The sequence below is a fragment of the Coenobita brevimanus genome, chromosome 32 (assembly GCF_032717465.1).
Source record: "Coenobita brevimanus isolate Jiangsu-jjx chromosome 32, ASM3271746v2, whole genome shotgun sequence".
Classification (NCBI taxonomy): domain Eukaryota; kingdom Metazoa; phylum Arthropoda; class Malacostraca; order Decapoda; family Coenobitidae; genus Coenobita; species Coenobita brevimanus.
In genome coordinates, this window is record NC_136985.1 from 6,842,712 (window position 1) to 6,914,800 (window position 72,089).

General features: G+C 41.0%; 1 protein-coding gene across 1 annotated transcript; it reads left to right on the forward strand.

Moving 5' to 3' along the window:
• The first annotated feature begins 4,257 nt into the window (after nucleotides 1-4,257).
• On the forward strand, nucleotides 4,258-49,192 carry LOC145395584 (ionotropic receptor 93a-like). Its single transcript, XM_080269155.1, has 8 exons — nucleotides 4,258-4,404; nucleotides 18,526-18,602; nucleotides 28,144-28,218; nucleotides 28,604-28,763; nucleotides 31,549-31,814; nucleotides 32,755-32,889; nucleotides 37,237-37,423; nucleotides 48,914-49,192. Exons 1-8 carry the CDS (start codon nucleotides 4,258-4,260, stop codon nucleotides 49,190-49,192), a joined length of 1,326 nt encoding a protein of 441 aa, XP_080125281.1.
• The last annotated feature ends 22,897 nt before the right edge of the window (nucleotides 49,193-72,089 follow it).

The following is a 72,089-nucleotide window of genomic DNA, read 5'->3' on the forward strand; positions in this document are numbered from 1 at the left end:
TGTGGGAAGAAGTGCATGATCGGGGATTTGGCACCCCTTTTTACCGTGGCAGGGTCCAGATTTACTCTATCGGATACGATTATGTGAAGCTACGGAAAGTGGTGAATGTTTTTGGTGTATCCGATAGAGCCAGGATTCCGGGGGCTTGAATGACGAGCGAATTGAAGTGTGGCCCATTGGATTGGGCAAATTTGGGATGTCTGGACATTGCTACTCCTCACCTTGCACTAGGGTGGGAAAGGAGGTCCGGATGATGATGATGATGACAAATTCTTATGTAGTAAGATTATACACTATTTACACTTTCCCACACACCAGTGACTGAAGAAATCTCCTTTAACTCATTGCACTGGTAGAGCATTTGCTTGTGAACCTGCTGCCATCACTAACAGTTCAGGTAGACATGGCACTACCTGTATAGTTTTTAGCCTGCAGGTGCCCAGGTTCACCATGCAGTGACACGTGAAGTAGCCTGCCTGGGTGACCCTGTCAGGCATTACTGCAGCACTGTGTCCTTGGTGCAGCAGTTATGCCAACAACCTATCTGAACAGAATGAATATATTCACAAGTGATAGCAGAAAGGTGTAGGAACACCTTCTTATACCACCTGCAGCACATCCCACTTGTCATGCCAGTGGATGACCTACATGTAACCCAAGTCTCGATGAGTAATGCATCATTCTCGGTCTTGGCAGGGATAACAGGGTAGTGCTTCCTATTTGGCTTGACAGTACTGCTGGTTCCTGTCCCATCTTCAAGGAGAAACTAGGCAGTTACATCATACAAGGAGAAACGCAGGCAGTTACATTATCGTCTCGCTAGATGGGCGATAACTACAAAGTCCAGCATATATCCAATCTTGCAGTCACAAGCAACAAAGACTGATGCATAAGTGATGACGTTGGACGATGTTTATTGGATAAATGCCAATCAACCCCAGAATAATACATGCAACTCAACCGCCACAGCTCTATGGAAAGGCGAAAAAAAACGGAAGAACCTTTTAGCATGGTCAGAATTGGGAGAATTTTCCACACCCTGTCTCTGGGTAAGGGTCACACGTTTGGGGAAAAGTGCAGGAACCATAATATGGCAAAGTACTCTGTAATGTGCCATGTACCTCCCAAAGACAGGTGTGGCTGTGAGGTCGTTGATGATCCAAGTCCTGTATGACATGCCCTTTTTATGTGTGCCATCAGTACGGTCAGACCTTGCCACACATATAATTAACCGACTTCAACAGGATACCATTCAGTCATGTTTACTCTCGTCACAGGAGGGGATAATCCAGTGTGGGGAGAGTTTCTGGCAATAATGATCCTGTGCCCAGGTATTTCTTCATGGACAATAATTTAAAAAAAAATACCGTGAAAAATCCATGATGCACGAATTGCCTGTCCCCAGAAAATGTGCCCAAATACTTGCCTGAGGATCATGAAAAGCAGCCTCCGCAGCTAAAACCCTTTCCCCTCCTTTCACACAGTAATTTTGATTGTCCCCACACTTGGTTGATGGGAACTAGGGCAATGGGCTCGTGCACCACGTACACCACGCCCAAAGACAATAGTAAATCTATGTTATTATCTAGGAGTCCATATTCCACTTTGTAATTTAAGCATACTGTCATTTGTAGCGAGTCTCCATTATCTTACAAGAGTAGATTCATTCTTTTTCTTTACTAATTTTGGGTGGGACACCCTCTTATGCACTTGTGTGTCATTTAAAAAGCTTTAAGAACAACGTATACGTAATCATAGACGAGATCTTAGCACCCTCAGAACCGTAACGTCTCATAAATTTTAATCGAGAGTAAAACCAAAGAATTTAAACTGAGTTTGGAAGAAGTTTTCATTGTGAATGATTTGATGGAGGCTATTTTTCACTTCTATATTTAAAAACTCTCCAGAGTTAAATATAATCATCTAGCAGTTGTAGGGAAAAAATGAATAAATTAAAGAAGCTGTAATATCTAGGTGGCTAATATACACGAACACTTTTGAGCAATAGTATCTGCCAACCCTCTAATTTCCCCAACTAATACAAGGAAATCGTAGCCAGAGTTCCACACTGAATAAAAGCCTGTTGTCCAGTGCTGAGTTGGTAGTTCAAAGCTTTGTTGGACTGAAGAGAGAACAATGTACAATGATGTTATTTCTTGTCCGTCTGCCTTCTCATTTTTTCCCTTTCATTATAACTTGTCCCAGATTTTTTTTTTTCCCTTTTGCACCTTATTTTACACAGCTAAGTGGCAGAATAACAAATTTGTGGTTATATATCCTTTCATTGACAATTTTCATGAGTAGCAACATATCATAGTCCTGATATCTAGTTACAACTTAGCCTTCAGGATGGAGAGGTGATAATATTAGGCCAAGTTCACCCTTTAACCGCGGGCACTGTTTTGACCCGACTGGCCCCCCCCCCCACGGGGGTTCCAGCCAAAATGTAAACAAACTTTAAACCTTTATAACTCTGCACAGAATAAATCTAGAGCGAAAAATAAGGTACCATTAGAAAGTACTAACCTTTGGCTTTGCAAAATGATGTAGGTTTCATGATTTCATTGACTATCACTGGATGGGCAGTGCCATTAGAAGTGAGTGATCTAAAATCACTATTTTTCGCTCACACACCATTACCACATGCCAACCTCATTCTGATAATAATACTATAAACATATATGAACACTGCACATACGATAAACACCCACTCTGTGTTCACTGAGGCAGGTAAAAGGCACTGTAATTCCCAACACTTCACTGCCACATCAGCGCTGTTGTCACTCACAAAGCTGGACAGATACTGATGCGTGTTTGGTCAGGGGTGGGGTGGGGGGCCCGGGGGGTGGGAGGTGGGGGCCTGGGGGGTGGGAGGAGGGAGGTGGGGGTCGGCTGGAGTGAAAGAACTTAATAGCTACTCTCCCTTGAAACAATTGGCACGCGGAAAAAACACACAGTATTCAAAATATTCACAAACATTCCGGAATGACACCTGCGGTTTGGTCCAGTTTTTGCAATGTCATTCTGGAATGACACCCGCGGTTAAAGGGTTAAAGAGAGAAGAGTAGAATAAGTGGTCTTTATCCTGTGAGAAACCCTGAATACGACTGTTCCGGCGAGAGAAAAACAGTGACGAGTATACAGAACCAATGGCTCACGTAGGAAGCAATTAACTGGACTAGATTTATTACTAGAAAACATCCAAGGCATCGAAAAGATGGCCCTATGTGATGAACAGACTATAAGTGGAATTAACTTTATATATATATATATATATATATATATATATATTCGTTCATTCCTGCTTTCATTCAGGAGATAATTTTCAGACTGAGGGGTTAATTATACTTCTCTTAACGAAGGGGTTACATTATAGACTGGAGTAGATATAACTTCCAAAAACTACATGAAACTGTCTCTCCATTAGCTAAAGGAAATGATAAATTACATCCTTGTAGTGTCGAGGAAATATATTTCATTCTGCCTGATAACTTCAAACGAATTTGCAGGTACAGCATGTTAGTTCACTTGCCGTACAGTCCTGACGGTGCCCAGGTGCTGCAAGTGGCTTCCTGGACCCCCACATCAGGTCTACGCTATCTCACACCTCCCACCCTTTTCCCAGCGAAATACACCAAGTAATGTGTACAGATTACTGGCCATTTCAGAACTGGAGTATCTTATGTATTCTGTCGAAATTAATGGGCATTACAAAACTCGAAAAATATAAGTAACGTATCCAAATTACTCACGAGTATAGACTGGGCTATACTCATTTCATTCTAACCTGGCTTAAAACTATCATCTCTTCATCTTGAATGGGTTTAACAAGAGATTAACAATAGAATATGGTGCTAGTCATGAGAAAGTGTTACGGAAATGAAGTAGAGCCACAGTTTTGTATTGTTCTGCATCTGAGGTATGTGAAATATGTTGTGAAAGATTAAAAATCTAGTGAAAATTAGTGTAAAACAGGTATAATTTGTAGCTGATAGTTATGGACAACATAATCAAAGAGAACAACGAGCTGAGAAACAATTACTTAAATGAAATTAATATTAATAGCCCAGTAATAATGATTAAAATTTGTCATGGAGTACATGTCCTTGCTTTGAATAATACGCAATAGCCTTTACTCCTACAGGATTATCATAGGCTGAAAAAAAATTCACTTCCACCTAATGCTGCACTGCAACTTCAGTCCGATCAGAATATTACATTATTTTTGGCAGTTTCTATGGCGCGACGATAAACGTGATGGCTTTTACATATGAACCCTACTGGAGAGAGTCCATCGAGGGCAACACCACCAGGTACTCAGGCACTGACTACAACCAGCTTGTTGTGGTTGCACAGGCCCTGAATTTTACTTTCCGTGTCCTTCCTTCACGCAGGTGGAACGAGGTGAGAATTATATACTAGTCTACATTCAAACTTTTCCTGTTACTATCTGTTTCTGTTGTAATTTATTTGAATATTACATCAGATTTAAATATCAGCATCGTTTTGTAATATTTAGTAGCCCAATCACTCTCTTATGTGATATCTTAGGGATTATTTAAAGTATGATCTCTACAGAATACATTCTGAATATTAATTTTGTTTTCCACAAAATTAATATTCAGAATGTATTCACTGCAAGGATTTGGATTTGCTCACAGTTTGGCTGCTACTACCAGAACCTAATTTCAAATAACATGTCATCTCTTTTAAGGTGATATTCAAACTCAGTTCAGCTCCAGCATATCAGCGTTTTACAGTATCATCCTAGATGAAATGTGTAATCATACTGAAACAGCACTTTAACCTTTCCACTGCCCTCAGTGATGATCGATGTCGATCAATGAAATATACAGTACAAACTGTCGCTGGCATCGGTCTCGTCAGTGCCACCTAAAACTGCATGATAAACCCAGGGATATGCTATTTGGTGTCTTTTATGAACCCTCCGTATGTACATATAATTTCAACCATAGTGCACCGCTGTTTGTGAGTGACGTCGTTTTTCTTGGTCTGATATGCATTGATGGGTTTCTTCCGACTCTACCTCTGTTTTGATGTATATCTCATTATTTACACGATGTTATTAAATTTATTATTTACAGGATCTTATTATATTTGTTTTCAAAAAGTTTGGTACCGAAAGCAATAATTTATGTTTCATTCTGACTATTTATTCCCTAACTGGTAAAACTAGAAAATATAAAAAATTGCCATAGCTGGTCCATTATCCCTGGACAGTTTGCTGGTTTTGTCCAAGGGATAAGTTTGACTGAGTAAGGAGTTCTCTCTCTCTCTCTCTCTCTCTCTCTCTCTCTCTCTCTCTCTCTCTCTCTCTCTCTCTCTCTCTCTCTCTCTCGTATTCAAAACACAGTGGAGGTAAAAGGAATAACTTCCTGTCATCCACCTGCTTCATTGTGGCATCATGCTTCTCGCACTTCACTGAAGCGTTGCATATCCTGCCATATTTTACTGACATTTCAAAGACCATTACTCCTCTGAAGTGAATACCTTTGTCCCTCCCCAATAACGGAAACCATATAACATCCGCCAAGCAGTGAACCCTAGTCCCCTCTCCTGTTTGCAAGGGTTATCATGGTTTTCTCAGTCCTCATGTATAGAAAAGATCAAATCAGAAACTGACATCATTCTGTATTTCCTCTAAACTTTTAAAGAATGTGTCCAGTCCAGACATCTCCAAATAAACGTGACGAATTTTTTTCGTTCTTCCTAGGAAGAACAATACATTACTATGCTTGGAGCCTATGGCTCGTACTTTATTATGCACTAAAATGATCAGTTTCTTTCAAATTAGGAAGGGCACCTTGTTGTTAAGATTTAAGGAATGCAACATCATAACTTTTAGTTCCAAACATTTCCGTGAAAGAGTTTATGGTAAAAATACCACACGAATATATATATATATATATATATATATATATATATATATATATATATATATATATATATCTATAGATATATATATATATATATATTGTTACAGAACAGAGAAAGATAATGTACACTTTAAGTGAGACTACTAAAAATAACTACTGTCCCGTAAAGTTCCAGGTTCAAAACAAAGAGTTAGGTAAAATTACAAGTTAAAGTTTAATGCTCAAACTAACAACAAAACATTCAGGACTCATAAGGATAATGTAATGGCAAAAAAAAAGGGTTAAATATATGGTTAACTGCAAAAGCCTCTATTAACACGAAATTAGCAAGAGGAAGAGATCAGTAGGTCGGAAGTAGTGGAAGCGATGAAGAAGATTAAGCTGGGAAAGGCCCCAGGAATTGATGGAGTGTGTGGTGAAATGCTTAGGTATGGGGGTGAGATTGTTGGGGAGTGGATATGGAAGTTGTGTAGATTGGCTTGGGAAGAGGGAAGGGTTCCAGAGGACTGGAAATCAGGTATAATTGATCCTCTGTACAAAGGAAAAGGGGAGAGAGAAGTATGTGGTAACCATAGGGGTATTTGCCTTCTTAGTGTGACTGGTAAAATATATGGTAGAATACTCATTGATAGGGTTAGGCATATGACAGAGGAGCTAGTTGGAGAAGAACAAGGGGGATTTAGGAAGGGAAAAGGGTGTGTAGACCAGATATTTGTTCTAAGATGTTTAGTGGAGAAGTATCTAGAGAAGGGAAGGAAAGTGTATGCTGCCTTCATGGACTTGGAGAAAGCTTATGACAGAATAGATAGGCAAGGTATGTGGAAGGTATTAAGAATATGTGGAGTGGAGGGGAAATTGTTGAGTGCTGTGAAGAGTATGTATGAGGGAGCTAGGGCTACGGTGCGAGTGGATGGTGAGCTGAGTGAGTTCTTTGATCTCAATGTGGGACTGAAACAGGGGTGTGTAATGTCTCCATGGCTGTTTAATATATATATGGATGGGGTTGTAAAGGAGGTTCAAGGTAGGGCAGTGGATGTGGGGGTGGCCCTAATGAACGAGGGTGAGATTTGGAAGCTTCCGGTGTTGCTGTTTGCTGATGATACAGTATTGTTGAGTGAAGATGAATGGGAGTTGCAAGGTTTGGTGAATGAATTTGGGACAGTGTGTAGGAGGAGGAAGCTGAAAGTTAATGTAAACAAAAGTAAAGTTATGGTGTTTGAGAGGAATGAAGTCACAGAGTGTGCAGTGAGGTTGGATGGTGAGGATATGGAGAATGTGAGTGCATTCAAGTACTTGGGTAGTGTGATGAGTAAGGATGGAACTTTGGGGGATGAAGTAAATGAAAGGGTACAGCAGGGAAGGAAGGTTGTTGGTACACTGAAAGCAGTGATGAGAAATAGGAGGCGAGTATGGAAGTTAAGAAGTCACTGCATGATGGTATTGTGATCCCTACCCTGACGTATGGAAGCGAGGCGTGGACCTTGCAAGAAGGGAACAAGTCAAGAGTGAGAGCAGTGGAAATGAGTTACTTGAGAGGAGCATGTGGAGTGACGTGGAGGGACAGGTTGACGAATGAAGAAGTGAAGGAACGTTGTGGGGTAGATGTGGATGTGGTTGAAAAGATTAGGAGAAATACACTGAGGTGGTTTGGACATGTGGAGAGGATGGAGAATGAAAGACTGACTAAGAGGGTGTATGTAGGTGAGGTGGAGGGAGGGAGAGGGAGGGGTAGACCAAGGATGAGGTGGAGGGATGGAGTTGAGAGGTATATGAGGGAGGGGGGGGGTGAGTTGGGGGGAGGGGAGTCAAATGGTGGGTGACAGAGTGACTTGGAGGCGTTTTGTCTGCGGCCACCCTTTGCGGGATTAGGGCGTCGGGCTATAGATAGATAGAAATTTACCTAAGTCAGCCCTGATAAAATGCAAATACACTGGGTAATGCTCAGTTAATGCAAGATAAATGATTACAGATACAAAATAATATTAATGATGGCTGACAATAAGAACTTTACATGAATTACAAAAACCTTACTAGGCCTAAGAATCAACCTTATGCTACACAGTACAAGAAAAAATGCAATAACACTTATACTCAAATTACACAGCTGCTAGATGGTTGGAGACTTCCTGAGCACTCACGATAATAACTGTACAGGGGAGGACAGAGATGTGAACATAATGAGGAGCAGATCTAAGTGGCAATAATGCAGAGACTGAGCTCATTATATAGGGGCCAGCAGAGCTTGATACAACTTGTAAGAAGGACGCGCAAATGAAGCCATGGGGACAAAGAGTTGACAATCCCGCTCTGAACAACAGAAAGGACGACTTACTCTACTATAACGGTAGAAGGGGGGACTGAGGCAGAACACGCTCGTGATCAAACATGCAGCATACTGTGCGTTAAAATTACACAAAGGATGATGAAATCATAGGCTATGTAACACCTCCCCACAAAGAAAAAGAAATTTACAAAGGAAATTTCTTATTACTCTAAAACAATCTGTCTAAAGTCTAGATAAGCAATCTGCAATAACATTTTCTTTCCCCTTGACATGTTGTATGTCTAATGAATACTCCTGAAGAAGTAGACTCCATCTTGTCAATCTCTGATTTTTATCTTTAAACTTACTAAGGAATTTCAGTGGGTTATGATTGGTATAAATGACTATGGGGTCAAAACCAGAACACAAATAAAATGAAAAATGCTGTAAACCCAAAATCAAGGCCAAAAGCTCTTTCTCAATAGTTGAGTAGTTCTTTTGAGGTGGAGTGAACTTCTTACTGTAATAAGATACAGGGTGTTCAATACCCTGATCATCCTCTTGCAGCAAAACAGCTCCAGCTCCTGTATCACTTGCATCAACAGCCATGTTAAAAGGCTTAGCAAAATTTGGAGTAGCGAGCACTGGCTGACTTAATAGGATAGCTTTAAGTTTGTTGAAAGAGGATTTACAGTTATCGGTCCAGACAAATTTAACTCCCATTTTCAGTAGGTCTGTGAGTGGTGATACAAGAATTGAAAAGTTAAGAACAAATCTCCGGTAATAACCTACCATTCCCAAAAATCTTTGTAGCTCTTTCCTACTTTTAGGTCTGGGAAGATCACTTATAACCTGAACCTTAGCTGCTGGTGGTGCAACATGTCCATCACCAATTACATACTCGAGGTACTGAACTTTAGCTTGACCAAACTCACACTTTGATAAATTAGCTACAAGATTAGCCTGAACCAAACGCCCAAGAAATTTACTGACATGGCATAGGTGATCTTTCCAGTTGTCACTGAAGATTAATACGTCATCAATATAAACAACACACCCTGCCAAACCCTCTGTTACAAAATTCATGAGCTTCTGAAATGCGGCTGGTGCATTCTTCATACCATATGGCATTACCGAACATGCAAAAGTCTTTCCTAGTGTTACAAAACATGAGATCTCCCTAGCACGTTCAGTCATAGGTACTTGCCAGTATCCCTTCAACAAATCAAACTTACTTATGTGCCTAGCCTTTTCGATCTTGTCTATGCAATCTTCCACGCGAGGGAGAGGGTAAGTGTCTGTTTTGGTTATCTGATTAACACGTCTGTAGTCAATGGAAAGCCGCTGTGACCCCCCTGGCTTAGGGACTAGAGTGACAGGAGAACTCCACTCGCTCTGACAGGGCTCAATCATCTTGTGGTCCAACAGGTAGCCAAGCTCCTTCTGGATGAGAGGAACTTTCACTCGGTTCACACGGTAAGGAGGCAATTTAATTGGCTTTGTGTCTCCAACGTCGATATCATGCATCAACACAGTGGTTCTTCCTGGAGTGGCACGGAACACTTGCGAGTACTCCTGCAGTAATGCCGAGAACTCCTGCCTTTCCTCGGGAGGTAGATGAGAAAGCTTAGTCTGGAGATCATTCATGATATCAGGATTCTTCCCCAAACTATCACTCAGGCTCATACTGCATGGGAGAGCTTCACTTGCAGACTCGGGTGGAACAGCTACAGTGCAGACTGGGTTATTTTCGTCCCGCCTGTGATATAACTTTAGCATGTTGATGTGACATAGTTGCTTGTTCTTTCTATGATCTGGTGTGGCGATGACATAGTTGAAATCACTGAGTTTCTTCTCCACGAAATAAGGACCACTAAACTTGGCTTGAAGAGGTTTCCCATGAACTGGTAGCAGAATCAAAACCTGATCTCCTGGCTGAAACTGGTGTAACCTGGACTTCTTATCATACCAAGTCTTCATCTTCTCCTGAGCAGCTACTAAATTCTCTCTCGCCAGCTGTAAAGCAGTGGACAGCCGTTCTTTGAACTTCATCACATACTCCAGCAGGATGACGTCATCTTCCTCCGACAGCCAGCATTCCTTGAGTAACTTAAGGGGTCCTCTTACTTCATGGCCAAACAGTACTTCAAAAGGTGAGAAGCCCAGTGATTCATTTGGAGATTCTCTTGCAGCAAACACAAAGAATGGAAGACCTTTATCCCAGTCTTTCTGATGTTCCAAACAGTATTTCTTGAGCATCGATTTGAGTATTTGATGATATCTCTCCAGCGCTCCTTGGGTCTGGGGATGGTAAGCTGAAGACGTGATCTGGGTGATGCCCAACTCTTTCAGAGACTGCTTGAAAACGTTTGACATGAAATTACTTCCCCGGTCTGACTGTACCTCCTTGGGCAGACCAAACTTTGTGAAGAACCCTAGCATTTCCTTAACCACGTTCTTTGCTGAGATATTTCTAAGTGGAATGGCTTCAGGATAACGAGTAGCCATATCAATCAGGGTCAACACGTAAGAAAATCCTGAAGAAGTCATAGGAAGAGGGCCCACAATATCCACCTACACACGGGTGAATGGCGCCTCAAAAGGAGGAATAGGAACTAGAGATGCAACCTTTTCGGTCTGATTACACTTCCTCACAACTTGACAGGTGTGACATGATTTACAATACCAGGAAACATCCCTGAAGATACCTGGCCAGTAGAGGTGTTTCAAAATGCGTGCCACAGTCTTCCTCACTCCAAGGTGTCCTGCCAAACTGGAATCATGAGCCACTCTAATGATATCCTGCCTACAAACACGAGGGATGACAACTTGATATACAACCTCCCATTCACAGTCGGCTGATGCTGTTGGAGGTCTCCACTTCCCCATAAGTACTCCTGACTTTATATAATAACAAGTAGAAGCACCGGCTGACTCTTCCTCACTGCAAGCAGAGTTAGCTAGACCTTTCAACTCAGGGTCAGCAAGCTGCAACTCAACCAACTCTTGACGAGACAAATTATCAACACTACGGGGTACTGCCTCATCTGGTGAGTGGTCCAAATTAGCAAGAAAAGTGTCAGCTAGGATAACATCATCATCATTATCCTCTAAATCTCCAGTAACTTTAGACTTAGCCCTAGTGACAGCACATGCAGGGAACACATCAGGGACACCACAATCCTGGTCCGCAGCCACTGGCTCACTAGACAACTGAGGAGCTGGACACACTTGACTTCCACCAATATCATTTCCAAGTAAGAAAGTTACACCTGACATTGGGAGTGTCTCAACCAACCCAACCATAACGGAACCAATAGCAAAACCAGACTCTAAATTCACTCGGCACAGAGGGACAGAGAAGTAATTATTCCCTACACCTTGTAAGATTACAGTTTCATCAGAGGAATTAACATTAGAGCCTAGAACACTAGTCAGCATAAGGTATTGGCAAGCACCTGTATCACGATATATTTTAACTGATTTCCTGTCATTATTGTCCAGAGGACTGACAAAACCATCAGACAGGAAATTAGCACATGAACTCTTGAGAGTGTCACCCACGTTACTGCTCAAAAGAGGAGCTCCATCATGAGAATTTAAGTTACCCCTCAAAGCAGGTTCAGTTAACTCAGTTAAAGAATTCTGGGAACTCTCAAGAGTGGACACTAGACCAATTGACTGAATATTTAAAGACTCCTTTTTGTTCACATCACGCTGTCTCCTGAAACATTTCTCCGTAGTATGGCCAAGCTTACTACAATAAGTACATTTACTTTTCTGAAATCTAGAGGTGAAGCTGGTATTTACTTCCTGAGAAACATCATCTTTATTCTCTTTCCTCTTACCTGTACTCTGATTAGAGGCAACGTTCTTACTCTCAGCTTTCCCTTTTCCTCTAGAATATCTCTTGTGAGTGAGAACATATTCATCAGCTAAAATTACAGCATCAGACAAATTATCTATTCTTTTCTCATCAAGATACAGGCTTACATCTTTATAAATACACCTCTTGAAGTCCTCCACCAAAATCACCTGCTTAAATTTATCAAAATCATAATCCATATTCTTAGAATTTAACCACTGGTCTAACAGATCTTCTTTGATTTTTGCATACTCAACATGGGATTGCTTATCTTGGTTGTAAGTTGTCCTAAATTTTACTCTATAGGCTTCAGGAACAATCTCATAGGCCTTAAGAATCAAGCTCTTAACTACATCATAATTATCAGATTGATCCTGAGGCAAAGATGCATAAGTTACTTGAGCTATACTGGTGAGATCAGTTTGAAGGAGTACTGGCCAATACTTTTTGGGCCAATTAAAACCTGTAGCTACCCTCTCAAACAACTGAAAATACTTTGTTAAATCAGATTCATTAAAAGGAGGGACAAGTTTAAAATTTTTAGCCACATCAAAATCTCAGAGCTAGATGATCCAGTTCCACATTGTTTCATGCGATACTCATGGTCTGCCTGAATCCTGGCAAGTTCAACTTGTGCCTGTATCTGTGCCTCCTGAATCCGAGCCTGAGATTCAGCCTCCTTAGCATTTGCTTGAAATTCAGCCTCCTTAACACAAGACTCTGCCTCCTTAGCCTGAGCCTCCTGCAGGGCTAGCTGTAACTTAGCTAATTCAATCTGCGTTCGCTCATTTGGAGGAGTTACATTAAACAAGCTTTCATTAATCATGTCAACAATTTGATCTTTAGAATGATGAGAGCGAACAGCAATTCCCAATTGTTGAGCAACAAGCTTAAGTTCATTCTTTGTTCTGTTTTCTATATCACACATTGTTTGCACATTTGACAAAAAATCTTTGGCTTCATCAAGCGTAGTAATAGTAGACATCATGAATAAATCACAGTCGCAAAATATCAAGCAATATCCTTATGATAATATCCTGAATATCCTGATGAGAGGTCGCCAAATTTATGTTACGGAACAGAGAAAGATAATGTACACTTTAAGTGAGACTACTAAAAATAACTACTGTCCCGTAAAGTTCCAGGTTCAAAACAAAGAGTTAGGTAAAATTACAAGTTAAAGTTTAATGCTCAAATTAACAACAAAACATTCAGGACTCATAAGGATAATGTAATGGCAAAAAAACAGGTTAAATATATGGTTAACTGCAATAGCCTCTATTAACACGAAATTAGCAAGAGTAAATTTACCTAAGTCAGCCCTGATAAAATGAAAATACACTGGGTAATGCTCAGTTAATGCAAGATAAATGATTACAGATACAAAATAATATTAATGATGGCTGACAATAAGAACTTTACATGAATTACAAAAACCTTACTAGGCCTAAGAATCAACCTTATGCTACACAGTACAAGAAAAAATGCAATAACACTTATACTCAAATTATACAGCTGTTAGATGGTTGGAGACTTCCTGAGCACTCACGATAATAACTGTACAGGGGAGGACAGAGATGTGAACAAAATGAGGAGCAGATCTAAGTGGCAATAATGCAGAGACTGAGCTCGTTATATAGGGGCCAGCAGAGCTCTATACAACTTGTAAGAAGGACGCGCAAATGAAGCCATGGGGACAAAGAGTTGACAATCCCGCTCTGAACAACAGAAAGGACGACTTACTCTACTATAACGGTAGAAGGGGGGACTGAGGCAGAACACGCTCATGATCAAACATGCAGCATACTGTGCGTTAAAATTACACAAAGGATGATGAAATCATAGGCTATGTAACAATATATATATATATATATATATATATATATATATATATATATATATATATATATATATACATATATATATATATATATATATATATATATATATATATATATATATATATATATATATACAGTATTTAACCCGTCACGTTCCGACCAATTTCACATCTCCGATTCCCCCCAATCAGGAACTATTTTGTAAAATTTTTTTTGGCTTAAACCTCCGCTTTTGTTGAGAAACAAAGGAAAATCACCAAGAAAGGGCTTACCGGGGTCCATAAGTGGTCGGAACAGGTGAGGTCCCCCGCGCCAGGTATCGTATTCTGTCACTGACGTGTGAAGCTCTCACGTTTTCTATGGTAGGTAATTTTGGTAGAAACAACAAAGAACACCTTTACATTTATTGAATCTTAACTAATAAACAATCACAATAACAATATAATGGTTTTCAATGATATATATATGAAAAATAAGCATTGTTCCATCACGCGAGCATAGTGAGTTTGGTCATGTTGGTCACACGCTATGTGCTAAAATTCTTGTTTCAGTAAACATATCATTTCTTCTACTTGTATAATATTGTTTCAATGTCATTTTACCATTTTGTACTGTATGTAAATGTTTTCAGCTGTTTTCATTCATTACAATGACATGTAGCATAACTATAGCGCACATCTGCTTACTCAGCGCACTTACTATGACTCTTATCTCAACATACCATATTATTTTATCACTTTCATAGTATTGTTTTTTTACATTGAACCTTTCCTCAACCAATGTAAATGTTTTCAATTATTTACATTCATTATGAGGGCATTTAGCGAAATGCTAACACATATTCACGTAGCAAGCACACTAGGTACCACTCGTGTTTCAACTTCTACTTTGTTTTTTCACTCCCAATATACTTCCCCACTTACATTACACCCGTTTCCACCTTATAGTACTATTTACATATTTACAGGCCTTATTTATTCCACTGAGCATCGGAATATCGCACCAAAATACCCTCGCTATGAATGTTTCGACTTAGATAATATTTATACACTTACATAATAATTTTCCACTACATTACACCCATTTCCACTTTATACAACTATTTACATATTTACGGGCCTTATTTATTCCACTGAACGTCAGAATAGCGCACCAGAATACCCTCGCTATGAATGTTTCGACTTAGATAATATTTATACACTTACATAATAATGTTCCACTCACATTACACCCATTTCCACTTTATACAACTATTCACCTATTTACGGGCCTTATTTATTCCACTGAACGTCAGAATAGCGCATCTACATACACTTGCTGGGAAGGTTTCCACTTAGAAAATATTTATGCCCTTACAGATTTTTCCACTTATATTACACCCGTTTCCACTTCCATATTACTATTTACAGATCTACGGGCCTTATAATTACACTGAGCGTCTGTTTGTCGCATTTCTTTCTGAGTATGAGTGTCATATCGCATTCACACCATATCAGAAGTGCATCAAGGTGTGATACTCACTAAAACAAGGGTGAATGCAGAGACCCACGTCACACTCAACGCACTGGTAGCGGGTGTCTTTTCTATGAGTGGTGGGTCTCACACGGGAATTGTTACACACATGACACCTTCATTGGGCCCTAGGTCTATTTGGCTGGGGAGGTATAGTAGTGGGGAAATGGTGGGCGGATATTCTCAGGGGAGTTTGGGCGGTAGGGGCAGTGTGTGTGCGGTGTTGGGGCCTCTCAACCGCATACCTGGCAAAAATCTCACGTGTAAGCTCCCTCACAAACCCTTCAAAGGTTTCCTGCACTCCTGTTGTCATGGCGTGCAGGTGGTGGCAATTCAGGACAGTTATATCTAGCATGTGAAAGAAGAGCTTCTTGTACCACTTCATCGTTTTCCTGGCACACTCGACCGTGGATATCATGGAGTCTGACTGGTCCACCAGGCGCATGTTGATGTTATAATCAACGACACACTCAGGTTTCCATATGTGGCACCTCCTCTTGCTGCAGTAATCCACGGACTCTGTACGGTGCATCAAGGCAGTGAGTACAAGAGGCTAACTTCTCTGTTGTGGTTCCACACTGTAGCTAGTATATTGTTAGCCTGGAAGAAGACCACCTCATTTCTTTCAAGCTTCCACCCCACCTTGACCATGTGACACCGGTTCACCTTGACGGTACCACAGATTCCCGTGTCATGCCTGTGTAGATAACGAGCGAGAAGAGGGCTAGTGTACCAGTTGTCCAGGTAAAGGACGTGACCACGATGAAGGTAGTCTTCAGTCATTGTCTTTACCACTGCTCCAGACAGTCCAATACTCCAATCTTCTATTATGTCTGTCTGTGCACCGGTGTACAAGACTATGTCTTGCACATAACCAGTCCTACAGTCACACATAACAAAGATCTTGAACCCAAGAAGGTGCCTTTTGCTGGGTATGTACTGCCGAAAGGAAATATTGCCTCTCCACAACACGGGACTCTCGTCTATGACAAGGTCTCTATAGGGATAAAATGAGGAATGGAATGTTTGACGTAGGTGATCAAAAACCAACCTAATTCGCCTCATCTTATTAGTATCATTTGCATTGGCAGGATCATCAGCATCGTAAATGTGGAGCCGGCCTAGAATTTGCTGATAGCGATTACGGCTCATGATTTGGCCAAATATTGGTGTCTGCATGATAGGGTCCCTTGTCCAGTATGCCGGAATTCTGTTTTTACATACAATACCCATCAAAAGTACCAAGGCAAAAAATAAAAACATTTTTGCAAGGGAGACAGGGTAATCATAAATGATGGAATGCTTGCTCTTTGTGCCCAGTCTTTCACCCTCATGGCGCTGGCTGCTAGAGAAACGGTTTGTTCGTTCCACTATTTGCTCCAAAAAACCCTCACTGAAATACAGGTGGAAAAAATCCAGCCTGGTGGAACTAGGGTGAATTCCTGGAGCAGTGCAGCCAGCACACCCCTGCTTAGTGAAAAGGTGAATGATGGGAGAAAAATCACTCCCATCCTCCCAATTCCAAGTCACAAAACCCTCTTCCCCATCGTACCCATCATCGCCTTCGTTGGGGTGGGGAGGAGATGCTGGTGGGGGAGGTTCAGGAGGAGGAGTGTGGGGGGCTTCCCCACTCACACTCTTCCGTCGGCCTTTACCCTTCCCCTTTCCCTAACCCTTACGGCCTTGTGGAACATTAGGGGGCTGTGGGGAGGAAGTCTGGGAATACTGGGGAGCATAAGACGTTCTGGGGAGTGGCTCCTCCTCACCTCCCCCCTCCATCACCACACCACGTGATTCATCACGCACCCTCACTGTCCCATGTGATACGCCTCGCTGCCTTACACCACCATGGGAGAACGAAGACTCACTCCTTCCACTCTCGCTTTCTATACTCACCCGTGCACTTTCCATTTCACTCCCCACTCCCTCCATGCCACTTCCACCATCCTCAAACAAAACACTAGGCCCGTGCCTGCTTGTACGACGTGCTGTGCACTTGGGGCCGTGATTGGTGATTATCTTGCAGCTGTAACACATGGCGGCATGTCCCACAGCTCCATCCTCGTCCTCATCCTCGAATTCGGGCTCCACATCACGTAGGGGCTGCCGAGAGGTAATAGCACGATGTTTTTGTGCAGGCTGGCCCTCTCTAGCAGCACAATAAGTCACATAGCGCCGCTTCCTGGGGGACGAGACCTCCTCATCACTGCTGCTGGTTTCCTCCTCCTCTGGTTGGACATAATCTTTGTCCACCACCTCGGCATCAAGTGGCGAATCACTGTCGTCAGTGAAGGAGTTCAGGGCAGCTTGGATTTCCTCCTCCGAGAGACCTCTATGCGCCATGTCTGACCAGGGCCACTGCTAACAGGTGAGTGACTGAGCCAAGGGTGAGCGCAGGTCGTGCAAGGTCGCCGAGTGTCCTTGCCTGGTGGCAGGTAGGGGAAGGTCGAGTGACCATAAATATAAAAAATCGAGCACGAGATTTGAAAATTGTGCAAATTATGCACCTTGCAATTGCACGATGTACCAGTACGTCGACGGGACTGACAATTACATAATGTTGCAACATACTCATTCGTCAACGGGATGCCTTGGTATATATATATATATATATATATATATATCATCATCATCATCATCAGCCATTTGAGTGTCCACTGCAGGACCGGCCTATCCAGACCGAAGTGGGGACAATACAGCCAATGTATCTCTACCTAGTGGGTTAAGCTGTCTGGTAGAGACTGTATGTACGATGAGAAGTGTTTGTAAGTGTAATTGTAATGTTGTAGTGGCTTTGAATGTGTGTGTAGTCTGTGAACCAAGTGTAATCGGCCCGCGCAAGCCGACTGGGTGCAAGCATACTTTGCAGTATGCGACACCAGTTCAACCACAGCATCCCTTGTGTCCGCCAATGCAGTACGTGGCCGGATGAACACTCCCAAAGTTTATTACCCTGGCAAGGTGCGAACCCTGGTCCATCCGTGTACGAAATGCACACTCTACCACTGTACCACAGAGGCTATAAATATATGTATATATATATATATATATATATATATATATATATATATATATATATATATAAATATATGTATATATAAACTGGGGGCTTTCATTTCTGTATCTTAATGTTATATTTACTTGCAGGTGACAGATCTGATGCAGGTTCGTAAACTATTCATGGCAACAATGATGCATGGTGTTATTCCACAAGATCTACAGAGGTGAGATTCTGAGCTAAGGTTGACCTTTGCACTGCAGTGTTCACTGTTGTTAGATAATCCGGTTCATTTCCACATAGTTTTATGCAGCAAAGAAAAGCTATACATTGTCAATAGATAGAGATTGCCTATCTAATTTGAAACTCCTAATGTCTTATTAATTACAGATAACGTAAGTGATGAGGAAAATAATTTTTGAAATTTGCTTTACTTGCTGAAGTGGAGTTACTAGAAAACGAGCCTGTCAGTGCACGGAAGTCAAGATCATTCTTCTAATGACTGCCTACAAATGTGTAACTGAATTCTGTATATATTGCCTTCTTTTGCTTGTTCACAAGAAAGCCAGCCAGAATGTCCCAGCACTAGAACTTGACTCTCCCGACATTGTTCCACTTAAAATACAAACAAGGTACGTGAAATCCATCCTAGACAATTTACCTACCAACAAAGCTCCAGGCCCAGATGGAATTCCGCCAATTGTTTTGAAAAAGTGTTCCCCAGAACTTGCCTCTGTTCTTGCAAAATTATTCAGACTATGCATACGTACTTCTTCATTCCCTAATTCATGGAAAGAAGCCAATATCCACCCAATTTTAAAGAAAGGAAGTTCCTCTGACCCCTCTGATTACAGACCAATAGCTGTCACATCTTCTCTTGGTAAGGTTTTTGAAACTGTAATTAATAAGCACATAGTTAAGCATCTTGAATCCAACAACTTAATTAGTGATAGACAATATGATTTTCACCAAGAAAGATCCACCATTGACATACTCAATCTCCTGACTCACACCATCCATAAACCAGTTGACCTACGTGGTGAAACTCATGCAGTAGCCCTGGATATTTCTAAAGCTTTCGACAGAGTCTGGCACTGTTCCTTGTTGTCCAAACTCCCTTGCTATGGACTAAAGTCTTTTGTTCCTTTGATTTCCTCATATCTCAGCAATAGAAAAGTAAAAGTAGATGATGTATATTCCACTTTCCACTCAGTTAACGCCGGCGTGCCGCAGAGATCAGTTCTGGCACCAACCTTTTTCCTCGTTCATATTAATGATCTCTTATCTGTCACCCACAATCCCATCCATTCATATGCAGATGACTCAACACTTCATAGTTCATTCACACTCAGACATCCATTTACAAAGTCTGATATCTCTAACTCTCACCTCAGTACAGCCATCTCTTTAAATCAAGACTAATCCACGATCAGTGAATGGGGACAAAACAAACTTGTCTCATTTAATGCTAGTAAAACTAAATATATACAATTTAATAATAGGCAGATATTGCCAGAATCGTATTACCTTCAATGCTACAAATATCCCCATTTCCAAAAGTATTGAAATTTTCGCTGTCTCGCTTAACAATGCCCTCAGTTGGACCTCTCATGTCAGATCACTTGCTAAAACCACCTCAAAGAAACTTGGATTATTGTACAGAGGCCGTAACTTCTTCACTGATGAGCAGTTGGCTATAATTTATAAGAGTCATGTGTGCTCTCAGCTTGAATACTGCTCACCCTTGTGGAGCGGATGTGGAAAGGTTGCACTAAAACAAATAGACAAGATTCAGAACAAAGCTGTTAGAATTGTTAATAACCCAGCTATTACTAATAAACTACCTCCCCTACAAGTAAGAAGGAATGTTGCCTCCCTTGCGTTATTTTACAGATATTTCTACAGCAAATGCTGAGACGAAGTTACGTCCAAGATGCCACCTCTCAATGCCTTCCCTCGTGCTACACGGGCAGCTGGCAGCGCTCATGACTGGAATGTCACTCAGCCATACTGAAGAACTTCTGCCTATCAGAATTCTTTCATTCCCCGAACTGTATCTCTCTGGAACTCGCTTCCCCAGAGTTGTTTCCCTCCAAACTTCAACCCACAGCTCTTCAAGACAGATATTTTATGAACAGAGGACACTGTCACGGAACAGAGAGAGATAATGAACACTTCAAGTGAGATTACTAAAATCACTAATGTCCCGCAACGTTCCAGGTTCAAAACAAAAGAGTTAGGTAAAATTACAAGTTAAAGTTTAATGCTCAAACTAACAACTAAAGATTCAGGACTCATAAGGATAATGTACTGGCAAAACGGGTTACATATATGGTTAACTGCAATAGCCTCTATGAACATAAATTTAGCAAGAGCAAATTTATCTAAGTCAGCCCTGATAAATGAGAAAACCGGATAATGCTCAGTTAAAGCAAGATATATTATTACAGATACAAACTATTATTAATATTGGCTGACATTAAAAACTCTACATGAATCACAAAACCCTTACCAGGCCAACGAAATAACGCCTTAGGCCATACAGTACAAGAAAAATGGTAACAACACTTATACCCAAATTATACAGCAGGTAGATGGCTGGAGACTTCCTGAGCACGCACAAAAATAATAATACACTATACAGGGGAGGACAGAGATGTTAACAAAACGAGGAGTAGATCTAAGTGGCCCTAATACAGAGACTGAGCTCATTATATAGGGGCCGGCAGAGCTTCATTCAACTTGCAAGAAGGACGCGCAAATGAGGGCACAGAGGACGAAGAGTTGACACTCCTGCTCTGAACAACAGAAAGAACGACTTACTCTACTATAAGGGGGAGAAGGGGGGAGTGAGGTAGGACACGCAAGCCTGGTCACTATGGAAGCCACGAGGCGAATCGTGATCAAACATGCAGCATACTGTACGTTAGAATTATACAAAGGCTGATGAAATCATAGGCTATGTAACACCTCCCCACATAGAAAAGAAATTTACAAAGGAAATTTCTTATTACTCTAAAACAATCTGTCCAAAGTCTAGATAAGCAATCTGCAATAACATTTTCTTTCCCTTTGACATGTTGTATGTCTAATGAATACTCCTGAAGAAGTAGACTCCATCTTGTCAATCTCTGATTTTTATCTTTAAACTTACTAAGGAATTTCAGTGGGTTATGATCGGTATAAATGACTATGGGATCAAAACCAGAACACAAATAAAATGAAAAATGCTGTATAACGAAAATCAAGGCCAAAAGCTCTTTCTCAATAGTGGAGTAGTTCTTTTGAGGTGGAGTGAACTTCTTACTGTAATAAGATACAGGGTGTTCAATACCCTGATCATCCTCTTGCAGCAAAACAGCTCCAGCTCCTGTATCACTTGCATCAACAGCCATCTTAAAAGGCTTAGCAAAATTTGAAGTAGAGAGTACTGGCTGACTTAATAGGATAGCTTTAAGTTTACTGAAAGAGGATTCACAGTTATCGGTCCAGACAAATTTAACTCCCTTTTTCAGTAGGTCTGTAAGTGGTGATACAAGAATTGAAAAGTTAAGAACAAATCTCCTGTAATAACCTACCATTCCCAAAAATCTCTGTAGCTCTTTCCTACTTTTAGGTCTGGGAAGATCAGTTATAACCTGAACCTTAGCTCCTGGTAGTGCAACGTGTCCATCACCAATTACGTACCCAAGGTACTGAACTTTAGCTTGACCAAACTCACACTTTGATAAATTAGCTACAAGATTAGCCTGAACCAAACGCTCAAGAAATTTACTGACATGGCATAGGTGATCTTTCCAGTTGTCACTAAAGATTAATACATCATCAATATAAACAACACACCCTGCCAAACCCTCTGTTACAACATTCATGAGCTTCTGAAAAGTGGCTGGTGCATTCTTCATACCATATGGCATTACAGAACATGCAAAAGTCTTTCCTAGTGTTACAAAACATGAGATCTCTCTAGCATGTTCAGTCATAGGTACTTGCCAGTATCCCTTTAACAAATCAAACTTACTTATGTACCTAGCCTTTCCGATCTTGTCTATGCAATCTTCCACGCGAGGAAGAGGGTAAGTGTCTGTTTTGGTTATCTGATTAACATGTTTGTAGTCGATGCAAAGGCGCTGTGACCCCCCTGGCTTAGGGACTAGAGTGACAGGAGAACTCCACTCGCTCTGACAGGGCTCAATCATCTTGTGGTCCAACAGGCAGCTAAACTCCTTCTGGATGAGAGGAACTTTCACTGGGTTCACACGGTAAGGAGGCAGTTTAATTGGCTTTGCGTCTCCAACATCGACATCATGCCTCAACACAGTGGTTCTTCCTGGAGTGTCCCAGAAAACTTACGGGTACTCCTACAGTAATGCCGAAAACTCCTGCCTTTCCTCGGGAGCTAGATGAGAAAGCTTAGTCTGGAGATCATTCATGATATCAGGATTCTTCCCCAAACTATCACTCAGGCTCATACTGCATGGGAGAACTTCACTTGCAGACTCGGGTGGAACAGCTACAGTGCAGACTGAGTTATTTTCGTCCCGCCTGTGATATAACTTTAGCATGTTGATGTGACAAAGTTGCTTGTTCTTTGTACGATCTGGTGTGGCGATGACATAGTTGAAATCACCGAGTTTCTTCTCCACGAAATAAAGACCACTAAACTTGGCTTGAAGAGGTTGCCCATGCACCGGTAGCAGAATCAAAACCTGATCTCCCAGCTGAAAATGGCACAACCTGGACTCCTTATCATACCAAGTCTTCATCTTCTCCTGAGCTGCTCCTAAATTCTCTCTCGCCAGCTGCAAAGCAGTGGACAGCCGTTCTTTGAACTTCATCACATACTCCAGCAGGTTGACGTCATCTTCCTCCGACAGCCAGCATTCCTTGAGTAGCTTAAGGGGTCCTCTTACTTCATGGCCAAACAGTAGTTCAAAGGGTGAGAAGCCCAGTGATTCATTTGGAGATTCTCTTGCAGCAAATACAATGAATGGAAGACCTTTATCCCAGTCTTTCTGATGTTCCAAACAGTATTTCCTGAGCATCGAGTTGAGTGTTTGATGATATCTCTTCAACGCTCCTTGGGTCTGGGGATGGTAAGCTGAAGACATGATCCAGGTGATGCCCAACTCTTTCAGAGACTGCTTGAAAATATTTGACATGAAATTACTTCCCCAGTCTGGCTGTACCTCCTTGGGCAGACCAACCTTGGTGAAGAAACCCAGCATTTCCTTAACCACGTTCTTTGCTGAGATATTTCTAAGTGGAATGGCTTCGGGATAACGAGTAGCCATATCAATCAGGGTCAACACATAAGAAAATCCTGAAGAAGTCTTAGGAAGAGGGCCCACAATATCAACCAACACATGGGTGAAAGGCGCCTCAAAAGGAGGAATGGGAACTAGAGGTGCAACCTTTTTGGTCTCATTACACCTCCCCACAACTTGACAGGTGTGACAAGACTTACAATACCAGGAAACATCTCTAAAGATACCTGGCCAGTAGAGGTGTTTCAAAATGCGTGCCACAGTCTTCCTCACTCCAAGGTGTCCTGCCAAACTGGAATCATGAGCCACTCTAATGATAGCCTGCCTACAAACACGAGGGATGACAACTCCATGTACAACCTCCCATTCACAGTCGGCTGATGCTGTTGGATGTCTCTACTTTCTCACAAGTACTCCTGACTTTATATAATAACAAGTAGAAGCACCAGCTGACTCTTCCTCACTGCAAGCAGAGTTAGCTAGACCTTTCAACTCAGGGTCAGCAACCTGCAACTCAACCAACTCTTGACGAGACAAATTATCAACACTACGGGGTACTGCCTCATCTGGTGAGTGGTCCAAATTCGCAAGAAAAGTGTCAGCTAGGATAACATCATCATTAACATTTCCTCTAAGTCACCAGTAACCTTAGACTTAGCCCTAGTGACAGCACATGCAAAGAACACATCAGGGACATCACAATCCTGGGTAGCAGTCACTGGTTCACTAGACAACTGAGGAGCTGGACACACTTGACTTCCACCAATATCATTTCCAAGTAAGAAAGTTACACCTGACATTGGGAGTGTCTCCACCAACCCAACCATAACGGAACGATTAACAAAACCAGACTCTAAATTCACTCTACAGAGAGGGACAGAGAAGTAATTATTCCCTACACCTTGTAAGATTACAGTTTCATCAGAGGAATTAACATTAGAGCCTAGAACACTGCTCAGCATAAGGGATTGGCATGCACCTGTATTACGATATATTTTAACTGATTTCCTGTCATTATTGTTCAGAGGACTGACAAAACCATCAGACAGGAAATTAGCACATGAACTCTTGAAAGTGTCACCCATGTTACTGCTCAAAAGAGGAGCTTCATCATGAGAAATTAATTTACCCCTCAAAGCAGGTTCAGTTAACTCGGTTAAAGAATTCTGGGAACTCTCAAGGGTGGACACTAGACCAATTGACTGAATATTTAAAGACTCCTTTTTGTTCACATCACGCTGTCTCCTGAAACATTTCTCCGTAGTATGACCAAGCTTGCTACAATAAGTACACTTATTTTTCTGAAATCTAGAGGTGAAGCTGGTATTTACTTCCTGACAAACATCATCTTTATTCTCTTTCCTGTTACCTGTACTCTGAGTAGAGGCAACGTACTTACTCCCAGCTTTCCTTTTTTCTTTAGAATATCTCTTGTGAGTGAGAACATATTCATCAGCTAAAACTGCAGCATCAGACAAATTATCTATTCTCTTCTCATCAAGATATAGGCTTACATCTTTATTAATACACTTTTTGAAGTCCTTCAGCAAAATCATCTGCTTAAATTTATCAAAATTAGAATTTACATTTTTAGAATTTAACCACTGCTTTAACAGATCTTTTTTTATTTTTTGCATACTCAACATGGGATTGCTTATCTTGCTTATAAGTTGTCCTAAATTTTAATCTATAGGTTTCAGGAACAAGCTCATAGGCCTTAAGAATCAAGCTCTTAACAACATCATAATTATCAGATTGATCTTGAGGCAAAGATGCATAAGTTACTTCAGCTTTACCGGTGAGAACAGTTTGAAGGAGTACTGGCCAATACTTTTTGGGCCAATGAAAACCTGTAGCTACCCTCTCAAACAACTGAAAATACTTTGTTAAATCAGATTCATTAAAAGGAGGGACAAGTTTAACATTTTTAGCCACATCAAAATCATCAGAGCTAGATGATCCAGTTCCACTTTGTTTCATGCGATACTCATGGTGTGCCTGAATCCTAGCAATTTCAATTTGTGCCTGTTCCTCCTGAATACGAGCCTGAGACTCAGCCTCCTTACACGAGCCTCCTGCAGGGCTAGCTGTAACTTAGCTATTTCAATCTGCGTTTGCTCATCTGGAGGAGTTACATTAAACAAGCTTTTATTAATCATGTCAACAATTTGATCTTTAGACTGTTGAGAAAGAACAGCAATTCCCAATTGTTGAGCAACAAGCTTAAGTTCATTCTTTGTTCTGTTTTCTACATCACACACTGTTTGCACATTTGACAAAAAATCTTTGGCTTCATCAAGAGTAGTAATAGTTGACATCATGAATAAATCACAGTCACAAAATATCAAGCAATATCCTTATGATAATATCCTGAATATCCTGGCGAGGTCGCCAAATTTATGTTACGGAACAGAGAGAGATAATGAACACTTCAAGTGAGAATACTAAAATCACTACTGTCCCACAACGTTCCAGGTTCAAAACAAAAGACTTAGGTAAAATTACAAGTTAAAGTTTAATGCTCAAACTAACAACTAAACATTCAGGACTCATAAGGATAATGTAATGGCAAAACAGGTTACATATATGGTTAACTGCAATAGCCTCTATTAACATGAATTTAGCAAGAACAAATTTATCTAAGTCAGCCCTGATAAATGAGAAAACCGGATAATGCTCAGTTAAAGCAAGATATATTATTACAGATACAAAATATTATTAATATTGACTGACATTAAAAACTCTACATGAATCACAAAAACCTTACCAGGCCTACAAATTAACGCCTTAGGCCATACAGTACAAGGAAAATGGTAGCAACACTTATACCCAAATTATACAGCAGGTAGATGGCTGGAGACTTCCTGAGCACTCACAAAAATAATAATACACTATTCAGGGGAGGACAGAGATGTGAACAAAATGAGGAGTAGATCTAAGTGGCCCTAATGCAGAGACTGAGCTCATTATATAGGGGCCGGCAGAGTTTGTTCAACTTGCAAGAAGGACGCGCAAATGAGGGCACAGAGGACGAAAAGTTGACACTCCTGCTCTGAACAACAGAAAGAACGACTTACTCTACTATAAGGGGGAGAAGGGGGGAGTGAGGTAGGACACGCAAGCCTGGTCACTATGGAAGCCACGAGGCGAATCATGATCAAACATGCAGCATACTGTACGTTAGAATTATACAAAGGATGATGAAATCATAGGCTATGTAACAACGCCAGTAATCTGGTGCATGATTTTTTTTTTTTATTCATTTGTTTTTCCTTACTCAATTCTGTTATTAAAAAAAAAAATGACACTTCTTTTGGTTTGCTTATGTTACTAAGCAACATTAGTAACCCTGTGAAAGTCCAGCTCATAATGAAGGGGTTAGAACCTGGCTCGGTTAACTCATCTTTTAAAAAGAATCTTATTTCAGCCGATGAAAAAAAAAAAAAAATGTTAATACCAACATGTTATAGTCTGGCAGTGCGTCCAAGAAGGACTATAGATTCATCTATGAAAAAAATGTTTTACCTGCTCCTAATTCTTGGTTGTTTTCGTCTTCCCAACATAATAACAGAACTGGGAACGTTAGATGGATGGGAAGATGATGATGGAGTTGTAAATAATATACCGTAGCTTCTTGTAATCTGACAATGTTCGATGGTAAAGGAAATGATCTGGAAGGTATGCATGGAGCCATGAGAAGATGATGAACCTAGAGATGTAAAAAATCTGTAATATTCCGGTAGTTTCCAGATGGGACTTCAGTTTCAGCTGTAATAATAATAATAATAATAATATTATTATTATTATTATTATTATTATTATTAGCTGCGATAGCGAAGCTGGTATTGTTTTTTAATCTGTCCATCTTTCTGTCGGTGTTTCTGTTGGCACGATAACTTCGCAACCACTCAAGATATCATTACAAAATTTTGCAGGTCGTAGTAGATAAAAAATCGATAACGAGTTCGAAATTGGTGAAAGTAGGTCATGCTCTGTGTGTCTATTTCCATGATAAATTCGCAACCGCTCAAGATATCATCACAAAATTTTACAGGTGCGTAGAAGGGATGAAAACCTACTAGTTAGAAATTGGTGAAAGTCAAGGTCATGTTCCAAGCTGCGCTAGATATGTTTCGGCTTGCGGCTGGTGTGATTCCCCCGTTAGGAGGGCATCTAGTTATCGCCCACCTTACGAAGTGGAGCAATAATGTTTTTCCCTGACTCAGCGCGCACGTGCGTCTGTGTGTGTGTGTGTGTGTGTGTGTGTGTGTGTGTGTGTGTGTGTGTGTGTGTGTGTGTTCCCATTTTACCTCATGAATGGCTTGAGCTATCAACATGAAACCTTCAGGACCTCAAGATATGGCCAAAATCTTGGCCGAGTTCAAAAGTCGCCACACGAGGTCAAGGTCAAGGTCACCAAAATGGCTGCCAAAGGTCAACTACTTTTTATCACCCCCCTTAGCACCATTATATCTCATGAACGGCTTGAAATATCAACAGGAATCCTTCAGGGTTTCAAGATATGGCCAAAATCTTGGCCGAGTTCGAAAATGGGTACTCGGGGTCAAGGTTTAGGTCAGAAACATGGCTGCCAAAAATCAAGTATTATTTACAGCCCTCCTGTGGCACAATAATATCTCATAAACGGCTTGAGCTATCAACATGATACCTTCAGCATATCAAGATATGGCCAAAATCTTGGACTTGTCCAGCAGTATATTCTGGTGGGCAATTAGCATCCGGATTCCGAATGCTTTACTTTCATTTTTATTATTATTATTGTTATTATTGATATTATTATTATTATAACTTTTTTATTATTAATAATTTATTATTATTATTATCATTATTATTATTATTATTATTATTGTTCGAGAACAAATTCTTTCCTATGGTTGGATGTAACAAATGGCTATAAAATCTACAAATGTAGCCTCCTTATTTCTAACAATGTTTCCAGATGGGATTTCACTTTCGCCTATGATCAAGTTGCTGCTAAATTCGCCATGGCCACGCCGGTCATAACACCCAGTTGGCTGAGCTTCTACTACCCATTAAGTGGCCAAGTGTGGATCGGTGTCTTGGCTTGTACGCTGACTGTCTGCTTCACACTTGTCAAGGTAAACATGCAAGTGGTCAGGCACGGGCACATCCAGCATTAGTAATAACAGGCAGCAGAAAACGGTTCCTTATGTTATTATTATTATTATTATTATTATTATTATTAATTAAGTTAGACGTGGGACATTCTCAGTTAGCAGCCCAGGGCCGTCTTCCAGTGTTAGTCACACACGTAAACATAATTCACAAGGCAGTGCTTCTATTTAATTCCTTCAGGATTTTTACACAAATGTGCTTTACTCTAGCGAAGCACAATATGGTTCTTCAGTTTAGCGAAGTCCCGTATGGTGCCAAATATGTCTGTTGCCATTGTTCTTTATTGTTTTATACTCACCGAGGACAATGATGCATTTAACCCTCTCATGGTCGCGTTTTCTTGTTCTTTCCTTTTATATCACATGAGCCAACAGTATATGATTTTTATTTAGGTGAATGTGTCAATGGAGACAGTTGCTTATTCTGGTACCATGAACACTCCCTTGGTCAGGCTAATTCTATTATCTTTTCCAGTTACCTCCAGACGATAGGTTCAAGTGAGTGTTTAACATGAGACTCACAGGTGAAAGTCAGAGTGAGCAACAAAGAAATATAATGGAAAAATATTAGTTTAGTTTTGCAGCTATAAGTACAACGACTCTTTTTGGATGATGTTAGATTCATGCAATAAGAAATTAAAAAATATATATTGCTGTTTTTATACAACATATCCTTAAACACTTTGCTGGAATACATATTTATGGTATAGATGAGTAAAGAATGGATTCGGATTGTTACTGCCACCCCGAGCCTATATATACTACAGCCACCACTGTCATGTAAGTGGTGGGCTACTTCACACTTGTTGATTTCTTGAAACCACAACATGGAATTATTAATTAATTTTGCTTTCATACAGTTTTAATTTGGTCTGCCTTTTTCGACGAAGAAAGAACTTTAGCCATTCCTAATCAAATGAACTCTAAAATAATGAATAATAAATCATACCCTCACTATGACCAATATCTGACTATTCCATGACATTTTCACTCTTTTACAGCGTGCTATATGTAGCCGAAAAATTACATTAAGAAATGCAGAAAAAGATCAAATTTACTTTACGAAACTGGACAGACCAAGCAGCTCCGCAAATAAAAAAAAAAAAAAATAATAATAATGTTCGAATGACCTCATTAGAATTGTGTCTTCCTGACGGTAGCAGATGCGAGGAGGTGCACTTTCTATCATGGCTTGTATTATCAAAACCATTCCACTGTCCGAAACATCACTGCTCGCCCCTATGACACAATAATGAAACAGCTACACATTCATATAATTGTATATGTACTGTCGTGGCCATAAATAATCACCTATCCTCCTGTACGCCGTGCCTCAAACTGGTTCCTTTATGCGCGGCAAGTCACACTGGAGTAAGAGGGGGTGAGAAGGAGGGGCCAGAGAGAGAAAGGAAGGTGGGTGGAGGTACGAGCGATGGTGCTGGGGTGGATTGAGGGAGGGGAAGGAGGGTAGGAAGGGGGGGAGGAATGAAATGCGCAGTTGTGGCCACATAATTTGTCTATTATCTTTCATTCAAGGCATCATATAAAGGAGTTACTGTTAGGTAGATAAAGCTGCATTACACTTTGTATAGCGGCATCAGATAAACTTTAGATAGGTGGTGATATCAAGGACTGGCTCGTGAGAGAAATATACTGATATGACAGATCAAACATTAGTGCAGAGCCAGATATTTTTGTTTATCCGTGTATTTTGACTTCAGACGTAGAATGGAATCTGGATGGCTTTGACTTCCATTTTGTTTGTGTAAGAAACGTCCTCTACCCTTTCATGTCATTAATTTTTGGAACTAAACATTATATGCATCCTTTGACATTGCTATGTCCACAGTAAATATGATCACCTCGGTATACATTCCCTCTATACAGTCATCATCATGTCAATTCAATAATTATTTAATGACATCTCAATATTAAGAGGCTATATAAAATAATTGTGCATAAAAGGTAAATAAATTTGATTTTTGTGCTCATGGGTGGATATGATAACGGTATCTCTCATAATCTGTTAGAGTGAAAATGAAACAAAATCCTACCCAAGCTCTGAAAATATAACTATGTTAATGTTTACCGACACTGGTCAAGCCAAAGCAACCAAGTAGTGCCGTGGCCTCCTGCCTTAAAAACCTCATGCAGGCTTCACGGTACCGGGGAAACAATGTTGTTGATGGTTTGCTGGTTTCGTCTGAACAGCTCACACTCGTCCTTGGTGTGCTGCAGGAGGCGGGCCCGTGTCCTTTATTTCTCTGGCTTCCACACGTTGACAATCTGGGCCAACGGCCCCCCACAATCTCGATGACTTCGCACTTATATTTGATCTGTCATGTCAGTATACTTCTCTCGCTAGCCAGTCCTTGGTTATCGCCACCTATCTAAAGTTTGTTATCTGACGCCGCTATACAGGGTGTAATGCAGCTTTATTTACCGAACAGTAACTCCTTTATATGATGCCCTGAATGAAAGAAAATAGACAAATTATGTGCCCACAACTTCGCATTTCATTCTCCCTCCCCTACCTACCCTCCCTCCCCTCCCTCACTCCACCCAAGCACCATCGCTCCTCCCCCCACCCACCCTCCCTTCTCTCTCTGGCCCCTCCCTCTCAGCACCTCTTACTACACTGTGACTTGTCGTGCATGAAGGAGCCAGCCTGAAGCACGGGATACAGGAGGATAGGTGATTATTTATGGCTACGACTGTACGTATATCACTGTATATGTATGTTTTACAGATTACGAGCAGAAAAACGTGGCAAACGCGGCATGGAGTGCTGAGTACTGGGTCGGTGGTGCTGGAGTCTGTGGGCACCCTGTTGGGCCAGGGACTGTACGGACGCCTCTCAACCAGCCAGTCCAACCACATCCTGGTCGGCACTTGGTTGTTCTTTGGTGTGGTGGTTGGCACAGCATATCGAGCCAGCCTCATCGCTTCCCTCACCCTCCCAAGGCTGCCACCCAGACCAGAGACAGTTGAGGAGCTGGTCAAAGTAGTTGACAGGTGAGATATCGAAGAACAAACGTTTGGATGCAAAGGTGTTGGATGACATTGAAACGTAAGTTAATGCTGGGCCCTTTGGTTATGCACTATCACTGCATCAAAGTTCTTAAACCCTCAGTTCTATTTTTCCCCTCATTCACTAACACATCGCACAGTGAGTTAGTTTTCACACAGCAGCTGGTGTTTTATTCAAATCCTTCGATACGGTACTTTCAGCCTTGATTGTTCAGAAGCAGGGCAACACTGAAAGATTCAATAAATGGTGTTCTCAAGTACCACGTAATACATCATCCGGGTTTACTTTTTTCTTTTTTTTTTTTCTTTGCTTTTGTGCTCACCGCTCTTGTAACCTTATTCACTTCCACAAGCATTGTTCTCCAGAGGCATCACTGCCGTACTTTCTTTCGCTTATGCTTCCTCCACTTCCTCCACTGTCTGCCTTAATACGTGGACTAGATCCGCACATCCTATAGCACTTTGGAAATTATTCATTTCATTGCGTATCATATATTCAGACAGTTGTGTAGCTTTATTATTATTATTCCTATACTACAATAGGATAAATGCAAGGAATGTGCTGTAATAAACGGTAGACAGAAAGACCAAATAAAAACACTATAGCTCTATATACAGGTCTTTCAGTTTAACTTGCCCCATTTTTTTTTTTTTTTTTTTTTGTAACTTATTTCACGAAAGTCAGTGGTAGCAAGAGACAATACTTCTCGCATTCTTTCCACAGCACTTCTTCGTGACTAGCATCATATCTTGGTTTTAAGTAATTGTCACAATTTAGCATTCGAGATGCAAATATGGCAATTTTAGGCCAATTTTAAAGTTTAAAAAAAATAAATGTATCTTGAAGTTAAGTTTTGGTGCTGCGTTATTCTAGGGGCCTCAGTAGTAATACTAATTAAACAATTTTTATTTGTACATGTTACAGGGTGACAATAAGATATTCTAATGGTACATACACGAAGTTCTATTTAAACTCTGAATCAAGTGCCTTTAGAGAACTTGGGAGCATGATGGTCGAGGGAGATGATATGGACGGACTCAACGCAGCTCTGAAGATGAAGTGAGTTGGTTTTACTTACAGTGATACTTTTTTTTTATTAAATAACAGAACAGAGAAAGGAAAAATAAATGACTAAAAAAATCCATACACCACATTACTGGTCTCCTCGATTCATAAAAATCTGTAACAGTTGTGCTTGAACAGCTGAAGGTTGAAGTTTGGGGGGAAACAACTCTTGGAAAGCAAGTTGCAAAGATATGCAGTTCGGGGAATAAAAGATTTCCGATAGGCGGAAGTTCTGCAATATGGCAGTGTGACATTCCAGTCAGACAACTTCGTCTGAGCATTTGCCATAAAAGTAACTGTAAAATAATGGAAGGTAGGCAATACTCCTTCTTACCAGTAGGGGAGGACGTCTGTTTGTAGTATCAAGGTTACTGAAAATTCTAAGAGCTTTATTCTGATTTTGTTTAGTTGTTTTAGTGCAACCTGTCCCCTTCCATTCCACAAGGGTGAGCAGTATTCCAGCTGAGATCGCACATGACTCTTATAAACTATAACTAACTGCTCATCAGTGAAGAAACTACTAACTTTGTACAATAACCCAAATTTCTCTCAGGCAGCTTTAGCAAGTGATCTGACGTGAGAGGTCCAGGTGAGGGCATTGTTAAGTGAAACACCGAGAATTTCAATACTTTTAGAGATACGAATATTAGTAGCACTGAAGATATCATAGGAATCTGACACTATCTGTCTATTAGTAAACTGTATATATTTGGTTTTACTTGTATTAAATGAGACAAGGTTATTTTGTCCCCATTCAATCATCCTAGATAAGTCTTGATTTATGGAGATGGCTGTACTGAGTTGTGAGTCAGAGAGATTAAATTTTGTGAATGGGTATTTAAGTGTGAATGAACTGTGAAGTGTTGAGTCATCTGCATACGAATGAAATGATTATGAGTGACATATGAGATCATTAATATGAATTACGAAGAGGGTTCGAGCCAGAACTGATCCTTGACACACGCAGTTGGTCATTGAAGGATATTTGAATATACATCATCTACTTTATATTTCTGTCGCTGAAATATGAGGAAATCAGAAAACAAAAGATGTTAGTACATCGATAGGGAGTTTACTGTAGACAGCAGTGAATGGTGCCACATTCTGTCAAAAACTTTAGATATATCAAAGGCTACTGCATCAGTTTCTCCATGTTGGTCAACTGATTGATGGATGGTGTGAGTCAGGAGACTGAGTATATCAATAGTGGATCTTTCGTGGCGAAAACCATACTGCTTATCACTAATTAAGTTGTTGAATTCAATATGTTTAATTATGTGCTTATTCATTGCAATTTCAAATACTTTGCCAAGAGAAGACCTGATAGATGTTGGTCTGTAATCAGAGGGGTCAGAGGAACTTCCTTTTCTCAGAACTGGTTGGTATTGGCTTCTTTCCAAGAATTAGGGAATGAAGAGGTACGTAAGCATAGCCTGAATAATTTAGCTAGAACAGAAGCAAGTTCTGGGGAGCACTTTTTCAAAACAATTGGAGGAATTCGACCTGGGCTTGTAGCTTTGTTGGTTGGTAAATTGTCTAGGATGGATTATATGTATCTAGTGTGTATTTTACAGTAAGTGGAGCAAACTCAAGTTCTAGTACTGGGACTTTCTAGCTGACTTCTTGTAACGTAGCAATTCTTGCAGATGTACTAGTAAGGATATTCGCTTTACTACGTGAGTCATTTGTCATGGTACCGTCTGAAGATATTAGTTGGGGAATGGGTGATGACTTGTTACATATTTTTTTGGTATTTCGGAGATACGTTGACTGCCATATAATAATTAAAGTTACTGGGATAAAGTTACTTGTATGAATAATTTTGATTCTTTTATGTATGTAAATCTTTTGTCGCATATATTTGCAGTACAAAAAAATAACTAATGCACTGTTCTTTACTTTCCATATATTATACATCGTCTTACGTTACTCTTTCAAGTAAGATAATTTAATATCATGATTTTTAAAAATGTGTCCAAATCAGGGTGTAAGCACCAGATCCCGTTCCTTGAAGTCCAGCAGTCCCTCTACGTACTGCTCCATACACCTTCACATGTCACCACTTCGGCGCTAACATCCGCCATCCATATTTATAACATGCTAAGGCTGTCTCAACAGGACTGGTGTACTGGTATTAGCGATGTTGTCGTTTCGACATGTTAGCGGGTCTGTCAGCAGATCAGTAAAGTCTACTTTTTAACGAAATTCAAATCCATTAAGTATTCCCTGCCTCAGCAGGGATTTGAACCCGCATCCACTGGGATACGTGGATACCTTTCTACCGACTCGGCCACCGATAGATGAAGATGATTATCACCCAGGGGCTGTTTCTTAAATCTCATTATCGTCCGCCTTTAGCAAGGTGGAGAGAGGACTTTTTTTGTAGCGTCTGTGTGTCTGCGGATGTGCAGAAGACTATTACTTCTGGTGTAGACTTGATCAATGACGGCTGAATGTCAGCCGCCATATGTTTTTATATATCGACGGGCTTTTTGCGAAACGCGGTGACTGAATTCCTTAGAGTTTTGTGAATCTTCAAATTTATATTGTGGGTAATTTGTTCCTTATCCAACGACATACTTTGGCGGGCGATTAGCATTCGGCCCTCGAATGCATTTATTTCATTTATTCATGTTTCCTCAGCTGACATTGTTCGGCTTTAGGCAGATCTCTTGTCATGAAGGGGTAAATGGATGACCGATCCGTCCTCACCTGTTTGGAAAATCTCTCCAGACCTGAATGACATTGCTTGGATATTGCATGGTTGAAAAGTCAAGTGTCAGCGGACTGAAGGTAACAGTAGAACGTAGGGGTCTCGCTAGTGCTTCTGTCAACTGTATTTATTCTCGACCATTTATAGCAGTGACTTCCATGTGATGTAATTACTTAAAACAATTACTTATTATCCGGAGAAGACAAACTATAATTCTGTATGGAGATAATTTGTTTGGTATTTTGACCTCACAAAGAGTCATGGCAATAGTTTATGAACAAATAAAGCTGGAGGAACACAAATTATAACTATAACTGAAAAAACTTATGAAGATTTTTTTCTCTTCTTTTGTAATTTTTCACAATATTTCATAAACACATTTTTGCCTATGGTTCTGGATTTCCAAAACTTTATCATACTGATCCGAGAGTTTAAAAAAATGCAGGTAAGCACACTGATACAATTTTCCGGAAAAACAAAAAAGTACTTGTTTTAGGATTAGTCTGTTCCCCAAAGCAATGCATCTCTCTTAAACACATCCCCGTATTCTTGTTGGGTAAGAAGGCTCCCTAGCACCTCATTCGTAGCGATTTACTTTTGGATGTGGCTGGTTAATATCCTTTTGTACGTTATTTATGCAGAGTACTGGGATGTTTGAAGGATTTACATAACACGGAGTATAACAGTAAGGCGTAACAAGCATAATAAATTGCATAAAAAAAGATGTTCAGGAGCTTCCTTAGCCAACGGTAATACGGGCCACAATGGCTAATGAACAGTGACCCCTGTTATGTGAACTATATCCTGTATGTTACATGTAATTCAGAGTGAACTTAGAATACTGTCAGGCATTACAGAGAGAAAGTACAACAGTTTATAATGGATTTTTTCCCCTTTGCTCTAAAATATTCGGTGGTATAGTGATAGAAACCTCTAAACCAAGAAACCGTGGACTAAATCGCCACAGTTCAGGTTAGTTTTCATACTACATCTGTTCACTCTATATCTCATCATCTTACGATCCCCACACGATTATACTGAAGACCTTTTGAGGACGAACAGCCAGATACAGCTTTCAATAATCCCTTCATATTAGGCTGAATACAGTGATCTGACTTTAAGTAGAACTAAATAGGAAATGCGTCCTACAAGTAAAGGAATTATGAGACTTTGAAAAGGAAGAATTTAAAAAGAAAAGAAAAGTGAAATGTTGTACAGCCGCTGTTTAATCGTTTCCTCGTCAGTATTTCTCTCAGCTGAATAAATATTTCCTGGTATGAGCCTAAATGAATCATTATTTAGGTCCTTACTTGCATGAGTGGGTTAGCGTGTGCGACATAAAATTTATGTATATTTTTTTTTTTATTAACAGTCTGTTGAAAAGCAATTTGGCAGCTGAATTTGAAGGAGCAAAAACATGTAGATGGTTTGGCATGTGACGAGGCGCCAGGATTCCAGAGGACTGAGTGATGTACGAATGATTATGTGGCTCATTCTGCTGGGCATGCTGTTTAATATTCTTCCAGTATCGAATATTCCGTCCTTATGTATCCTACCTCATGATGTTTCTTGGTAGCCAAAGCGTCTGGGTAGATTATTAAATTTTACTATTTTTGTCTTTTTTTCAGGAGTGCTCATATTAGTGCCCCTCTGAACCTGCAGCTGATAATATCCCGGAACTTTGCTAAACTAGATGGCACTTCCTCCTTGTATATAGGCAAGGAAAAGCTGGTACAGATTTCGATAGCCTGGCCAGTGCCTCATGATGCCCCCTACACACCTCAGATTGATAAATGTCTGAGGATTATATCGCAGGTGGGTAAAAGAATGTAATCTTTGGCTTAATATGTGTTTTACACGAAATCACTCCTTATCTGAGTAACACTGGGTGCAGCTAATATTAATAAAGATATTGTAGTAAAGAAGTTATTTGTTTCACAGGGATGATGTCTTACATATTCTATTTTTGCAGCCTCCAAGCATTTTTACCCAGTTGCGGATAAATCCCTAGTAGTGAACGAGTCATCTCTAATGCCAAGTCTTCGAAGAGTTATATCATGAGATGAATAAAAATTGTCTGTAAATGACAAGAGAACTGAACTGAATTATTGGAAATAAAAATGGTGGCGCTGCAACAGTTCGATTATATGACGCCGAATAAACGTTAAAACCCGTGTACTTAAACAAAATCGATACCTATATCAAGGAAAAAAAATACCAATAAAGTAAGAAAACGATCTATCAACTACAAATGGTGTTAGAAGTTCACTTCCTTAAGAAAACAATATCAGATAGCCGGATGCTAATCCAAGTATGAAGGACAGACAGTAGGCACCATATGTCCTGCTATGCCTGTGGAGAAACCTCCATCGCAAGTCCCCCAGACTCTGACACAGGACAAGCATGTGACGGACAGTAAGGGGAATAAAGCAGTCATCACAATACGCTTGAGCCCCACCACACATTAGGAACTCATGACTAAGCCATGAGTGCCCAGTGCATAACTGGGCAACAGCCACCTCCAACCACTAAGACATGGAGGGGAGAACCCTCGGCACAATAGTAACAGCGCGCGACTCTGAGGTTGTGTTATCGTGCCCTGGCAACCTACCCCTGAACAGTGCATCTGATTTCGTGTTAAACATGAGACGCATGTGATTCGTGTATAACATGTTTGTGTATAATAATATTCGTGTATAATATATTTGTGCATAGCAATATGATTCGTGTATAATGATACGAAATTGGACGCACTTTTGAATGGTAGGTTGCCAGAGTATGATAATGACAACCTCAGAGTTGTAAGCTGCGATTATACCACCCTCTGAAAAACATCCCTTAGTTTATTATTAACCAGTGGAGGCGATAATGGTTCTGTAGTAGGTATTACCAAGCGACTTCTTGGCCGAAATTTCGAGTCTTATAGAACTGAATGAAAAGCATATCATCGCCATGGAAATGTTTGCGCGCATCCGGCAATATATATCTCTCATCTCATCTCATCAGCCTTTGAGTGTCCACTGCAGGACCGAGCTATTCCAACCGAAGCGGGGACGATACAGCCAATGTATCTCTACCAAGTGGCTTAGGCTGTCTGGTAGAGATTGTACGTAGGGTGAGAAGTCCTTGTAAGTGTAATTGTTGTGTTGGAGTGGCTTTGGATGTGTGTGTAGTCTGTGAACCAAGTGTATACGGTCCGCACAAGCCAACTGGGTGCAAGCATACTTTATAGTATGTGACACTGGTTCAACCACAGCACCCCTGATGTCCGCCAATGCAGTACGTGGCCAGAAGAACACAAAGATTATTACCTTGGCGTGGCGCGAACCCTCGTTCTTCAGTGTACAAAAACGCACACTCTACCACTGTACCACTGAGGCTCCCAGCAATAGATACATACATACGTACATACATACATATACATACATACATACATACATAGATTGATAGATAGATAGATAGACAGATAGATATAGTAGGTGGGGGCATTCACCATCCACTCACTCGATATAATGCTGCTGTCGGGTGTCTGCCCTTTCCTCTCCTCCATTCTTCTTTTCTTCCAACCTCTTCTGTCTTTCTTTCCTTCATTCTTTCCTTGTTCGTCTCCCTCCAGGTGACTTTACATTCCCTCTTCTGTCTTTCCTCTTCCTTCTGCCTGTGGCTGACTCTACACTGAGGGACAAGCCAATGGTTTCCTGTACACCAGGAAACCACTTACTATGCTGGGTGGTAACCATATAACCAAATTTTCGAACCTGATGGTTAAGTGGGTAATTATTGTGCTCCAATCGGATTGAACTGATGAAGGTTTATATCCGAGGGATGGTTGAGGATGATTGCTCAAGTAATGCCACTCAGGGATGAGTGAGGCTGGTCACTCTCATCTTAAATGTCGGGACCAACTGCCTAGCCCCGGGCTCCTGCGCTCCTCATGGGGCAATGTAGGATAGGATGATATATATATATATATATATATATATATATATATATATATATATAGATAGATATATATATATATATGACCACATAAAGTCATGTGGTAGAGATATAAAATGGCCAGAAGATGAATAGCTGGTGGCGCTAGCAACCCAACCACTCGTGGTGAGCGAGGTGAGGAAGGACAGTCGGCAAGGACCATTTGTGATTACTGAATTATCAACCCATTCTCTCTCTCTCTCTCTCTCTCTCTCTCTCTCAAACTCCTAGAAATGACCGTACAATATGCTCATAACGCTCTCTCTCTCTCTCTCTCTCTCTCTCTCTCTGAGTGTATATGGGGCAGCGTGCTGATGGTATCGGGAGTTGGCACCTGCCCCTATTTCCCACAAAAATTTCAGCCACCTACTCCCTGTGGCACAGTTTTGGTACGCCTTTGAAAATCGAGTTCATTTCATACCTATCGCGTTCAACTCTATCAAGTGCCAAATTTGGCCCATTGCTCTCCTCGAGTTAACAACAGCATCCTGCAGGCTCTGCCAACAAATAAGAATCATTCTACAAGTATGGTGTCATATTGGAAGCAGGATGGGGGTTGTTGGCAGGGGTCATCGAGAAGAAGCGGATTTTGTTAATGTATCTTCCATCTCATTGCCGTCCACACCGACATGCGCATGAACCCTTGCCTTACTTGAGAAAGGCAAGGACAGGTGATGAGCTGAATTAAATTCTGATATAAAAATACTGGATTTTAGAAGAATTCTTACCCTTACAAAATCAGGGAAATTCACCCCAGACCCAACACCAGTGTCCGACTCTGAACCATTTGTATATAGAAGGACGGTTTCTCTGTGAACTGACGAATGGTCCTAAACAGCTGATGGGGAGCCCGAGAAGAGGCAGAAGACTTTCTAACCTCAGAATCCACGCACGCCTGCACCTCAGGAAATGCACCATGGGGCGATTTGCGTGAGCCGGACAGGGCAGACATGCTGCAGAGAATCTCATAATCAGCCGGACCCAGTACGCAAAGGAATGAGGCTTGCGAGGATGAGAAACATTTAGTGTGTGGCTTTGAACAATCCTTACATACAGGGAGGGATGCCTCTGTGAATGGACGAATGTTCAAAAAACAGTTGATGAGTGATGAAGTGCCAGAGAAGAGAGAGAAGATTTGGTATCCTAAACACCCCTGCACAACTGCACCTCGGGAAGGTACATGGTGCAATTCTTTGTAGCCGAGCAGGGCAGACAGGCTATGTAGAGAGACCTAAATCCTCTAATATCTGCCTGACCCTGTACCCAAAGGAATGTGGAGTATGATGAGGAGAAACATGATACTGAAGAAATGACTGCCATGATACACAAGCAGCAGTAAATGAGTCTGGAATATATCTTACACGATTCCAGCAATGAATGATTAACCTGCCATGTCCCGGCAGATTTTTCACCAATGACCCCCCTCCCCAATCCTGGCAGATTATCGATTTTTTTTTTTTTTGCTAAAACCTTCGCTTTTTATGAGAAACATTGGAAAATGCCAAAAAAAGTGCTCACCTGAGCTAATAAGTGCATTATACAGGTGTCCCTCCAAATACCTGGTACCATCTTCTCTGGGCTCTGCACGAGAAGACGTTTTCTATGGGAGGGGAAACTACTCAGAACCACTCAGAATAGATAGATATTTATTTATTTGGTACGAATTTGTATGTAGTACGGGAGTATATTTGTTTTCACACAATAATACAGGCGATATAAGTGTTGTTTCACTCACCAAACACATCAACATGGTGCACCTTACCTTTACAACATTACTGCCTCATCACTTCTGCTTGTTTATTTTCTCTGGCTTGTTTCTTCTGTCCACCTTGGATATCACTTTCGCCTTGAATTTCGTTGTCAGAGAGACCGTGGCACGACATGTCTTTACTGGCCAGGCCACTGCTAACAGGTGAGTTACCGAGAAAATGGTGTGCGGGGGGGAAGAGGAAGGAGTCAGGTGGGGCCAGGCAGTATCCTTGCCTGACGGCGGGTAGAGGAAGGTCTCCCACATATGTGTACCAAAAATCACTCACTAAACTTGAAAAATGTGCAAGTGACGGACTTCACAATTGCAGAACGTACCAGTACGTTGTCCGAACTCTGCATGAAAAATGTGGTGACATACCCATACGTCAGTGGGACGCGGTGAGATAACGAAATGACCTGCCGATAAAAGGAAGGAACACCAGCCTCCACAAGCTAGGAATCGGGTAAGATCTGAAAGCACCAGTGGCAAGACACAAAACTGCATGATGCATACAACTGAGAACACTAAGCAGCAGTATAGTGGAGAAGGAGTAGACCTTGCAACCATAGACAAGCTCAGATCCCATTAAGGCTTGATACAAGTGAAGGAGTGTACCCTGATCAGCATCCCACGAGGTGTGAGATATACAGACAGTACCTTCAACAAATTCATTGCATGCATACATGACACTCAGAGAAGTTTCAAATGTAAAACTGAAGTAACCTGACAGTCAAATGTTAAGCCAAGAAACTTAGTCTCCATGCCTTGTAGCAGGTGCCAGCCCCTTTAATCCATAAAAGTGGATAGATACACTCATGCTTGAAGAAAAACAGAAATCTATCCAGTCTGTCCAGCTGATGACGCTTTCTAGCACCAGCTGCATCCGCCTCTCAATAGCGTGCATCTAGGAACCAGCAAACCATATCACTAGGTCATCTACATAAAAGGAAGAAGACACCCTCTGTGGCAGGGAATCAAGTATGCCATTGATGGCAACAACAAGTAAAGGAACACTTAGCACACTCCTCTAAGGAACACTTTCCGTCTGAACTCGTAAGACAGAGTGAGGAGAGCACAGAGACCTGAAACCTGTGGTTCAACTACAAGTCACTAAGGAGGGCAGGTGGCCATGCAGCCCCAAACTGTGAAGTTAATTCAGAATGCTATGGTTCCATGCCGTACCATGCCGCACCATATGCCTTCTCCAGGTCAAGGAACAAAGCTGTAAGATGTCCAGATGCAAAAGCCTCACAGACTGCCAACTCAGATGAGGTAGTCCAATGTACATCTCATCCAATGAAACCCTCTTTGTGGCGAAGAGAAAAAACATCTTTTTTAGTTGGCCTACTGCTAACCATCTTCTCAGACAGTTAGCATACACAAGATGTCAAACAAATGACACGATAGTTTGATTCATTAAAATAGTTTTTTGGTGGCTTAGGAAATGGTCGAACAATACCCATCCCCCAATTAGGGGATAATTAATCTTCATCCTTTATCCTGTTGCAAATTATTAATAAAAACAAAGAATCGTATGGCAAATGGTAAATCATATCATAAGGAATGTCATTATGCCCAGGAGCAGAGTCATTACACTGCTGGAGAGCAACCTTGAGTTCACAGACGGCAAAGAAAACATAAGGACCCCATTCAGGCTACAAAAATAAATTACCTAACCTTTCCTGTTGACTCCAGCATAAGCTTGGAGGGAGCTGAACAAAATATATTGTAAAAATGCTCTGCCAGGAATGAAGCTACTTCAGAGAAGTTGGATATTGAAGATCCCTGAATTTTGTGCACCAAGGGAGGACGAGGTGATTACTTATCTGTTATTTTCATCACCTTCTTCCTAACCAATGGTAAAGGAGTGGATAATGTGGGTGAGGGGACATAGGTTCTCCACAAAGTTTGAGGTAAGATCTTAAGAACCCTCCTATATCGGGCACGAGGTTCCTTAAACTGAATTTAAAAGAAGACATCTTTATTCTTCCTAAGTTTCCTACAAGGAGCTTTGTGGACACACCTAGCTAAAGCACACTCTTCATCCCATCAAGGCACAGGTCGCCTGCAAAACTTCCCACACGTTCGAGGAATAGAGGAATGGCCAGCCTGATATACTGTTAAGTTGGTGTGAAATACTGCTCCACATCGTCAACTCTTTGAAAGTTGGGAATACGACAGTCAAGACTACAGTGATCTGCAAACTCTGCCCAATCAGTCGTACCCAGACACCAGCAAGGAACACACTTCACCGGCACAGAGCTGCTTGCTTTTCCCTCAATAGGGTAATGATTAATACCATTCAAGTCAGACAAAATCACACATGAAAAATTAAGTGAAGAATCACGGGAGACCAAAGTAAGATTAGTAACAGATGAAGTGACAGTTTGTACACGAAGTGTGGCAGGTCTCCCGTGCTCTGACGAACGAGGTCCAAATCCTCGACCAAAGATGCCAGGAGATCACAACAGGCATTACATATAGTTTCACCCTGCAAAGCATGATGTCCATTCATGTCACCTAGAAGAAAAAATGGCCCAGCAAGCTGACGAATAAAGTGGTCATTGCACAGAGGGGCACGGAAGGGGGGGGGGATAAATATAAAAAACAGAATACGTAATGCCTCCCCAGGTGTAACTGAACAGCCACAGCCTGAAGGAGGGACCAGACAGGAAATGAAGTAAATGGAACATCAATACAGCAGAGGAGAGCACAGCCACTTCGAGAACCACAGTCCATAAAAGCTGGTGAGTGAATGACTGTATATCCTCTTAGAACAGGGAGAGTCTTGTCTCCCACCATAGTCTCCTGAAGGCAAACACAGGTGAAACTCAGACACAAGCAGCTGAAATTCCTCCCAATCTGCTCAAATACCTCGACAATGCGGCTGAAAAACAACTATTACTGGACGAGGCATGGCTGGTTTCTTCACAAAAATGATAGCAGAATTTTGCTGCAGCTTCTGCAGAATATCATGAATGGTTGGTTACATACACTGCCGCTGCACTTAACCCTCCAAAACCCTGAGTTGGTGTGGGTGGGATTTTGTGGGGAAGGTTCTTAGCATACTACTATTCACCAATCAGGTCATAGTCCCAAAGATCATAGGACCCAACCTGGAGTTTCCTCCTCATTTATGTTTTGAAAATGTACCGAACCGTCACCCCAGGGTGACGATGGTTTCTACCGGGTTAAACTAAGAAGAGAAATCTTGTGAAGTCTCTTGAAATTTTTTAGTGAGAGGAAAAATAAAAGCATTTGGGGGCCAAATGCTGATCACCAGCAAAATATCTTGGCTAAGGTACAAGCTACCTACAAATCTAATTTTGAGGAAATATCTCTATCCATTGCTGAAATATTGGCCAAAATATAATTTGATATGTGACGGCTGGTATTTGGTTGCTTTTGATAAAATCCTAACCAATACTTAATCACTTCTGCCCATTCAAATAATTGCTGTTTTGTCATGGTTTGGTGAATGTTCTTCCACAACTTTTACAGATATTTCGGGAACACACACACACACACACACACACACACACACACACAAACTCTGTCTCCTCGCCTTGCTAAAGCCGGATGATAAAATTCATTACTTGTCTGTAGCAACCCAGCTCTGTTCATGGGTCTGTAACAGTGCGTATTATAAACAAGTATGAATATCAAACTCTAATACCAGAATTACGTCAAATAACCAGCAGGTAAAGAGAAAAGCTTTTGGTAATAGGGATGTATAAGTAACCTATTGTGTTATTTTCCTCTCAACACTGCCTAGAGGATAAGTTAATTTTGTTATAACAGCCTTATTACTCCATCTGAACCGGTTGTTGATACTCCTCCAGTGACGATTCCACATGATACATTAGGCAGTTTTTTCACATATAAGATCTACTGCATCTGGAATCGTCTACCAGCACAGGTAGTTGACACTTGGTCGACAGAGCAGTTCAGGGTTATGCCAGACCTCACTTTGTGGTACATTGAATATTTCTTCCAATTTCCTAGCCTACCCTTTCTCCCCCTGGTTAGGTGTACTTCCTTTTCCGTGCCCGTTCCGCAGGTGGAGGAGGTGGGTGTAGACAACCTTCATCTCTGCTATACTTTCCTCTCGCTGAGTAACAATTTATACCTGGTAAATTCATTCATGGTACCCCTGAGGTACAGGTCATAAGACCTTCTGAGGTACTACTTCTCCTTGGAGAGCCCTCCCCTCCTCTCTCTCTTTCTGCGTCAGATTAAGAAACATTTCCTATAATGTGTTATCCCAGGGATCTTATACTCGAAAATCGGTGAAATCTGCCTGTATATTGACTGTATTTTTTTTTTTTATGTGTCCGACTCTGGGCATAGACTTCACAGCCTGCTATCATGGCCCAGCAGTCCTCCTACATACCATACACCTCTACATGTCACCACTTCGGCGTTAACACCCACCGTCCATATTGAATACATGCTAGGGCTGTCTCATACAGGACTGATGTATTGGTATTAGCGGGGGTATTTTTACGACATGTCGGCTGGTCTTCTGGTAGATCAGTAAAGCCTGATTTAATGAAATTCAGATCCTTAAACTGTTCCCTGCTCCAGCGGGGATTTGAACCTGCGTCTGTTAGAACGGCAAGCTACCTCACTGCCGATTGAGCCATGCCTAACAATTGAAGAGTTTTCTTTGATGACTAAAATATGCATTTGTGAAGTAGAGTAAAAGCCTGTAAAAAGACCACTTAAGAACAAAAGTGATGCTATGAAATCTTGCTTCATATAGGCATTTTATTAGCATAAACTGATAAATGACGGATTTTGCAAGAAGTGTTAACGGATTGTTCCACTGGCTTTTCATGTGCCCGTAGGGCAGGTTTGTAAACAAAGTTTTTGTCAGTCTGTGGTAGGTGGCCCTTTTGTTGTTTGTGAATACTTGCTCCACAACGTGGTGGGGCACTGGCAAACAGAGAGCCCGTCAGAGAACAGCAGAACAAAAGCAGCAACAGGCCAAAAAAAAAAAAAAAAAAAAAAAGAGAGAGAGAGAGCAGGGACGCCAACCAGGGACACAGGCAAGAGCAGCATGTGGAAGGCAAAGAAAAGGCAGCAGGGCAAAACAGCAGGTGTTGAAAAAAAAAAAAAAAAAGTCCCTCAAGTCCGCTGATCTGAGTCCGTGATGTCTGTATACTCAGAGTCGTGCTCTTGATCTAGATTCTTGTACAGCTCCAGGTCTCCCGAGTCCCAAAGGCGAGATGGACAGCCAAGCTGGGAGTCACCAAGGAGCCTGTCAATCGCTGCACATATGCTGCGTTCGAGTCTGACAGCGAGGAGCTCACGAGTTAGCACAGCATCATCGGACTCAGCAGAACTAGGTGGCAGGTCCGGGGCAGGAGATGGGCATGCAGGTGGCTGATCCGCAACAGCCTCAGGTGTAGAGGGAGAGGCAGAAGGCGTGAGGGCAAGCGTGAGGTCCATACCCTCTGCAGCGGATGGAGAAACCAGGGAGGAAGGGCCCTCGACGTCCAGGTGGGCAGACGAAACGGAAACAGCAGCCCCCTTCCCCTCGGCTGCTGATGGCAAGGGGTGGACCTCAGCAACAGTGGTAATGACTTCCGGATCCATGTCCGTGGTCGGTGCCGGGTCAGTAATCGGGGAGCCAGACGCGCCAGTCGCCCTGTTTAGGGGACCATCCAGGCGCAGCTGTTTGCGTGGTGTGCTGTGAGGCCGTGGTGGAGGTGGCCGTGACTGCAGCTGCGACTGAGGCCGCCGGGGACGACGCTTCTGACGAGGGACTGGACGCACATCGCCGGCAAAGCTCCGGGGGATGGCAAGTCTCGGTAGTCCGTTCTCCTCAAAAGTCTGAGGGAGGAGAACGCACAGAAGAGCCTTGTCATTCCCACAAAAAGCCCGTGCCGTAGCGACGCACATCGAAACGAGGAGATTCATCTCCCCAGAACACCCAGGACCTCGAGGCCGGCGTCTCCGGGCCGTGAAGCGCCGCCGTGCATGGGCAGAGCCATGCACAGCAACACCTCCCGGCCCAGTGACATCCATAGCCTCCGGACCCTTGGGTGACTAACGGAGACGAAACTCCACAGTCTCACCCTCGCCAAGAGAGCACCGAAGGTGCCAGGGGTTCGGAGCAACGATCCCGAGTCTGTGTACAAACACATCAGCACCGGTGTCCCGGCGTCTGATGAAGCTGTACCCAGACTTCACATTGAACCACACCATCGCACCTGTGATCTTCATGGCTCCCGGTGGCTTCGAACTACTGCTGGATGCCCCCCTCAACGGGTCGTAGGCGGTAGCAGTAGAACGGAGAATTGCTCGTTGCTCAGGCATGAGGAAGTCTGCCCGGTATGAAAGCTGGTCTGGGTGGCCCTGGAAAACGTGACATATACTTCAAATGTCGCCCGAACTTGTTATTTATTGAAATTTATACCTGTATCTCCCCAGTAACAGTGGAGATATATAGGAATATATCAGACGGCTCTATAAATCACAGTAGTCCTCCATAGGCCTATGTACCGAAGAATGATCATTGTCAAAAGTTCAAAACATGAAGATAATGTCTTAAATTAAAAGATTATTAAGAATTCTGAGGATGGTTAGCATTTACTTGTATACAGATAATGTGATACGGTTCGTGCTTGAACCAAAGCTATTTGACTTAAATGAGATAATCTGTTCAACAGAAGACTCCGTTCAACGATTAAACACCAGTGTTTTGCATATTTTTACTGAACGTAACTTGAAAATATAATAGCATTCATATATTTAGAAATTGCTTATTTATATTTACACCCCTTAACAAGGTAGCAAACATTCTTTTTAGATGCAATATACAGTATCTAATACAGAATTTTGCATCATTTAAAAGTATTGGCCCCCAATTCACTGCACTAAGATATCCTTTTTGATTTTGCTAAATACTACGCTAATTATCGTATTTGTACGATTCACACGCACCATACCATTTCCACAAGGAGTATAAAAAGTATAAATTGGGGACGAAGAGTATGTTCTTAATAATAAAATAAAGAAGTAATTCCTGACGATGCGGCCAGACTGTTCAACAGCATGCTACATAGGAAGAAACAGCAACCACATTGTTTTAGGCCACATTACAGTATATTGAAATAGTTCAAACAGCCCGATAAAATGTGGTGATGGTACCACTGTGTATGAGGGGGCGGTACAGTATTCTTGGCTGTTGCCTGAACTATAGCCCAACCAGCCACTTTACTTTGAACGAGAGACAGGAGTGTCCAGCCTAGATTGATGCATTATATTTAATGATTTAATTTTATCAGAGTTGTAGAACAGATTGTTAAATCGATTCTTAACATGTTGTATTGTCATTATACACTGTGCATGTACCGCTATGCGTATAACTGGTGACTACGCATAAATTCAGTATGTTCAGTGCATTAGAATATAGAAGAATATATATCACTGTTAAAACACTATTGGTTAAGAGATTCCTACAACGTTTACTTAAAAAAAAAAAAAAATAGAACATTCACTACATTGGGACCTGACAAAGTCTGTTATAGGTTCTTCCATGACTCACTACTGCAATTGTCTGTTTTCAGGCTGGTCTGTATGAGCAGTGGAAAAAGGAAACACTGGAAGCCGCTGCACGTGAAAGTCGAATGAAACAGAGGGAAGAAATAAAACAGCAAGGGCAGGATGGAACAGAACACAGCCAAACTAATTTCAGGAGTCTGTCTGTTATCCATGTGCAGGGACCTCTGCTGCTTCTCCTGGTGGGCATCACCCTGGGCAGTGTGGCCTTTGTAGTGGAGAGGCTGCTGGTGTCGGAGCCTCACCCTTCACATACACCTGGACCTAAGAGACAAACATTAGACTGAGTAATTTTCCCTACGATTCTCGCAGGCATTTATTTTATTTGAAATAAAACAGGCCCATAACATAATTTAGTATTTGACCTCTTCAGCCTTAGGGCATAATTATTGTTGCATTCATACTATTAGCAATCATTTGGAGGAAACATAAATAATGTAGAAAAGGCGTCCAGAGGTACATAGTGTACGGTATTAATATTGTATTTTCAATGCTAAAAAAAAAAGAAAATGTTGATAAGTCCCTATACTCTTATAAGGTGTATGCGGAGGCGGCCTGCAGTCCTAATTGTCCCAGGATCGAATCCCGGCTGGGGCAGGGAACAGTTTAAGGATTTGAATTCCATAAAAACAGACTTTCCTGATCTACCAGAAGACTCACCGACATGTCGCAAAAATACCCTCGCTAATACCAATACACCAGTTCTTTATGAGACAGCCCTAAAATGTATTCAATATGGACGGTAGGTGTTAGCGCCGAAGTGGTGACATGTGGAGGTGTGTCGGAGGACTACTGGGCCTTGGAATAGGCCCTGAAGCCTTTGCCCAGAGTTGGACACATTAAAAAAGAAAACAGCTCGTAACAGAAAGGTGTTAACATTAAGTATTCTTCCTATTCTTAGGCAATGAATAAACTATACTTATAGCAGGAATTACAACTGTGTTTTTTTTCCTTCACCCTTCATGCATTGAAATGATGACAGTACAGCAAGATAGAAATGTGTTGTTGACATTTGACAAGCCTGTTTTCAAGAGAGATTTTAAAGAAGGAAGCCTTCATGATGTGGCATTGATATAAATGCGCAGTTCCATTGCATTCCTATAAACGTCCCCTAACACCCTGTCCCTCGAAATGACAGTGGTGGATCTCAGGAAAAGGACAGCTTTAAAATTCAGTCTGTTGAGACGACAACAATAAGAACAAAATCATCACCACTCCCATCAACAGAAACAACACCCATCACCACCACCACCACAAACAGCAACAGCATCCACCACCACCACCACCACAAACAACAAGAGCAACAATAATCCTTGGCTCTGGCTACCCCCCAATCAGCATCACCACCAAAACCAGAATCACCTCCATCTGGCTAGAGACACACATACACTAATTATAGGAGAGACCTTCACAACTGAAAACAGAACAACATTTTGAAACGTTAAACAGTGCACCAGTCTCAAACATCAACACCACTGTGCACACTTTCAATACAACAACCCAAAGCGCAGACAAAAGACACATACCTAGATGCAACAGAAAGAGACACAAACCTAATTTCACACCAGAAATTCAAGGCCTCATCAGTCAATGTGACACACTACAACACTCCATGCACGAGACACCTTGCAACAAATAAAAGCACTCAACACTCAAATAAACAATAAAATTTCAGAGCATTAAACTCTAAATTGGAATAATTATCTCCAAACACTTGATCACAAACCAAACACCAGCAATCTCTACAAAACACTAAACAGCATCACACTCTCCAGCTGCAACACTACACAGTCACACGTTGCCATCACAACAACAGACACCATACCCTCAAACAAACAAGAAATAAACACTCATCAATCATTTTCACACGTCAGCCATCTAAACCCCCATTGCGTAGACCGACGTGTCATCCGATGCAAGAGACAGTTCTCCACAGACCCAGGCTTCGCACCCCTCTCTCACAACCAGACAAAGCACATCATTAGCATCTTTAAGCACTCATCTGCCTGTCGCCCAGACAGCATAAGCAACGTACACCTTAAACATCCTGGATTGCAAGGTATACAAGTTCTCACCAACATATTAAACTACAGCTACTCACACAACATAATGCCCAACGTCTGGAAGCATGGTACTATAATCACTATCCCCAAACCAACAAAGACCCCACATCACCTTCCCCATGCTGCCTCATCACACTCCTCTGCACCCCCTCCAAAGGCACTGAACGACTGGTATTACAATTAATAACACCTCACATCCCCCTAGCCCCATCACAACATGGTTTTAGGCTGCAACACTCCAGAAACACTTTTCTTACAGATATTACACAAAGGGTTTTTGATGATATCAGTTCAGCTAGGCCACCACACAGAACACTCCTAGTCACACTAGACAAAAGCAGTGCTTTTGATGCCATCCCCCGCCACAACCTCACAAACAAAATATATAACACAAACATGCACAATAACACAAAAAGGTGTCTGGCAAACTATTTAGCAAGTAGATGTGCACATGTAACAATTCCCAGTCAGTCACTGAACATCAGAAACTTCACAAACGGCGTCCGTCAAGGATCAGTATACATGCACGACATACCCACACCACACACCACAAATACACATATCTTCCTATGCAGACGACATAACGTTTACATGTACACACCAAAACGCAAACACAGCCGCACACATCATGCAACCTTACCTCAGCACATTACATGAATGGTTCACCACAGGCTCACAATACTCCAGCCAAATCTACAGTGACCCTTCTCATAAACTGGACAGCAGGAAAAAAGTCACATTCCACACCTCACCATAAACAACACTCCCCTAACACACACACACACACACACACACACACACACAGGGATTCAATCTAGGCGGACGTGTGACACCGGCGCTCTGTACCAAATCATCACGGCCAGTGGCATTACCTAAATAGTATCTTTGTATGAGTCAAGCTCAGTACCAGGTTATACTAAATGATTGTTCATTATTAAAAGGAAAAAAAATAATAAGTTTAAACAAGACTTGTACAAACAGGAAATAGAACCAAGACGAAAGAATACGCTGAGTCATCTCTGAGGTTTGTTTAGACTACAACAACACGGAGTTTGTAAGAACATGCTTTGCACTTTAAGTATTGCAAAATGGATACATACTTCAGTAAAACAAATTTGGAAAAGAAAAGGGATAAAGGTAAAAAGCAAAATGATGATTTCTACCAAGAACTGGTTGAAGTAGAGACCCACAATAGACTGGTTGAACGTGTAAACAAACTAGAAATGGCTTTCAAAAATGAAATTGATGAAATACAGAAGCAGATGCACTTGCAAAAGGAAGAAATAGAAAAACTAGGAAGGGAGGCCAATAAGAAAGACACAACCATCAGTGAACTAACAGTGGAATTGAGTACACTTAGGAAGAAAATGAGTGAAATGGCAAGTACAGTAGTCAATCACGACAGTGTTATGGAAGAGTTCAAAAATGACACAGAGACAATTAGGCAAGCAAGCAGTCTTATTGACCAGAGCAGTGATATTGAGGAGAAGATAACACAAGTGAATGAGGCTGTGCAAAGCTACAAAAATGATGTAGAAACCACGAATGCTGAAATGGTGAAAGTAAAGAAAGACTTAGAAACAAGGGTGGAGGAAAAAAGCATTAAAAAGGAGGTGAAAAGAATAATCCAAAACAATCCAAAGTTAGTCATAGATTCAGTAGAGATAAACAAATCAATAGTAATCACTGGTAAAGAAGAGGAAGAAGTTAAAAACAAGATCACAAGAGACAAAAAGGAGATGGCAAATGTAATGAGCTTACTGAAAGAAGTATCAGAGGAAATCTGTAGTAAAGACATAGAGGAACACAAAAGGTTAGGGAAATACGAGAAAAGCAAGACAAGACCTCTAAAGGTGACTTTCCAGAGTGTAAACACCGTGGAAGAGATACTAAAAAATGCAAAGAATCTTAAGGAAAAAGAGGAGTTCAAATATGTATGGATAAAAAGATGCCTAACACAAGAGGAACTGGAATTATTGAAAGAGAAAAGGGAGGAAGCAAAAACAAAAAATGAGGGAAGATCAGAAGAGGAGAAGAAATTTTTTTACAAAGTAATAGGATTGCAGGTACGAAAGTGGTACACAAACAGGATGGAAGAAAAAGGAGGAAGTTAGTAGAACCATGTCATGACAAGTATATAAACAAGATGATAAATTTGATGTACTCAAATGTGGATGGAATGGTATCTAAATTACTAGAAATGAATGATTATTCAGAGAAAATGAACCACAAATAATATGCCTAACTGAAACAAAATTAATACCAAGGATATCAAATGACATACTAAACTTAGAGGAATACAATATATGGAGAAGAGACAGACATTTAAAAAAAGGAGGAGGAATTATAATATTAACTAAGAAAAATCTAAAAGTCAAGAAAAAAAAACTAGATATACCATCACAAGTAGAACTGATTGCAGTAGAGATCGACACATCTGAAGGTAAAGTAATTGTAGCCAATTTGTACATGCCACCCAGATCAAACACATGGGAAAGAGACAAATATGAGGACCTGGCAGAGAGTACAATTCAGAGTGTAAGATAATTGCTACATAAAATGGAAGAGAAATCGGAAAGAATTATACTAACTGGGGACTTCAATACAAATATAAATTGGAATACTCTAGATATAATTAGCCAAGAAAGCTGTTGGGACCAAAAGCTCATGGATCTCGTGCAAGAGTTTTTCTTAACGCAACATGTGAGGGAAACCACCAGAAAAAGAGGACTTGATGTACCTTCAGTGCTAGATCTAATATTTACAAGGCAAGAAAATGATATTGACAGTTTAATATATCACCCTCCACTCGGCAAAAGCAATCATGCAGTACTAAATTATAACTTCAGGATAGCATATGACATAGTAAACAGCAATGATAGTTACAAAAAGAGCCCAAACTATAAAAAGGGAAATTATCAAGACCTAAAGAAGTATTTCTTAGAAGTTGATTGGGAAAATGAGCTTAGAGGACAAGATTTAAATCCTGTATATAAAAAAAAATTTGTGAATTTTATGAAATAGGAGTCCAGAAGTACATCCCACAGCACAAAGAAGCAGATAAGAAAATACAGAAATGGTTCAATACAGAATGTAAAAAATCAAAAGAAAGAAGAGATTTGTTGTGGAATGGATACAGGAGACACAATAGTGAAAGGGCGTATAATAATTACAAACAGGCAAGAAATGACTATACAAGAATAAGGAGGGAAGCCCAAAAACAGTTTGAGGAGGATATAATAAATAAAAGTAGTGATCAACCAAAGCTGTTTTACAGCTATATCAGAAGCAAAACTAAAGTAAAAGATATAATACAATCCATTACGGAGGAGGGAATCACTTATACACAAGAAAAAGATATTTGTGAAGCACTAAATAAGAATTTCCAACTAGTTTTTACAGAAGAAAAAATTTTTGAGTGGGACTATGTGGAACACGCATGTCCACACATACTACCAGATATACAAATAGCAGAAAAAGTAATACAGGAGGAGTTAAGTAGATTAGACAGAGGAAAAGCAAGTGGTCCTGATGAGATTTCATGTTGGGTATTACGAGAATGTGCAAAGGAGTTAAGTAAACCATTATTTATAATTTTCAAGAAATCCTTGAGTCAAGGTAAAAAAAAGCAAATATTGTCCCCTTATTCAAGAAAGGAAATAGACAAAATCCACTCAACTACCGACCAGTATCACTGACCAGTGTTGTAAGCAAGGTATTAGAAAAACTTATAAGAAAAGCTTGGGTAAATCATCTAGAAGAACACAGTATGATAACAGAAAGACAGTTTGGTTTCAGAAAAGGAAAATCATGTGTTACTAATTTGTTGAGCTACTATGACAGAGTAACAAACACAATACAGGAAAGGGAAGGATGGGTGGACAGTATCTATTTAGATTTCAAGAAAGCTTTTGACACAGTACCACACCAAAGACTTTTATGGAAACTGTACCATCAAGGAGGAATTGGATGCAAGACTTTCTCATAAAAAGAGAAATGAGGACAGTACTAAGAGGAAACTACTCATCATGGAAAGAAGTGACTAGTGGAGTACCACAGGGTTCAGTGCTGGCACCAATCATGTTTTTAGTGTATATAAATGATATAAACAGTAACACTGGAAATGAGAGCTATCTGAATATGTTTGCAGATGATGCAAAAATACAAAGGAGAATTACTAACACAGACTCTTGTAAAGAGCTACAAGAAGAATTAAATAAACTTCATGAATGGAGTAGTACATGGCAAATGGAATTCAATGTGGACAAGTGTCATGTAATCAAGTTTGGTAAAAGTGGAAAAAGACCTGATTGGGATTATAAGTTAGGAAATAAAACCCTATACACATCAGAAAGAGAGAAAGACCTAGGTGTGATTATCAATAACAGACTATCTCCGGCTGACCACATCAGCGAGAAGGTACGGAACATGTATACACTGCTTGCAAATATGAGAATAGCATTCACATACATAAATGAAGACATGCTAAGAAGGATAATAACATCATTCATTAGACCAACCCTGGAATAAGCATCAGTAGTCTGGAGTCCTCATCTCAAAAAGCACATAGACAAGATTGAAAAAGTTCAAAGGGCCGCTACAAGATGGATACCAAGCTTAAGGGACCTAAGCTACGAAGAAAGACTAAATAAACTGAATCTACCAACACTACAGGAGAGAAGGAAAAGAGGTGACATGATAATGCTATATAAATGCATATCAGGAAAGAAGAAAATAGACATAAATGATTACTTAACATATGGAGAAGCATCAGCAAGAGGACACTGCAAAAAATTGCATAAGAAGAGAGGTGATAAAGACGTAAGGAAATTCAGTTTCCCAAACAGAGCAATTGATCAATGGAATGCACTACCGAATGAAATAGTGTGTGCCAAAACAATTCACAAATTTAAGGATATGTACGATAAATATGGTTTAAGACACGGGACAATACGAGCTTCACTCATTCCTGTAAAGATACAATTAGGTAAGGTAAGAACAAATCCTTGATGTAACATACAATACATCAATGCCTTTTAAACAACACTTCACAAACATTAGAAATAAATTAATACAAAACTCAGTGCCTTAAGGTCACTTGCCCATATATCATTTGGACACAACAAAGAAATCACCACCACAGTATACAAACAATATATATGTTCAGTGATGAGCTATGCAAGTCCTGCTTGGGCTTCTACCTCACTAAAACACATTACAACACCCTACAGACCATACAGAAGAAGGCCCTAAAAATAATCACAGGCTGCATGGTTACTATATCTAGAGACCACCTACACCAAGAAACCAAAGTCCTCAAAGATCATCTACACATGTTAGGCACACAAATTCTTGCCGTAGCCTCCACAACCCCACACTATTCATAACAATACACGACAGAATATCCACACCCACCCACCTGAAATCAGCATCCAGAAGCATATCCATGCTCAAATCACTCGCCACTCCATTCAGTCACTCAAAGACTACACACAGCTGCATGCAAGGCCTCCCGAAATCCACCCTTCTGAATCCTACTTCCCTCGTGAGGACAGGGTCCACCTGGCCAGGCTGAGATGTGGGCATCATCCAGCCCTCTTGAGTTATCAGAAGAGGCTGGATGACTCCGTCACTGATGCTTGTCCAGGATGCAACACGGCACCTCATACTATTAAGCACATCATGGAAGACTGCACTGCACACAATCGCCTGCGTCAACAACACAACATACACTCTTTGAGAGCACTGTGGGAATGCCTGGTCTCGGCCGAGGCCTTCCTGGGGGACTCGGGGCTGTTTGGAGAGACTGCCCAGTGAACAATTACTACTACAACTACAACAACAACATAGGCCTGGAACGGTGGTATCTTCATCGTGGGGCCACCCCCCAGAGGCTGTTGAAGTGGAGTAAGAGGACAGCATGGGGGCTAAAGCACCAGAACCCCCCCCCCCCGACCCATCACCTGGCCCGAGAACCTGGGAGTGGCTTCAGTTGTCCAGGGCCCGGACAAGTACCACATCTCACAACACACACTGCCACAATGTTTTCTCCTTACTGAGGAATTACTCTCCGGCGGTCATTTCGTGAAAACCATTTTTGGCTGGTGATACTGAGAGCAATCCAAGACTCATCAACAAATACATATGTGTAACATGCTCAAAAGACATCAATGCGAGTCGACAGACATAGGGTTCAGCTCAGTCTGGACCCATTTCACCTGCAAAACATTGCATCCAGAGAACATTACACAAACACATGGACCTGCTCATTATGCTCCTTTCCCTACCCTCTAACCTCCCCCCAGCCCCTCTCCTACTGCCTCCACATCTCCTGTCTAACCCACAGTTCCTTCCCACACTATCCAATCCCGCAACCCCTCCCATTCCACCCCAATCTAATCCACCCCAAACCCTTATCTCTATCACAACCTTCTCTTATCCCTTCCCCTCCACCCTCCCCCCCCCCTCCGTACTGCAGCACCCAACACACACCGTACACACATTAACATTCTTCAAATAAACATAGATGACATAAACACCAAAAAACAAGAACTCAAACAATTCATCAAACAACAAAACATACACATTGCCATCTTACAAGAAACAAAGCCATGTGGAACACAAAAAAAACACCTACATTTCATAATTTCACCACCATCAGACAAGACCGAGCCGACGGAGGTGGTGGTGGACTTATCACCCTGGTACACCAATGCATCAACTTTTCAGATACCGGTACTAATGCACACACAAAATCACATCTCCCCTCACATGACACCACAACAGAAATACAACCAATTAAAATAAACACTGGCAACAAATCACACAAATCAATCGCCATACATACATTCCACCCAAATCATCCCCCACAGTAACACGGAGTTACTCTCTTCAAATACACCACATCACTAACATACCCAACATCATCCTGTGTGGTAATTTCAACGCCAAGACCTTGCATGTCAAAAACCTTGACACAGACAGAAGGCTGTTACTACAATCCCAAACAGATCTTTTCATCCTCAAGAATCTCCATCGACATACTCATATCCCACACCAAGCCCTCTTCCTCCCATTATCCCCAGACATCACTTTTTGCTCCGCAAACCTCGTCCCCACAACATCCTGGACAAAGATCAAATCCCTTGATTCTGATCACCTCCCGATCGTCATCACTTAAAAAATCGGAATCACCCCAGCTGGCCACGGACACACATACACTAATTATAAGAGAGTAAACTGGGAGGCCTTCACAACTGAAACAGAACAACATTTTGAAACATTAAACAGTACATCCATCACAAACATCAACATCGCTGTGCACACTTTCAATACAATTATTCAAAATGCAGACAAAAGACGCATCCCTAGAGGCAAAAGTAAGTGACACAAACCCAAATTCACATCAGAGATTCGAGGCCTCATGCACTTCTCCCCAACACCCCATACACAAGACACTGCACAACAAATACAAGCACACTTCACTCAAATAAACAATAAAATATCAGAACAGCAAACACTAAATTGGAATAAACATCTCCAAAAACTTGATCAGAAAACAAACACCAGCAAATTCTACAAAACACTAAACAGCATCACACTCTCCAACAGCAACACTACACAATCACACGCTGTCATAAAAAAAAACAGACACCATACCCTCAAACAAACAACAAGCAAACACTCTCATCAATCACTTTTCACATATCAGCCATCTAAACCCCTAACGCGACAACCAACGTGTCATCCGATGCAAGAGACAGTTCCCCAGAGACCCAGACTTAGCACCTTTTACTTACAACTAGCCGACGCACATCATTAACAACCTCAAGCACTCATCTGCCTGTGGACCAGACAATATAATCATCAAACACCTTAACACCTTGAACCACAATGCATACAAACACCAACATATCAAACTATAGATACTCATACAACATACAGATAATACCCAAAGTCTGGAAGCATGGCACTCTCATCATTATCCCTAAACCCAACAAAGACCCCACGTCACCTTCCTCTCTCCACCCCATCACATTCCTCTGCACCCCTTCCAAAGTCACTGAATGACTGATGTTACAACTAGTTACACCTCACATCCTCCCAGCCCCATCACAACATGGTTTTAGGCCACTACACTCCACAAACACTCTTCTTACAGACCTTACACAAAGAGTTTTTGATGGCATCAATTCAGCTAGGCCACCACACAGAACACTCCTAGTCACACTAGACATTACCAAAGCTTTTGATGCCATCCCCTGACAGAGCCTCACAAACAAAATACTCAACACAAACCTGTACAATAACACAAAAAGATGGCTGGCACACTATTTAGCAGTCAGATATGCACATGGAAAATTTGCCGGTCAGTCATCGAACATCAGAAACTTCACAAACGGCGTCCCCCAAGGATCTATTTTGTCCCCTACTCTCTTTAACCTATATATGCACGACATACTCAAATCCCAGAAATACACATAGCTTCCTATGCAGACGACATAACACTTACATGTACTGTACACACCAAAATGCAAATACGGCTGCATACTTGTACATCCTCCAACCTTACCTCAACACACTGCACGAAAGGTTCACCACAAACAGACTCAAAATAACCCCAGCCAAATCTACAGTGACTTTTCTTACAAATTGGACAGCAGTCACATTCCACACCTCACCATAAACAACACTCCCCGACCACACACACACACACACACACACACACACACACACACAAACTCCTTGGTGTAACATACATTACATCAATGTCATTTAAACAACACATCACAAACATTAAAGGTAAATTAACACCAAGACTCAATACCTTAAGGTCACTTGCCCATACAACATTTGGACACAACAAATAGTCCACCACCAAAGTATACAAACAATTTATACGTTCAGTGACGAATTATGCAAGCCCTGCTTGGGCATCTAACTTCAATGAAAGACACTACAACACTCTACAGACCATACAGAACAACGCCCTAAAAATAAACACAGGCTGCACAGCTACTACACCTGTCATAAAGACTTTGTAGTTACTTGTAGAGAAGTATATTTTAGACTTGTGGTCGAGCGGCTTTTATATCTTGTAGTAGTTTCCCCACCAGATGTCATGTAGTGACGGGAGAGGTAAAGAATAGTATGGGACTATTTTTATTTGTCTTGGAAATATTAAACAGGTCTCTCCCATGGGAAGAGTATAAGTCCCGGGTAGCTACCTCCCTGTCTCGCTATCTCTCTCTCTTTCTATTCTAAGGCTAATCTCCGTCTCGACCTCTCTCTAGGGTCGCTTGTCTCCTTCTACCCTCTCTTTCCTAAAATCTGGTGTAGCAGAGGTGTGTCACGTGTGTTCCTTGTGGATCTTTGTTCACGAGAGGACTGCTGACAGCTAACTGCATCATCTTACTGGCCGCCGTCGTCAGCTTTCCTCAGTGTTAAGAGGGTGTAAGCATGTTTAGCACTGCTCGATTCTCGCAGACACAACACCTTCTCATCATTTGACTTCCTGCCTCTATCTGTCTCTCTATCTATTTATTTATCTATCTATCTATTATGTAGTCCTACATTTGCTCGGCCACGCGAAAATGGCGTACCATCGACATTTAATAGTTATAACATATTAATACATACTACATACACATTATAATGAACTTATAAGCTAAGTAAGTGAAATACATAATATTGTAAAGTAACATAATTGTATGAATATTGTATACATATATTATTCATAGTAAATAGTGATTATTCAGTAATATTACATTTTAAATAAGTTGTATACATATTGGAATAAATGCATTAAAGTAAATTATTTAACTGTAATACAGTATGTACTTGGGATATTATAGTGAAATGCATACATGCAAGAATAAAAATAGTTTAAAATTAAGATTATTGTAAGAGTTATTAATATTTCATTCAAAGATAATGGTACTGGTCTGTCATATATGGGTCATTCTTCTTTGTATTATTATTATTATTTTTTTTTTATATATATAATTAATACTATATACAAAATATATACACTTCATTCAGGGTGGTTAACTGTGATGTTAACTCTCCCCCCACTAAACAATGACTCCAAATTAGCAATTCTTGCATGCATTCTGTGCATTGCCAACAGCAATACTCCAATTAAAATGCAGATGATTATAAAGACAGAAGGTGCTTGGCTATACACATAATATGGGTTGAACATACTCAAACTCAAATCTTCCCAGGGCTTCATTGTTTCATTGATCAGCTGCATAGTTTCAAACTTAGGTGAAGTCAGCTTAATACTTGTGCTCATGTTTAAGTTCATATTAGGCAGTGGGTGGAAATGTTTGTGTGTATGATTGAGGATGGCGTAGTGATTGATGGTGGAAAAAGTAGACATGGATGGCGTAAATACCGCACAGTAGTCTGGTGCTATGTATAATCCTGAGGCTGATGTATGAGATGGTGGTATATCTGGACAGACTATGTAAACTGATGTGTTATGAGGGAAATAAAAAAACTGCGAGTGTCCAATGCGTTCATGGTGTACAAGTTTGTCTGGAGCAAAAGTGAAATTGCAATGATGATGAATATTGTTATTGCTGATGATAGCCATTTCACAAGGGACCGTATCAGTAGGCTGAAACGTGAAAATGTACGCAGGACAAAGATGAACAGCATGTAAGGATGTGCGGCACTTTCGCTCAATCGTTGACTCACTTGCGAAAGTGACAGTGTCTCGTCTCTTGGAGACCATGATGAGTTCGGTGTCTGTGTTGATGTTGATGATGACCAAAGTGTTGTTGTTTCTATAGGGGAAGGGGTGTATTTGGTATACTGTGAACAGGTCTTCCGTGATGAATGGTACATGAACTATCACTGATGTTGGTGTTAGTGTTGCTTCTAAGTACGGGTAATATTGCATAAATTCCCTACTGCGGAACAATGGCTTCAATTTATGTTTATGTATGCCTTGACTAACTATCTGACGTAGCTCATGAACTGGGAGTAAGTCATTTGTGATCTTGCCATCACCAGCATTCAAAATTCCTTGCATAAGTGCCCTGAAATGATCTCTAGTGTTCTCTAATTGTAGTAGAATCGTGTCAATATGTTCTGTGATGATGGAGAAGTGCTGGAAAAGAGTAACGTTGCCCTCTAAGTCATTTATTTTATCTACACTCTCGAGAGCTACGTTTTCTGCTTGTTTCAGATTTTTCACAATTGTCTTCATTGCCGAGTTCTGTCCTGTGATGAATTTATCTTGGTATGTTAGTACCTGAGCTATCTTATTAAATTTGTTGTTTATTTCTTTAAGGTCATCCTCTGTAGCCAATCCAAAGATGTTCCCAAGAATTGCGCCGCCCAGATCGAACAAACCGCGCTTTTGGCGAGTACGTGTGATATTGTTCCTGTCGCTCAGTACCTCCGTTCCATAAGATGGGAGATCTTGGATCATGACGAGCATAGTTGACTTCGCCTGTTCTAGTTTCCATTTCGCTAACTTCACCATTTCATCCACTTCCTTGGTGTTATGTGCTTGTGAAACATAATTCCCTATCTTGAAGTCCAGAGTTCGCATCGGCGTCGCAAGTCTTTCTACATAAGTAGGTAAGTCATACAAGTAATCTAGACTTATTTCAGTACTCATGACGTCCTTGACGATTGTAGTCGTGGCCGTTGGAGCTATGAGGCATCCTTGTCGTACTATATGCTTGGGGTCTAGGTGCGCATATACTCTTACTATGTATAGGAGAATCCATAGCATAAGTCCCTTCATCGTAACCTACCGAAAAAAAAATCTATTAATTTCCTATAAAGCTGTGGTTGATGATAGTGATGATGTGCGTTACGGTTGGCTGTTATTTCATTTATAGAAGGAGTTTAAATCGATATTTAATTCTCGTAAATGATGTACTGTAGATTTCATTGGAATAGTTGCACCTATGTTCGATTGTTTGGTATATGACCTTAATTTCTTTTTGTAATCATTGTTGTGTTCTTGCTTGGTTTCTTGAGGTACGTTCACCTGTTCGGTTGTATCCGAGGCTGAATAATTATGTGATAATTCCCTTGAAACTCGTTTTAAATGGTCAATATGAACTTGTTTTTCCTCGCCATTTGAAAGTGACTTAATTAAAACTTTGTTTGCTTGTATGTTAATTACTCTGTATGGGCCCTCAAATTTAGGAGATAATTTATTGTCTCTCGTATGAATGACTCCGTAAACAATGTCTCCTAAGCTGATAGGTGAATCTTTTGCCTTCTTGTTAAATGCCTCCGTCATTTCTTCCTTGGACATCGTTAATTGTTTTTTCACTCTTTTGTGAATGTCCTGGAATTCACGTAAACGGAGTTTAGAGTAATCATCGTAATTGTATATAGGCATGCTGTCACCTTCTAGGAGCTCATATGGTAATTTTTTATCTGTGCCACATATAATGAAATGTGGTGTGTCACCAATGGATTTATTTATAGACCCATTAATGGAGGCCTCTACTCTGGGAATCCAATCATCCCAGCTTGCATAATTTTCACTGAGAATGTGTCGTAGCACATCTAATACCTTTTTATTTTGTCTCTACCAACCCATTCGATGCTGGGTGATAGGCCAAAACGTTAACCTTTTTGATGTTGTATTGCTTACATATTTCTTGTAAGATCTCAGAATTAAATTCTCCTCCATTATCACTTATTAATACCTTTGGGGTAGTAAAGCGACATATTACATTATCTGTTATTGCCTTTGCTACTGTCTCTGCTGTCTTATCTTTAATTGAAGCTAAAATGACATAACGGGAAAAATGATCCGTTGCTACGAATAAGTATAGGTTATTATTGTATGATAATGGCATCTTGAGTAAATCAACAGCGACAACGTCCCATGGTTGATGTGGTACTGGGTAATTACCCATCGGTGCAGGTGTGATTGGGTATCCTTTGTGTTTCGCACATGATTCGCATCTGTCTATATGATTGTTTATATCTCTTCGTAATGAAGGCCAGTAATATAATAGCTGGGCTTGGTTGAATGTCTTATCTTTTCCAGGGTGTCCTGCATGTGGGCTGTCGTGTATCATTCGTAATACTTGGGGTATCATGTCATTAGGTACTACCAACTGGTTAGTATTTCTTTGGCGTTTTGGTTGTTTAGAGTTAATTTTGTATAATGTATTATTGACCATCGTGAATTGTTCAAGTGGGACATGAACTTTGGGTAATTGTATGTCATCTCCACTTTCTAACTTGTATATTACTTTTGACCATACTGGGTCAAGTCTTTGTGCCTTTGCGATATCCTCGTGGTTTGGGATATTTCCTTTGAGATCTAACGCCGCGACCTGAATTGTGTTCGGGTTCCTAGATAATGCGTCAGCTACTATATTCATTTTACCTTGTATATAATGTATTTGTACATTGTAGTTTTCAACTGTACATTTCCATCTTGCTCTCCTCCCAGAAAGGAGTTTTTCTTTAAACATACCCACCAGTGGTTTATGGTCGGTGAATAAGTGGATTTCGTAACCATATACCAAATCTCGAAACTTTTGTAATGCAAAAATCACTGCAAGTGCCTCTAAGTCTGTAGTGCTATAATTTTTCTCCGCACCTCTTGTTTGTCTGCTGGCAAATGCAATTGGTTGATTCTTTCCTCTTTTATCTTCCTGCATCAGTACAGCCCCTAATCCTTTAACTGATGCGTCTGTACAAATAAGAAATGATTTCGTGTAATTTGGATATGCTAAACAAGGTGCATTTGTTAGTTTAATTTTTAGATTGTTAAATGCCCTTTTTTGTTCTTCTTCCCATTGGAATACAGCATCTTTTTTGAGTAGTTGGAATAGAGGGAAGGCTATATGAGAGAACTGTGGTACGAAGGACCTATAGTACCCAGCCAGACCTAAAAATTGTCTAACTTCGTCAGTCGTAGTGGGTTCAGGAAAATCTCTCACTGCCTGTATTTTATCATAAGTGGTGTGAATACCATCAGAACTTAATTTGTGGCCTAAGAAATTTATTTCCTTAAAGCAAAATTTGCATTTAGAAAGTTTAATTTTTAAACCATCATCACTAAGCTTTTGTAAGAGTAAGTCTAATTTCCTGAGATGATCCTTAATATTCTTCGTTGCGATAATAATATCGTCAAGATAAACAAATATTCCTTGTCCTAAAATTCCGGACAATACGTAATTCATAAGACGCTGGAACGTACCGGGGGCTGTCCTCAGTCCCATTGGCATTCTTGTATATTGATAATGGCCTCTGTTTGTTGAAAAAGCAGTGTATTTACGTGACTCCTGAGATACCGGAATCTGATAGTATCCGTTTAGGAGATCGATGGTCGAGAATATATTATTCTCAGGACCAATATTCTGTAGAACATCACTTAGCAATGGCATGGGAAATCTGTCTGGGGTTATGTGATTATTTAGTTTACGGTAATCTACTACCGCACGCATTTCTCCATTTCTCTTGGGCACAAAGAAAAGGGGAGCGTTCCACGGAGAAACTGAAGGCTCAATAATTCCAAGCTTTAACATTTCATCGACATACTGATTTGCAAGTGTACGTTGGGAGTGTGGTATGCGATAAGCTGGTACGAAAATTGGTGGTGTTTCTGGGTGCACATTAATCATGTGATTAATCAAGTTAGTACACCCTAATTGTTCTCCGGGCAATGCTACGGTGTCCCTGTGTGTTTCCAGCAGGGTTAACAAATCATTTTCTTCGTCAAATTCACCTGAGTGAATTAAATTCTCTTTTATTCTTTCTCTATCCGTAGATTTTATCTCACTTGTTACTCCACCAATATTTATTTCCTTCACAGGGGCGAAACATTTTTCAATATTAACTATGCAAGTTCCCTTCTTCAACTGAACTTCCCCATTCATGTGATTAATAATGAATATCTGAGTTAGCCTTTCGTCGTTCGTATGACATAATGCGTTTTCTACTGACAATCCCTTTACTTTACATAATTCTTCTAAGACAAGAACAGTACTATTCCGTAATTTGCTCTTTATGGAAACCTTCATGTATGAATTAGGTGGTATAACCAAATCATTAGTGAGATGGGCCGGAAAAATTGATAAATCAGTACTGTTATCTGGGTCACTAATTCTGGAGGATGGGGTTGCTGGTGTAAGTGGATTTATACACTCATCTGTTTGTGTATGTTTGTTTAAGCCTTTAATATTACCAATTCTTTTTGGCTCTCTTCTACCAATCGGTGAGGGCTCTGATGGTATTGCCTCTATGAATTCATTATCAAAGTTTATTCCATTCATTTGTGGGAGTATAGTTATGTTCTCAGTTCTCATGGATCTTAAGCCCAGTAACATATGAGCTTTAATTGCTAAGTTTTCAACGATATAGAACAATGCAGAGAATGGTCTTGTAGTTTCTGTGAAACTGAGATTTAATCTTATCATACCTTTTACTGTAATCTCTTGACCATCTACTGTGTATAATTCTAAATCAGCTTCATCCAGAAAAGTTACTTTCTTTTTATTTTTAAGAATTCTGTTTAGTTCTTCATGTGTTATTAAGTTCACTGGAGAGCCTGTATCTGAAAATAAGGAAACGTTTTGATCCTCACATACCGCTGGTATCAAGATACACTCATTTCCCAACATGCCTCCTATGTGAAGTTTAACCTTGTTCTTCTTTACGTTTGTTCGTTTTTTGTCATGACTTGGTCTTCCCCCGATTTGAACATAGACACAATTTTTTCTACTGTTTTTCAGTCACTGGTCCAGTGCCCTTGGTATCTATGATGCCTACAGTAAGGACCAAATCCTTGTGTCTTTTGATTATCCTCTTTTGCCTTGATAAAGCATTCATACCTTGTGTGTCCTGGTTTTGCACAGTAATGACACAGAATGGACCTATCCCTTGACTGTGACCTACGAGGTGGTTTCCCATAAAAAGTGTTGTTTATGGCGCGAGACCTGCTCGGGCTGCGCGAAAACTTATGAAACTGCCTGTAGGAAGGCGTGTGGGAACGAGGTCTAGGCGTCTTTGTTTGTTTGGGCTGCCTCATTTCTGGTCGCGATCGATTTTGTTCTCTGTTTGGGGTCGGTGTAGATGTTTTCACAGCTGATACTGTCTCAGGTACCCTGATTCTACCAGAATGTGCATGTGTGTCGACCACACCTGCTTTACTGCACTGCATCTCTACCTCGTTCATTAAGTCTAGCAAGCACATTCCTGGGGTGTACGCGATCGTTTTGGCGATCTTAAGGGTTCTATCAGGTAATTTACACAAGGCAGCTACATAACCAATGATGTCCACGACGAGGTCTGGGGACATCTTTCCATCATCTGTTATCCACTTAGAATTCTCCAGAGTAGCTAATAGGGTTCTCTTGATTGTGGAGACATCAGCAGTTATTTCACTGAGCTGATGGTTTGTAGTGTGCTCCCTTACAAGATCTACAATTTCATACAATTCTGGAATTATACCTGGCAAGAAGTTCATACCGCCAGAAAATTTCTTCAGAAATTCAGTTTTAAATTCATCACATGTCCTAGCACGATGTAGCTTATTGGAGCGCAATAAATTGCTTGCTGGACATCTTTCCTGGCTTATGCAAGATGAAAAAATAGCAATTTTCTCTTGTTCATCTAGTATGTGGCGCTTGATGAACATTTGTTCGCACTGACTGATTAATGAAATGACATCAATGCGATCCTTGTCTGTGCCAGAGAATTTTGGGGCAGTCTTATCCTCGTGATACACAAAAACGTGAGATGTGGTTTTTAGATCAGCAGTATTTGGTTCTTGATTCATATTTAATGATTGCCCTGTTAATTCAACTTGTACGAGTTTATCGTTATGTGAGGGAATGGTGGAATATGTATGACCGGACCGGTGAACCCTGTTAAGTATATTGGCATACGTATGCAAGGCAGCTGCAAAGTCGTCACTCTCTATGTCTGAAGGGGTTTCCCACTCATCATCCGAAACTCCCGTATTTGTTTCTTTATCTTTAACGTGTGGTGTGGGTTGTACAATGGGTGGGCTGTCTCTTAATTGTGAGTCTGATGTTGTGGCAATTTGTGTGTCATCTGGTATTAACGTGGGTGGTGGCGAAAATAATCCTGTCATTAAGATATGATGTTATGAAATACGCCTCTTGTTTATTTATGTCCTAGCAAACTAGATGAGTAAATAAGTTGAATATAGCTAATTTTATCACTGAGAAGAAACGAGCAAGTATAATTTTACCCACTTGATACAGATCGTAGAGGTGTGTCGATACAAAAGTCGATCTCGGAAGAAAATACAGGTTTGATTGAAGATCTCTTCATAATTCTAGTGGTGTGTTGATGGACGATATTACTCAGGAAACTCCATGGCCTGGTATTTGTAGTGGTTAACGGCTGTCCCAGGCAAACCTCAGCATAGAACGTCGAATTTCCAACTTAACTGTGAAATGTGAATATGAGTAGGAGCTATGTGAATAATGAGTAATGAGTAGTGGGTGAGAAGAGCCTGGTGTCAGCACACGTTGCTTGGCATGGCAGACTCGCGTTGTGATGTCATCTCAGCACATGGTGACGTCGGCTTCCCACGCTGGTAGCTGTGGTGAGTGAATGAGTAGCGATGAGTAACTTGAGTGAAGACGAGTGAGTAAGATGAGTTGTGAGTCGTGTCTCACTCTTCGTTTGTTTGTTCCGTTTTTCTATGTGGAAGTTTTCTCAGTCCTTTTCTCTAGTGATTTACTCGTTGTGGGATGAAGACTGCCGCTACTTGTAGGTGCGTGTAGAAGATTATACAGACGACGTAGAGTTGTTAATTGTAGTTGATTGTAGATGGCTGTAGTTGATTGTAGATGGCTGTAGACTTTGTAGACTATTTGCACTGTAGGCTGTATCTTGTAGGATTCAATGTAGAACTGAAGCTAATCTTGTAGTCTCGGTTGCCTTCGTAGAAATTTGCTTTTAATTCGGAGACGATGCCCGCAGATTTGCTGGTTTGTCGTTAAGCTACTTGCAAGGCGTCGAGTGATCTCTTGACCTCTGCATCAGCGTAATGATCTGGGAGACGGAGGGGGCTGGATGGAGAGAATACTGTCAGGAGCCGATGTTGTTGGTTGTTTTCAATCTTGATATTTTGTAGTAATTTAATGTTGATTCGTAGACGAGGTTCGTATACGTTCGCTGCCACCAAATGTCATAAAGACTTTGTAGTTACTTGTAGAGAAGTATATTTTAGACTTGTGGTCGAGCGGCTTTTATATCTTGTAGTAGTTTCCCCACCAGATGTCATGTAGTGACGGGAGAGGTAAAGAATAGTATGGGACTATTTTTATTTGTCTTGGAAATATTAAACAGGTCTCTCCCATGGGAAGAGTATAAGTCCCGGGTAGCTACCTCCCTGTCTCGCTACCTCTCTCTCTTTCTATTCTAAGGCTAATCTCCGTCTCGACCTCTCTCTAGGGTCGCTTGTCTCCTTCTACCCTCTCTTTCCTAAAATCTGGTGTAGCAGGGGTGTGTCACGTGTGTTCCTTGTGGATCTTTGTTCACGAGAGGACTGCTGACAGCTAACTGCATCATCTCCTTACTGGCCGCCGTCGTCAGCTTTCCTCAGTGTTAAGAGGGTGTAAGCATGTTTAGCACTGCTCGATTCTCGCAGACACAACACCTTCTCATCATTTGACTTCCTGCCTCTATCTGTCTCTCTATCTATTTATTTATCTATCTATCTATTATGTAGTCCTACACACCCACAAACCACCTACACCAAGAAACGAAAGTCCTCAAAGTCAAGGATCATCTAGACATGACAGGCACACAAATTCTTGCCGCAGCCTCCATAAACCCACCCCATCCACTACACACCAAGGAACATTAAAATAACAGCCACCATATGATATCATACACAAATACTGCCATCTCTCCCTCCCCTGTCCATCTCAAACCAGCTTCTAGAAGCATACCATACTCAAATCACTCGCCGCCCCGTTTGATCAACTAAAGACAGCACACAGCTGCATGCACGGCCTCCTGATATCCATCCATTTGAATCCTACCTCCCTCGTGAGGACAGGGTCCACCTGGCCAGGCTGAGATGTGGGCATCTTCCATCCCTCTTGAGTTATCAGAAGAAGCTGGATGTTTGAAGCACATTTTGGAAGACTGCATTGTACACAATCGCCTGCGCCAATAACACAACATACACCCTTTGAGAGCTCTGTGGGAAAGCCTGGTCTCCGCCGTGGCTTCCTTAGGGATTCGGGGCTGTTCGGCCAGACCGCCTAGGGAACAACTACTACACCAGTGCTATTAATAACAGCACTTGTAACACCAGTACCCTGTTGACACCAACAGTACTCTGTTAGTAACACGTTCTTATTTATAGCAAAAGAACTTGTTGAACACCGGTGTTATTAACACCACTGCTTTATTAACCCCATTACTGTTAATAACATAATTAACCTCACTGCTTTACTGACACCACTACTGTTAATAACACATCATTAACACCAATACTTTACTAACACCACTACTGTACTAGCACATCATTAACACCAATACTTTACTAACACCACTACTGTTAATAGCACATCATGAATACCACTACTTTACTAACACCACTACTGTTAATAACACTTTCATAATTAACACCACCACTTCTATTCATACTCCTGATGGAAATTCACACCACTCCAGTAATATCGCTCATCAGTAAGATACACCTGTGACTATTGCTCAGCAGTGTACATCTCTCTCTCTCTCTCTCTCTCTCTCTCTCTCTCTCTCTCTCTCTGGTACACAGGTAACAAAGTTGTCCGTGCTGTGGTGGTCAGTGCCTGATGTTGGCACAGTGGTGGGCCTCACCTGTCTTGCAGGGTAGTATGGACCCACAATCACCAAATGTAGCAGCAAACCACACCCTTGCCGTAATGTTGTGTGTCAGTTCAGAGAGGCTGGTGGCCTGTCCCAACACAGTGGTCAAGTTGTCAATCAGGTGTGATGCTCGTAGCCACCGTGTGCCCACCTGCAGCAAAGTATGTTTCCCTCATATCACCATCATCCCTCCAAGCCTCCATTGTTATGCACATTTTGATATGGCAAAGGTTAATTCCATATATACTTACCACCAATGCCTTGTTCTTAATAATTACCTGACTTGAAATTGAACTGTGTCAACATTGCCACCGCCTCTCATAAGCCATAAAGTTTTTTTTTTTTTTTTCCTATTAATATGTCTAGCCAATCTATTGACATAGCTCTCTTTTGGTGGTGTTATTATTAGTAGTCTTAGTCTTAGTATTAGTATTATTTATCATCACAATTATCATCCAGACCTCCATTCCCACCCTACGACAGGGTGATGAGTAGCAACGTCCAGACAGCCCAAGCTCGCCCAGTACAATGGGCCGTGCTTCCATTCACTCATCATTCAAGCCCCCGGAATCCAGGCTCTATCTGATATCCCCCAAACTTTCACCATGTTCTGTAGCTTCACATAAATGCATCAGATAGAGTCAATCTGGACGCTGTCACATTAAAAGGGGGTGCTAAATCCCTGATCATGCGCTTCATCTCAAAACATTCATCCAACCAGCTCGATCGCCTGTCAGTCGCTTAGCCTTACCAATTTCCATACCTCTCTTCCTCACACACCTGCCCACCATATCCTTCCACCTTCTCATTGGCCTACCTCGCCTTCTCTCTTCTTCAGATTCTCTTATATATATATATATATATATATATATATATATATATATATATATATATATATATATATATATATATCTTTTTCATCATTCTACTGTTATCCATTCTTTCCACATGACTGTGCTATTTCAGTACAGTCTCTTCAATTCTGGTGTCCACAGACTTCCTCATTCCACATCTTTCATGAATCACATTATTTCGTATCCTATCCACTCTCTGTACTCCACAAACATTCCTCAGCAGTCCCATCTCCATTGCTGTCACTCTTGACTTTTCATTTTCAGGCCTCACCATAGTTAAAGTTGGCACTAACGCTTCTTCATGTACTGTAAGTCTCGTGTAGCTGCAACATTCAAGCCTCTTTCTTTTCAAGGCCTTCATAGCACCAGCCACTTTCGTTCCTTGTGTCACTCTACTTGCCACTTCTTTTGCACATTTTCCTCTCTCT

Excerpts from the sequence above, each read along its gene's own strand:
- LOC145395584 (XM_080269155.1), top strand. The coding sequence starts at position 4,258 with ATGGCTTTTACATATGAACCCTACTGGAGAGAGTCCATCGAGGGCAAC. Across the intron at positions 28,764-31,548 it reads TCTGCTTCACACTTGTCAAG|ATTACGAGCAGAAAAACGTG; the intron begins GTAAACATGCAA and ends TATGTTTTACAG. Across the intron at positions 37,424-48,913 it reads GTCTGAGGATTATATCGCAG|GCTGGTCTGTATGAGCAGTG; the intron begins GTGGGTAAAAGA and ends GTCTGTTTTCAG.